The sequence below is a fragment of the Puccinia triticina genome, chromosome 5A, assembly GCF_026914185.1.
Source record: "Puccinia triticina chromosome 5A, complete sequence".
Lineage (NCBI taxonomy): Eukaryota > Fungi > Basidiomycota > Pucciniomycetes > Pucciniales > Pucciniaceae > Puccinia > Puccinia triticina.
Genome location: NC_070562.1, coordinates 3,195,068 through 3,256,015, shown reverse-complemented (window position 1 = coordinate 3,256,015; position 60,948 = coordinate 3,195,068). Strand labels below are relative to the sequence as shown.

Below are 60,948 nucleotides of genomic sequence, written 5' to 3'. Positions count from 1 at the left end.
AGTTTGTTCAACAAGACTCATCAGACAAAATCAAAAATGTATGGGAATCTGGTGATGATAAGCCACCCCCCCCCCCCTGGGCAGCAGTCCTCTATCCATTTTTTTTGAACCCCCTCCTCCTCAGCAGCAGCATTTATGATAGGAGTGGCATCAGGTACCCGGCACCTGTTATTTTTTCAACTGCTCTATCAATTGGGGGTGTGGGCTTGTTCTTAATGGATGGTTAGATACGTTCTTTGACCAATGCAGATATCAATAAAATTGTTGTGAGGATTATGAAGCTGACGACGATCACTTGATCTTTAGTCGAATCACGTTCTGTTATTATATTGCAGATCAGATCAGGGAAAAAACGAAAACCGAAAGAAAGTTAAATCAGTGTATATTTTTACTTTGTCGGATCGTTGACTTTACTTAAGAGGGGCAAGATTAGATGTTCGGAGCAGTGGGGTGGTAAATCGATGAAAGAACAAACGAAAGCATTTAGTCCTAATATCCCCTTCATCACCCGTCCCGGTATCCAGATTAGTATTACCCAGCTTAGCATCCTGACAGATCGAGAGTTTCTGATCCAAGCAGAACTGTTTCGTGCAGGTTAAGCAAGGCTTAGATAGGTCCTTCGGTCTGTATAGCGGTACAATCGTATAGTTGGTAAAGCACATGCACTTGCAAACTTTGGCGTAAGACGGTCGGAAGGTGAGAGTCAGTTATGATTTCCTTTCTCCTGGCTTCCATCGTCACGAGTAATGTATAGACAGCTGATAAGAAGAAAGTGCTCACACGAGATATCAGCCGCGCCAAATGAGACCAACTACTTTGCACACAAATGAAATGTTCGCGTAGACAACCAGTTTAAAGAAAGGAAGAACGGGAATAAAAATACACAATCAGCATTAATACAAGCAGAGAACTTCGGGAATCAACCAAGGGCAGAAGAGGGCAAGACAAACGTGTGCTTACTTGGAGGAGGACGAATATCGAGACTGATGTGAAGCGAAAAGAACGGGTAGAAGATGATGATGCGAAAGGGTTCATCGCTTCTTTGCTGGGATCGAATGAGGAAAGAGGCTCGAATTTGGCCAATCCCCGTCCCGCGGATCGAAGCCCCGCGCAGCTCGCTGGGATGCTTAAGTTTTCAAACCGGACCGTGTCGATCCGACAGTATCCGAGTGTATGTTAGTTGCGGAGCGGATCACGGATACATTCCCAGAAACCCGGTATCCGATTGGATACCCAGGTATGCAGAAGGAGATACAAGATAGAGAAAAAGGGGACCAAAACAGGTTTTTTTTTTCACCCACGCGGCGGTGCTGGAGGCGCTGCCGGGTGCCATGTTGACCTGGTACCCGGACCCGCCGCGGGTACCCGGGTCCCAATTCAATTGCCATCTTTACTCTGACTTGATGATTTTATTTCTTGTCCGAGGAGCGGACATGTACACACAACTAGCTAGAGCCCCCTGCAAAAGATCCAGATGGGGCCTAAAAGCATGTGACACAAGACAACAGGAACACAGCACACCATGGGAGTTTCCTCGGCACTTGTGTGCAAGTGCCATCTCTGAACTTAGTCATAGATTTGGTTGGATCTCAGTTAGATGCTGGTTGGAAGGCAATTTCATGTCTGCCACAAATTAAGTTTATAAGAACTGGAATCATACCAAATGTGTTGTGCAATGTCTGTAAAATGTATGCCATACCTATGCTGAAAAACAGGCCAATTTAATGATAAGGTTTACTTGATCCTCAAGCTTGACCAAAGTTCCTCATATTTCAATCATCATGATTTTTGAGCTCTTTTGAAACCCATTCCCAGTAAGTTTCTCTGAAACTGTTTTTCTATTTAGTTTTGAGGCACACACCAAAAAGCTGCCCGTTCTTTTTAAGTTGTTTCTATTACACATGGTTAAAACTTTGGATGGAGTTTAGTGATACTGTGGGAGGTAGAGTGGGTCCCTAGTGTCCGTTGGTGGGTACACAGGCGGGTACCCGGGGCTGTGGAAGTGCGCAGGTATCTGCCGGGTGCGGGTGCGGGTGTCCAGTCTGGTTCCAAATTCAGGCAGGTACCTGCGCACAAATCGCCATTCTGCACAGCTCTGCTTGCCCCTAGTGCCCATTTGCAGGTACTAGGTACCTGTGGGCAGGTACCCATAGAAGTACACAGGTAACTGCCAGCGGGTGCGGGTGTCCATTCTGGGTCAAAATTCAAACAGGTAACCACACCCGCCGCGGGTACCCAGGTGTGAAGTTTCAGCTCTAGTGGGAGGTCTGATTTTGCTCTGGTACTATGGTTTGACTTTGGTGCTGTGGGGCCAACTGTCACAAAACCATGTAGCCTGTGCAGGTTTCTGTGACACATTGTGTCACACAAACGTACACATGTGCATTTGTGTGACACGTACAGCAATGGGTAGTTATGTTACGTTACATTATTCACGTAATTTGGGTAACATAACTACCCTTGTTACCCACTACGTTATTTGTAACAAGGTCTTTGCAGGCCTCATGTAAAGTAACAGGCTCTTTTTTCAGGTTGTTACTGCGCGTTATCCACCAGATAAAACGTAACGGGCCCAAATTGGCCGTTATGTGGCGCTCCGCAGGCGCCAGTAACTTAACAAACATCAATATTTTTCTGTCATGTTGCAGCGGTACCGTAAAGCACTGCCGTTACAAATAACGGTAATGATAACGGCTGAAAATTGTTACGTTCCCGTTGTGTTACCGTTATTGGAAACGTAAATACCCACCATTGACACGTAGACCATCACCCAGCCATATCATGCCAAGGATGAGTGCCCCGCGATCCCAGGGGCAAATTAGCTGAATCCTTTGATAATTGTATCTGATTTTCATCCACAGTACAGAAATCCTGTTGAGACTTTCTGAATTCATTCACAAACCCTGGGTAATCTGAGGCTCCCCTGGACTTGTCCCAGAATTCTAACTCCCTTGGGACAAAATTTAGCAGCTGAAGAATGGGTCACACAAATTTACACATGTGTGCTGGTGTGTCACACTTTTTGTCACTGAGCCAAGTGATGCCAACCTGAGTGCTCATGCAGAGCCAGGGGCTTAGGTGGACACTTCAAAAGTTGTTTATAAAATTCAGCCATAGGTACACAAATGATTTTGGGGATATTTTCTGAAGTCATAAACAACTCCTGATTAATATTAGGTTTTTTCCGCTGGACTTAAAATTCAGCAACTAAAGAATGTGTCACACAAACTTACACATGTATCTTTTTGTGTACCACTAAAATATCTCGAGCTTTTTGGGATTTATGATAAACACATGATAGAATGAAATATATAGATCTGGCACTTTGCACCTGGGTACCCACAGCGGGTGCAGGTACCTTCCCAAATTTTGACCCAGAATGGACACCCACACCTGCTGGCTGTTACCTGGGTACTTCCATGGGCACCCACCCACAGGTACCTAGTACCTGCCAATGGGCACTAGGGGCAAGCAGAGCTGTGCAGAATGGCAATTTGTGCGCAGGTACCTGCCTGGATTTGGACCCAGACTGGACAGCCGCACCCGCACCCGGCGGATACCTGCGCACTTCCACAGGTACCCACCCGCGGGTGCCAAGTACCCGCCAACAGATGATAGGGGCCAGCTCTAGAAATATATGATTCCTGTGGTAAATACCTTGTTTCTGCCAAGTATTTGATATTGCTTTGCAAGGTAGTTGAAAATGTGTTCTAAAATAGTTCCAGTAATAACTAGAGTCAACTTAGAGCTGCTTTTCAATTTAATTCAACCCCTCTCAAAAGTGCCTTCAGCTCAATTGAGCATAAGTTAAACATAAATTCATCATGAATTCAGCATACATTGAGGCTCAAGTGCCAGGATATATATAACAGGGCTCTTAAACAATATTGTGCAATGGCATGTGCACGCAAGTGCCAAGCAAACTCCCATGGTGACATTTACTGGGACTAGGACTGGGACTGTAAATGGAAAAGGAAATGGTACTGGGAATGGGACTGGAACTGGAACTGGAACTGGTACAGGGACAGTAACAGGGACAGGAACAGGAACAGGAACAAGAACAGGAAGTGAGCGGAAAAAAGGGCTCAAATTCTGACAGAAGGATGTGTCAGTCCATTGCATTATGGAAAGAAAAGAGGGACACTAACATCAGACAGATAGGGACATTACATGGGAGGATGAGGGAAACAAACCTTCCACGTCTGACTATCTACCCTAGACTACATACAATGAGAGGTGTCACAGACTGTGACATGAGAGAGAAAAGAGGAAAAAGAAGATGGTTTGAAGCACACTGAAAATAGGAAAAGAAAGAGAACACCACTGCATCACACCTTCACAGGTTCTTGTATCTGATCTGTGCCAAATTCTCTATCTTTCCGCACTCCACCACCACAGCTAAGCGGCCCATTTGGTTGCTAATGGCTACTATTGGTACTCAAGCCCTCCCCCTCCCTCCCTTTTCTTCTTCAAGCTGGTTTCCAACCTTCAGGTCCCTTCTTCCCACTTCCTCACAATATGTAGTAAAACATGTTATTTAATGAACTCAGTTGTAAACCCCCCTCCTCCCTTGGGGTTCACAAGTAGTCACAAGTGAATCCCACATGTCACATACTTACATATAGATTGACTTTCTTCCTTCCCTGGTTCAGCAGAGAACTGAATAGCAGTCTCTCTGAACCAGCAACCCAAGCCCCCCCCCTTTGGTTGGTCCTAGAAACCTCTCTCAGTTCCCCTTTGAGCCGGTTCTTGGTTCATCTCTTCTTGTCCAGTGAAGAGGATTCTCACCCCTTACATCAATGCCTTAAAGCCTAAGGTGTAGTGATATCAGTATCTACACAATATGAATACCTACAGCTATAACAGTCACTAACCTTTAGAGGTGTAGTGATATCAGTATCTACACAATACGACTAACAAATCCTATGACAGTCACTAACCTGATTGATAAGATGAGTGTGTTAGTGAGTGCTGTGTTGAAGACAAAACAGTTTGATTGATTGCTTCTACACACCTTTAGAGGTGTAGTGATATCAGTATCTACACAATACAACTAACAAAACCTATAACAGTCACTAACCTAAACAATAAGAGATAGAAGGATTAAAGGTGAAGTACATGATATTCATGATTAAAGATGAAGTACATGATATTCATGATTAAAGATTACAGACCTGATTGGTAAGATGAGTGTGTTAGTGAGTGTTGTGTTGAAGAAAAAACAGTTTGATTGATTAAGAAAAGGTGATTACAATCAAGTGTGGACTTTTATAAGAGCAATTAAGTTTTGGGGACAACAACAGGGCGTGTTTTGGTGACAAATACGGGCGCGGGGCGCCAGAGCGGCCGGCGGGGTTTCCGGGTGTGCGGTGCTGCGGAGGAAAGGGGCTACCGATGCCCTAGGCGCGGCGCGGATTAGAGCTGCGGAGGTGGGGCACATTACTTGAACGCGGAGCGGCGGTTGGATGCGGCGGAGTTGCGGCGTGCGGAGCGGAGCAGGCTGTGTAGTCCAGGCAGTCCAGCGCGGACTGTCTAGTAGCAGCGCGGAGCTGGGGGAAGCCGGGGCAGCTGAAGCGGAGGCGGCGAGTAGGATCCCAAGCCTCCGGAGGCTAGGCAGGGGAGCGGATGATGGATGCGGCGGAGTTTGGCGGCTGTCTACGACGAGCAACAGAAGCGCAGAGAAGGGCATGGGAGCAGTGGTGACGGCGTGCGTGGGATGGGAGGAGGATCTGTTTTATTCTATTGCTGTTGTGTAGTTTTAGTTCTATGTGTGTATGAGATGCGGTGGGAGTTTTTCTCACAGGGGGGTTTCTTTGTACGGCGGAGGGAGGAGGAGTTTTCTTTACTTACTTAGGCCCCATTTGGAGCCAATAGAAATATAGGTGATATAATCATTTGTGAATTCAATAAAAAATACAAAACTCAACATAAAGAATCCAATTTTTTTGTAGGAAACCTACAGTACTTGTCTCATCAACTATGAAGTCAGATTTAACTGATTCAGCCATCTTCAGCACCATAATACCATTATATTGCTTTGTTTTGGTCAAAAGTGATATAATGGTACTACAGTACTGAATATGGCTGAATCAGTTGAATCTGACTTCATAATTGAAGAGACCAGTATTGTAGGTTGCCTAGAAAGAATATTTGGAGGCTTTATGTTGAATTTTGTAGTTTTCATTGAATTAACCAATGATTATATCACCTATATTTATATTGGCTCCAAACGGGGCCTTACTTATTAGGAGGGGGGATTTTGGTAGAGAGAGGGGGGGGAACGGACTTTACTTCTTCTTTATGGTTATGGAGGCAGAGGATGTTATTGCATTTCTTTCACAGTGTTATTGATATGTTTATTGGGTTTTACTGGATTACTCTTTTGCTCTTCTCATTGGTTTGCGGCTTTTTGTCATGAGCAGAGTTTCCTGGAGTACTTATACTCCACTGAGTTCTGAAAACCCTTGATACACTCGGGAATCTTGCAGGAGGAATGGTGCTGTGGTCATTATGTGACGGAGCGCCACCTACTTCTACCACAGCGTGTATAAGAACGGAAAGCTTAAATTGAACAATACATAATAAAGAACTACATTAAGTTCAACATTATTGTTGATGGACCTCTGCCCTTTGGCACTCTGTCTCTCCAAGCTTCCTACTCCTAGTGCAGGAATTTGATTGCTTACAGCACAAGTGGTACCTGTATCCATCAAAATGATTTTATCAGTTAATCAAAATGATGTTAAAAATGATGTTATCATTTAACTGTATCCATCAAAATGATGTTATCACTTTTTTCAGCCTGCTGGCTTTTTTGAATTTTTAAATGTGGTTAGCTTTGTGCAGCCTCCCACCACCTTTTTCACTTTGTGGGGTTGATGCTGTTCACTCATTCAGGTGTGATTTCTCACTGGTCTTTCTACCATAATTGTATCTTCATCCATCAAGTCATGTGATTCCACTTCCTGATCTCTGCTCTATTATTCCCAGATATTGATATGTACATTTATCATTTATCATTGATCAAGAACTTGAAAACTGAGAGACAAATTCCTCTGCATGAGGGACAACTGAGGACCAGGGTTTGGTAAATAAGGAAACCTGCATTGGATATTAATAAGAGGGAAAGACAGGGACAAGAAAGACCGGGATAGATGAAGTTATACGAGAACTTTATGTGCAATGTGCGGAGAACTACAAATATGATGCTATAGAAATTTCCTTGCAGACCCTCATGGTCGAAGTGAAGAGCAGATTTTTACCCCTACAACTTCAGAGGCATAGTTGCCCTGAACACTAGTGTAACCAAGATCAAAGAAGATTAGGCTGGAATGAACATGCTATAGTTGAGAGAGAGGTAAATGAAATCACAAAAATCCAAATCAAGCCCAACTCTTCTACACTATTTATAAGAGGCCCGATTGCGCAAACCCTTGAAGTATTGAGATCGATCTAAACGCATAGGTATTGCTTCAAGGTCTGCGGATTGCTGCTTGATGAGCGTAGACAAAGCCTGCAATGTCGACTTCTTAGTGTCCCGTGTTTGTATCTTGAGGTGCTTAGAGAACAGCGGGAGAAGAAGCGGCTTGACGTGAGTCTTGAAGCGAGACAGCAGTCTATGCTTATGCCATTGAAGCGTGCTTTCTGGACGACCCGTGTCCAACTGCTAAGAAAGGTAAGCTGATTAAGCCCCTTTCGCAGTACAAAGCCCCAGACCACAAGCTGACGAACATCGCTTTGACGATTGCAGCCAAGGATCAACCAGCAAGAACCGCACAGGTCAAAGCCCAGCCAAACAAACAAGAAAGACCAACCTTGTACGTCCCAAGAGCTAGATCATAGAAGACTTAGAAATAAGGCTGACTAGATCTTACATTTTCTACTACAGAACTCTTGCGGATCGACTCGGACCCAGAAAGAAACAAGACTCACTCGTAAGACTATTGGAGGTGCAAGCACCCGGTAAGCAGAAGAAACAGATCCAATACAGAACAAAGAGACAGAAGAGAAACTGACTCAGAACGTTGCGCGCACAACAAACAGACTCACAGCAATACCACCCGTTCCGACAGGACAAGACCAAGCTGCTACGCTGATTGGTCCCTGTCTCGTCTTGTATCCAAGTTCAGACAGACCCCGATCTCACGATTGACGGTACCAGACCCAGAACCAAGCAACCGGACAGAAGGTCCCTAAGCAAGCATCCTCCAGTGTTGCTTTTAGGTAAACACTTCTGTCCGAACTCTTTCTTACTTAACTATTAGTTTGTAAATACAACTAGTTTAACGGAGAAATTATTATTTTAGTTGTTTGAATTCTTTTTAGATTTACAGTCTCAAGCTGCTCTTGCAAATCACCTCAAATCACAACTGAAAGCAACACCGGATGGCCAACCCCAAAGATCCTAAGGCTCCCAGCACTCGAGCCAGCGTGGAGCGCGCATCTCAGTCAAGGAACACCGCGAACCGGAATGACGCCTATAGCCCGGACAAAGACCACGTAAACGTCCCGAAATTCGACGGTTCTAACTTCCCGCTGTGGGAGCGCAAAATTAAGATGCACCTGCGTCCACGGTATCTCGAATCCTACTTGGATGAGCCAATGTCAACTGACCCGGACAAAGACGAGCTCCAAGGCGCCTTGCGGACTTGCAGCATTCTGAGTGAAGCAATATCCAACGCAATATTCACGAGCGTAATCAACGACGATAACGAACAAGACCCACACGCTATCTGGACTGACATCAAGACAATCTACGCGTCCGACTCACTCCTTTCAGTGTTCCAAGTCTGGAACAAGTGGCTAGATATTCAATACAACAAAGATATGAACAGCTACATTACGGAGATGGAGGAAAGTTTAGCTGAGTTCAGTTCGCTTGGTCTAAAAGTCCCGGACGTTTTAGTAGGCTGTGGAATCGTCGGAAAAATCACGAAGAGGCGACCATTGCTCATGCAGGCGCTGTTCGCCGATCTGAAAGCGCTGGCGAAGCCCAAAGAAATCATTGCTAAACTACGAGACATTGGAAGACATGAAACCGCGACAAAGAGGAAATATGTCGAGGATCCAGAACCCACCTCCACCGCTCTCGCCACCAGAACCAGTCGCCGACCTCCGAGGAAATCTAAAGGCCCCAAAGCAAGCGGATCAGGAAACTCAGACGTGCGATGCAGCAACGGCAAGCACAACCCAAGAGCAACGACTCACGTCGAGGCCGACTGTTGGACGATACATCCTCTATCGCGGCCGCAAGGCAGGCCGCTACAAGAAAAAGAGCGTCCGCAGAAGAAACAACGTAGTTCCTACCACGCTGAAGCGGACGATGATGACGACAAAGAAGAAGCTCAGCATGCCACCATAGCCAAACCGACCTTCACCTACAACATGACGACCCCAGAGAAACCGCTGTCCACGATCCTGGACTCGGGAGCGAGCAATCACATGCTCAACTCCCTCAGCTTCTTTGTACAGACCACCCCCGTCCACATAAGCATACTCACCGGCAGCGGTAAATCCGAGCTCGTCGCCATCGCTCGAGGAACGGCAGAGTTGCATCTCCCAACTGGAGAGATCCTAGTTCTGCCAGGAGCACTCTATGTGCCTAATCTAACTCGAAACCTGGTCTCGATGATACAGTTGATGGATCGACGGGTAATCATCGGCGAGCGAAGCGGCTATTTTGAGGTTAAAATAGACAACAACAAGCCATTCCAGGTTAACATTTCCAACAATCTCCTTGAGATCGCCGATGTCACCGCAGCCCCAACTTCCCCCACCGGTCTGGCCACGACGGCATCCACTGCTTTATCAGACTTTCAAAAGTGGCATAATCGATTAGGCCACGCTAGTTCCGGACGAATCGCGCAAGCCGTGTCGGAGAAACTCAATCTGACAAAAACGCATGCTTGCACCGCGTGCATGCAGGGAAAACTCACCCGGATACTGTGCAACGGAACCTTCAAATCTGTTGACGCCTCTCTCAGCGTTGTCCACGCCGATCTGGTCAGCCCCATCTCTCCCCCAACAAATGGAGGCGCCAGGTACTTCCTAACACTCGTGGACCAGTACACCGGATACATCCACACGGTAATACTAAAGGAAAAGAGTCAATCTTGTCAGGCGATAATCGACTTCCGAGTATTCTTCGAGAAGCAAACAGGTCACCAGATGAAGAAACTTATCTCTGACGGCGGTGGGGAGTTCGTGAACGGCACCTTAAGCGATCACCTCAAATCTCACGGGGTACAACACAACGTCGCGCCACCATACACCCCGCAGAACAACGGTATGGCCGAGCGCGCCAATAGGACCATAATTGACATGACGCGCTGCTTGATGATGCAAGCGAATTTAGCCCCGGAGTGGTGGGCTGAAGCGGTTCAAGCGGCCACCGCAACAACCAACTGCCTTCCGTCGCTTGGAAAGAGCAAGGCATGTCCTCTTGAACTGATGTTCAAGCTCAAGCCGAACATCTCGTTCTTCCGGCCATTTGGCTGTCGAGTCTGGATTGTGAAGCCAAAACAGAAGCGCGAGTCAAAATTTTCTTCCATATCCTGGGAAGGCGTCCTGCTTGGCTATGAAAATGACTACTCGTCATACCGGGTCTATCGCACTGAAGACAAAACCGTGGTCATCGCCAAGCACGTTCATTTCGACGAAACTACTTTTCCCGACTGTCCCGCTCTTAACAAGAGCTTCACGGCACTGGGTAGCAACAAACTCCCTAGCTTCAAGCCCGATGAGCCGCTACCATTCGCCCAGGAGGACTCCCTGGCAGCGGATGATAGAGAAGAATCAGCAGAAGAGGAGCAGGAAGCGGAATCTCGTGACTTCGCCAGAATCATCACCGATCTTCGGTCAAGCAGCCCGACGAGCAACACATCACCTGAACCTAGTCATATCGGACCCGTTCCTGCTTGTCAGCAACAAGCCCGAGCAGGCGGCAGTCGTTTCGCTTGGACGACGGCTCTGCCGCCCAAGGAAATCTCAAGCGGAATCGACACAAGTAACATAATCACAGGGAAGCGCAACCGCCAGGCCTACTTGATCGAAATCGAGCTCGACCCAAAGAATCATCGTCAGGCCATGAATGGCAGCGACCGAGACAGCTGGACCGAAGCCGAGAAAAGGGAAATCGCTAACATGGTTAAGCACCAAGTGTGGATCGTCCGAGCGCGCATTGACTCTGACGAGCCCATCCCATCCACCTGGGCATACCGGAGAAAACTTGGCCCCTCGAATGAGGTCATAGAATTCAAGGCGCGCATTTGCGCACAAGGATTCCGCCAAATTCACGGCAGAAACTTCAACGTGATATATGCCCCGACCGGAAAAGCGGCTTCGTTGCGCCTGCTAATCTCCTTTGCAGTAAATAACGGCTTGAAGATACACCAATTGGACGTTCGTAGCGCCTTTCTCACCTGTCCGCTCGAGGACAAAGTAACTCTCTTGCCGCCGCCGGGATTCAAATGCCCGGCGAACTCTGTACTGCAGTTGAAGAAAGCCATCTACGGCTTGCGGCAGGCGCCTCTTGTATGGTACAAGCGCTTGACAACTTACCTCAAAGGTCTTGGTTTTCAAATCTCAGTTTCGGATCCTTGCGTCTTCTGGAGACCCGACCAGAAGGACAAGCCAGCCACATGGCTTTTTGCACACGTGGACGATATAGTGATAATCAGTCGACGCCCAGAGGTCTTCAAAGCCGAGATGGAAAGGGAATTTGATATCAAATACCCTGGGGAGGCCGAGTTTCTCTTAGGAATGAATATCGAGCGCTTTACCAACGGCCTTCAGATCAACCAAACCCAGTACATAGAAAGGAAGCTAGTTGAGTTCGGACTGGAGAACGAGCACCCCGCGAGCTGTCCCCTCAACCCTTGAGAACGCCTATCAAGAGCGACGGAGCAAGAAATGGCAGCCTTCAAGAAAATTGAAGTCAACTACCGCGGCCTAGTTGGCTCATTGAACTACCTGAGCATCCTGACGAGACCGGACATATCATTCGCCGTCAGTCAGTTATCTCAGTATCTTGAGAATCCAGGCATCAGGCAGTACCAGGCCGCTGTCCAGGTTTTTCGCTATCTCTCCGGAACTCGACATGTCGGTCTAACATTCAAGAAAACCGAAGGCGCCAACCTGAAAGTGTTCGCAGATGCAGACTGGGGCAACTGCCTGGATACAAGGCGCTCGACCACTGGCTTTGTTGTCACCCACGGAACTCACTTACTCAACTGGAAATCCAGTAAACAGCCGACTGTTTCGCTATCTACCGCGGAAGCGGAGTACAAGGCACTGTCGGACCTGGGCAGGGATCTAGCCTGGTTCGCCAGCCTCATCAAGGAGATCAACTTACAGTCAACTGTCGAAAACATTGAGGTGGCGGTCGATAATAAAGGAGCCATTGATCTAGCAAATAGCGAGACGTCTCAAAATAGCTTCAGAACGAAGCACATGGACATTCACCTACATTTTGTTCGGGAGCTGATTCTACTGCATCTCATCAAACTCCGGCACGTCAAGACGACCGCTAACGCCGCCGACTTTCTCACAAAGGCCCTCGGCCGGTCGGTAATCCGACGCTCTCTCGCTCTGATCGGGGTAATCTAAATCTCCGAAGTTGCTTCGAATCTCGCGACTCGAAGCATGCGAGGCTGTAGGATTATGGACCCAGACCCCCACCCGCAGCTACCCGCAAGGAAGCTCGCGCGGTTAACCCCAGACGCGCAGCATTCCGCAAGGAAGCTCGCAACCAGAATAAGCCCAGCTGCTAAGAAAGGTAAGCTGATTAAGCCCCTTTCGCAGTACAAAGCCCCAGACCACAAGCTGACAAACATTGCTTTGACGATCGCAGCCGAGGATCAACCAGCAAGAACCGCACAGGTCAAAGCCCAGCCAAACAAACAAGAAAGACCAACCTTGTACGTCCCAAGAGCTAGATCATAGAAGACTTAGAAATAAGGCTGACTAGATCTTACATTTTCTACTACAGAACTCTTGCGGATCGACTCGGACCCAGAAAGAAACAAGACTCACTCGTAAGACTATTGGAGGTGCAAGCACCCGGTAAGCAGAAGAAACAGATCCAATACAGAACAAAGAGACAGAAGAGAAACTGACTCAGAACGTTGCGCGCACAACAAACAGACTCACAGCAATACCACCCGTTCCGACAGGACAAGACCAAGCTGCTACGCTGATTGGTCCCTGTCTCGTCTTGTATCCAAGTTCAGACAGACCCCGATCTCACGATTGACGGTACCAGACCCAGAACCAAGCAACCGGACAGAAGGTCCCTAAGCAAGCATCCTCCAGTGTTGCTTTTAGGTAAACACTTCTGTCCGAACTCTTTCTTACTTAACTATTAGTTTGTAAATACAACTAGTTTAACGGAGAAATTATTATTTTAGTTGTTTGAATTCTTTTTAGTTCTTGTCATCGAGCGTGTCAAAAATATGGTAGAGCTTGGCACGATATGCTTCGGATAATGGCGCGAGTTTCGGGGTGACCACATGGTCGCTGTCGGCCTCTTCGTCTCCTTCTTGAATCACATGCAGCTCTGTGTCTACCGGGGTGTACCGTTGGTCGACCCACTCCTTGGCGAGCCGTTTGAAAAGAAGAGCGGTCATACGCGCGCATTGCACCTCCAATTCAGCTGTTTTCGAACCGTAAAGCCTTTTAGTCCACGCGACCAACTTCGACTCTTGCAGCGGGAGGAACACATTTTATGTGCATCAATTGAAGCCAATAAGTCATACGGTTACATGCCTGGATAAACAGATCCGATCAGGATAATTGTAGATATGTATACCTGTTTTGGGCTTGCTTGGGTTCTCGACGTCGTCCAAGACCGAATTAATAGTTGCATCTAGAACTGTGTCTGCCGTGTTTGTGAGAGGACGGTTATCTGCGCCCACACGTATGTCATCGAGACTGAGGGCCGGTCGACAGATAACAGCCAAGTTGAGGCCTCCGATTATTATTAACAATTGGAAAGAAAGAAACGAGCGGTAATAGTCTCGGAGCCGCATTGTTCTTGAAGATCAGGCCTGTCTTTACCGGTAGGACTGTGAGGAGCGTCTGTGACCAAAGTTTAACGAGCAAGTGGGGTCAACTGGTTGGACATCGGCTGCCGAGCTCTTCTTTACAATTTTTATTTTCGTTTCTTTCGCCGAGCGATATTTTGCAATCATCTTTTGTTTTGAGTCCATACCTCTCTAGCAATACAAACTTGTACCGGGGTGTGTACTTGATTGTACATATTTTGGCCGAATCCCCCGGCTCCTCACTCCGAAAGAGCGTCAGAGGTTTATAATATCCTTGCATAATCGTGCTTGTTCCAATGTTGGCCATGGACAAACACTAACTTAGCTAATTCCTTCCTCGGGGGAGCGAAGCGACCTCCGAAGAGGGTCCCTGCGGGACGGCGTCCCCCCTCCACAATGAGAGGGACTTAGTTAAGTTAGGGACAAACATAGCCTCGAGCTTGCGAGCTACCCGTGGAGTGGTAAAACACTGGTCGCATTGCGCCGACCGGAGGGAGGGGAGGGTCCCTGCGGGACAGCTTCCTCCAATAGAGGTAAGTGAAGTAGGGGTATGACCAGCGACACAACTGTATATTTATTCCGAATTTCCGAAATATCAACGTGAAGAACTGTGTCACGCCCAAGGCGGGACCAAGAGGGGGGGTCCAGGAGGCGTGTGAGCCTGGGCATTGGGTGAGCCGGCGTACATTACCCGACCCGAAGGCCCGGCTAAATTGCGGGAAGGGAGAAGGCTTGTCCCAAGCGACGGGGGAGACGTGTGATGGCCCACGCGCTGATCACTCCGCCCCGTCCACTCCGGGAGGCCGATGACCGGCGGCGGGAGGGCGCCCTGCTGGTCACAACGGCCATCCGCCCGGCACACACGGCCCGCGCACACCGAGCAAGGAGCTAAGTCCCCCACTTCGGAGGGCCCTGGGCTTGGGCTGGCGCGAAGCGCGGCCTGTCCCGGAAAGCTCTCCTGCGGAGAGGCCCCTCGGGACGGGGGGTGCCCCCCCCTCCGCTCGAGAGCCTCAGTGAGGCAAGGAGCGTGCAGCATGCCTGACCGGCAGGGCTGCTGCTGCCCCCCGCACGCGCATCATCACAGCCACGGCGGGCCGAGAAAAGGCCGGCGAGAAATAGATTATGTGCGGGGTGGAAGAGCAGCGCGGATAAACAAGGCAAGGGCGGGCAAGACGAAGGAGCAGAAGAAGGGGCCAAGGCGAAGATCAGGCGGATGGGGGAGAGGAAGAGTGGAGGGCGACGACGTGGGCCCAGAAGCGGCTGCAGGCGCGCCGTTTCCTAGGCCTCGTCCGCGTCCTGAGCGGGGCGGCCTCCGGGGGAAGAAGGGGGGCGGGGCGGGGCAGGAGCGGGGCAGGTTGGTGGCGGGGGAGGGGGCCGCCGCGGGCGGCGCGCCAGCGGACGAGGAAGCGGAAGAAGCGGGGGCGGCGGGCGATGTTGTCGAGCGTCCGTTGCAGCCTGCGACCGTCCCGCGTCCTGTGCGACGACGACGAGGGGCCGGTGACGGAGGAGGAGACGGCTTCGAGGTGGGCGAGTCGCCGGAGGAGGACGGTCTCGCGAAGGGTGGCGGAGGGTCTGGCGCGCAGGAGGGCGGCGAGGGCGGCCTCGAAGCCGTTGAGGTCCCCGTGCGGGCCGACGAAGCTGTGCTCGAGTGCGCGCAGGATGGCGTACTCGGACGAGGGCTTTCCCGGGGGCAGCCGACGCAGCTCGGTCTTGAGGAGATGGAGGACGAGATGGGTGCGTGCCTGGGCGCGGGAGAGGGGCCAGCGGGCCCGATGGGAGCCCTTGAGCGCCAGACGTTGGTACATGGCCCGGTAGTGCTTGCCGGTCGCCGGGGGGACGGGGAGGGCGGATTTGGGAGCATGGGTGAGGTTTCTGTAGACGTAGATCATGGAGCGGATGGTTTGGTGGGGGAGGGTGTCGGGGGAGAGGGTGATGGCCAGGGGGTCGGTCTTGGTGGGATGGGTGGCGCTGAGGAGGTGCTTGAGTTTGGCGCGGGTGCGGCGGCCGAGCTTGATGAGACTGCGCCTGCGTTCGTCGCGGTTGATGGTTTCCCAGAGGGAGAGTGCCAGGGAGGGGGAGGGGAGTTGGGAGCAGCGGAAGAGGAGGTGGGTGTAGATGGCCATCCGACGGTCGCGCTCGGTGGGCAGGCTGGCGAGACAGATCGCGAGGTTGGCCCGGAGGGTGTCGAGGGGCTGGCGGGGGCGGAGGAGGAAGTCGATGACCGGGCGCTGGTCGGCCTCCTGGTCGAGCTGGGAGAGCGTGTGGCGGATCAGCTCTGGGTTGGCCGCCAGACTGTCGAACCTACGCGCGGCGAGGAGGATGGTCCGGGCCAGCTTGGGGGTGGATGGATGCTGGTGGAGGTGGGTGTGGAGGAGAGTGGTGAACTGCTGGTGGGTGCCCTGGCGGGCAAGATATTCGAGCAGTCGCAGCTGGAGCGCACTGCGTCGTGTCCACGGCTGGCTGCTTGCCGGGTGCTGGATGGTGAGCCGGGTGAGTTTGCTGAGGAGTCGCTCGCAGCGTTCCCGGGTGAGGACGGCAAACTCGAGTTCGCTGGTCGACTGGTTGATCGCGTCGAGCAGGATCCGATGGCGCGTGAGGTCGAGGCAGGGGTAAGTTTGGGGTGTTGTTTTTTGGTGTTTTTTAAGCCGGCGATCGAATCCGATGGGCATGGAGGCGTAGCGGGTCAGGACGTCCAAGCTGAGGCGGTTGATCGGCGCCCACTGGGGATGAGGAGGGCTGATGATTCTGGATTCGATGGACTGGCAGATGAAGTGGATGGCCCACAGCTTGAGCGGGTCGAGCTCGGGCTCTGGGGGCGGCTGGTGGCGGCGGAGGAAGTGGAGCAGGGCGGTGACCTGTCCGGATCGGCGGTTGGCCAGACGGGGGTCGCTGGTGATCGCGGGTTCGGCCAGGGAGCGGTCGAGGAAGATGACGGCGAGGTCCCAGCGCTGGGCGTGGCGGGCGAGGTCGACGAGCCTGAGGATGGTGAGGGGGGAGAGGGCGTGGTTGAGCTTGGATGCGAATCGGCCGAGGGTGGCTGAGGACTGGAGTGTTCCGACCTGGTGCAAGCCGAGGTGGATGGTCTTGAGGGGCAGTTGGGATCGCTGGCAGTGGCACTGGGGTGGCCCGTTGGCGAGGAAGGCGCGGATGTGGGAGTGGATCTTGCGTGATTTGGAGATGGAGCTTGTTGCTGGGTGGTGGTGTTGTTGTTGTTTGAGGGTTGTCCAGTGCTGTACGATCTGGGCCATGGCTTCTGCCTGCCAGGCTGTGGATGTGGGTGTGTGTGGCTGGGGGTGGTGGTGCTGTGGGCGGAGGGTGTTGAGGATGGCTGCTCGGTTGATGAGGAAGAGCTGGTCGACTGCCTGGGGGGACAGTTGTGGGGAGTGTTCGAGCTGGTCGATCTGCTGTTCGAGTGGCTGTTCGTTTTGTTTGTTGTTGTTGTTGATGATCTGGTAGATCATGTAGGGCAGGGTGGTGAGTCGGACGAGCTGGAAGATGAGGTGTGGGGGTGATCCGAGCAGCTGGATGACTGGGCGCAGTGGGGTGCGGCTGTTCATCCTGGGGGAGGGTGTTTGTCAGTGATCGGAAAGAAAGAAAGAAAGAAGCGTACACCCCGGACGCACTTTCGAAGGGAGCGGCTACATTCGAAAAACCATCCAAGTGCCCTTGCTCGAGTAGCTTTCCAAAGTCGTCCGAAGATTTTCCCAATTTTTGGGAAAAAACTTCGGATGACTTTCGAAAGGATGATTTTATCCGGAAAAAACCCGCCCAACCAGCGGGTTTCACCGGATCATCTCTTCGGAGTTCAGCTCCGATTGCCCTTCGAAAGAACCCAGTATGTATGTAGTGGTTCCTGCCCAGCTTCCAGCCGGGCCCGAACCCACAGCAACCCAAACCCCCACTGATCAACAGTTCAGCTCGGCGTTCAGGACTTGGGTCCGAGAAACGACCCGTCGGGTCCTACTCGCCAAAGACCTCCAATCATATCGCAGCCAAGCCTCTCGACGCTTGCGCGTGGCGGACACGCCATTCACTCGGGTCCAGGTAAAGTATCATATATGTGCAGCTCAAACTTGAATGATAGAGACCAATTGAGGTATCTATCAATTCCATCCCACCACAGGCTGAACTCGATCGTCAAGATGAAGCCTTCCGCGCGGCGCATTTGCCGCCCAACATCGCCCAAGGCAATGCATTAGAAAGACTCCTCTGTGACACAGTCAAGAGCGAGAAAGCAGCCCTCGCGATACTTATTAAAATTGGATTGACCAGGGCAGGGCCCCCCAATCCGGTCCCCAGGCTTTATAAGCTAATTGCGCATGTCTATGCGGCGTTTCATCCTGATTTCCAATGGCAGGCGGATCATCAAATCCACTCGGACAAGCAAGTCACCCCAGGGGCAAAGATCCAAATCTGTTACATTCGATTCATGGCCAATCTGAATCGGATTAACCAGAACCACCGAACCCTCAACAGGCAGAAATTGTTCTGGGATGACATAGATGAGGATCTTGCCAGACTCAGGCGTAAGTCATCTGCCTACGGAGTGGCATATTCTCAGCTCATCTTCAACCTAGACCAAGCCACCTGGACCGGCGAGAAGACCGTCAACGATGTTGAAGAAGCTGCTCAACAAGTCCCTCCACACAAAGAGGTTCAATCTCGCGCGGCCACCTTGGTGGAGGAACCGAATGAGGAAGTTGCCCTCGAAGAATAGCTTCTTTTCTGCTTCTTTCCTCTCCTCTCTTGATCGCTCCACTGCCCCCAATCTGTCTCTATTGTCTATGTTTCATCTCACTTCTCTCGCTGTGCGACGATATCCACAAATTCCTACAATACACAAAATATCCACGATACTACAATACACGAACCTCGTAGACTATCCAACTCTCTATCTAGTAGACACATGCAATACACAATGAACCAGAAATCCTCTACATGTTGACACTGTTTTGGGTGAGAGAAATGCAGGAAATGGACCCAAATTCACCAGATGAGGCTGCATCAGAGGCTCCCCAATACGGGGGCCGGGCCGGGCCAAGTAGCATTTGAAAGAACAAGCGGGCCCAGGTGGGTCCCAGCTCGAATGATATTCAAATAATATCCAACATTTTTTCGAATATTATTCGAATTCGGCACTCGAGGGACATTCGAAGGGCCCAATTATAAACAGTTATCAAAGTTTTATTGTAATATATTCCAAACTTGATTCAAAACAAAATCTCTTGACTTTTTGTGACAAATACAGGCCCAAATATGTTTCAAAAAAGCCTTGATAATTATGTACAATTATAAACCTGCGGGACACACAACAGGAATTCCAAATAGGAATTCCAAATTCCTGGCCAACACCACCTGTTCCGCCCGCCCCGCCCAATCTGTGTGATAACCACCACCGCACGGCCTCACCCAACCATACACAATCAATTGCTGCAAATGATCCCCCCTCCCCTTGACCCCACACCTATTCATATGTATGCCATGTAGCAATGGCAGCAACTCCAGCAAATCCCAGAACAGTGGGATCATTGGCTGTTCTATTGGCCCTGCTTGTGCTTCGCGGGGTGGGTCCTGGGTTGGCCATCTTCGTGGTGTTCGTCATGTGAAGATGAGTGGTTGCGGAGGGCCCGCCGCTGGACAAGTGCGCTTTAAGGCTTATTTGGACACCCGGCCAAAATGTGGGTGCGGTCATACAGTTCCAGTCTATATTAGCCGCACGTTTTGCCCGGGTTTTTTTCCTTGTGTCAGGGAATGGATGGTCGCCGGGACGGCTGTTGGTACTTCATGACCCTAATCATTCATTGAGTCTGACCCGATCAGACAAAAGTCCCCCTGGGTCAGCGGGTGTGAATCAGAGCTCAGGAGCTCAGGTGATAATCATGACTCAGTTGTTCCTCACAAGTCTGGAAGTGGAGTGATCCCGCCGGCTGCTATACTATGGGTATTTGCAGCAACTCGGATGAGACCTGCTTGCTAGAATATCTTTGCAATCAAACATAGAGAAATAGATACAAAAGTATGCGCGCACGATAGAATTTCTCCTAAGTGGGTCTTGCCCCCAAGTTCGCCATAAACGCAAGCATGGCGGGATTGCTCCTGGGCGGCCTGATCCGCCGCGTGCCGACGGGCGTCCTCCGCACACTCAAGCCTGGCCTCTTCACGCTCTGCCTTCCGGTCGGCCTCGCGTTGACGCTTGTTTCCCTTGGCATTTGCTAGGGCGACCTCTTGATCCGCCTTGCAATCTGCCTTGCAAGCCCGTTCTTTGCTCTCTACAATCGCAATGGCCGCCTCCCAATTGAGTTTAGCGGTGCTCAACGCTTCCAGACGTACCTGGGCTTGCGGGGTGCCGGACGGTTGAGGATGACTTGCCATGTAGTTTGTCCCGGGGCCGGGCCCGACATGATTGAGGCTGGTGGTGGAGCCGCGAGGTATGGGCCGGAGGGCTGCTTGGGGGTTGGGGGAACATATCCGCAAGCCAGCTGGTATTGATAGTCAGCTAGGGTTGTTCCAGGAGGTGGGCCGTTTGAAGCGTTCATTGCAGTCGAGTTATTTTTGGGAGAGCTGAGATTGGATCGGGTTGGTTGGATACTGGTTGGAAATGCTTCCAGCGGCTGGGCTGTTGCCAAATCTCAACTGCCTGCGGCTGTGTATTGCTGACCAACGGTAGAACTGAGTTCTACTGTTGGATTAGTGCGGTACAGTCTTGCATACATGTACTGTATGCCTGTAATTTGTTTCAATAACAAAAGTTTGAAATTTTTTGAAGGTCATTTGGGCCATTTTTGAATCTGTACATAAAAACAATCCAGATAAAAAAGTTTTGAATGAATTTGGATTTTTTTTGAATAAAATTCCAATAACTGTTTATGATTGGGCCCGAAGTCATTTGACTTCGAATGTCCTTCGAGATTCCTCCGGATTTTTCCGACTGGACTCCGAAGTCCAGTTTGGAGAGAACTCGCAGGGGATATCCACTTCGAGTTAACTCCAAAGCGGGTTCGAAGGACTCTGGGATTCGACTTCGGAGTCCCTTCGAAAGGCCGGTACCTTTGACCCGACCAAGACGTCCCCGCCTTGCAGGCGGGAACTTCGAAGGATCTCCGCAGTCAATCCGGAGCTCCTTCGAAGTTTTGCGTCCGGGGTGTAGGGTGCTCTTCAGAGTGTTCTCCGGAGTGGGTGGTCCCTGTCACCGATCGAGTGACATCCCACCCAGCCCTAAACTCAACCACCGCCCACTTTTCAGTGACCGCACAACGACGATGAACCAGCTCAGACGCACCCTGGCCACGATCACCAGCAGAACACCACCACCCCAAAGACTGCGATATGCCAACAACCCATCAGAACTCATCATCCGCATACAGCAGCTCACCAGAACACAACAACCACTCCAGCTGATCATCCAGCTCATCAAAGCATCATCCATCCGAGTAGCCACCATCTCCGTCTGGACAGAACTATTCAAACTGCTCATCACCCACCAGCAACAGAACCAGGCATACAAACTGTTCCTCGACATCAAGCGCAGGCAGATCAAGCCAGACCACATCTTCTTCCACCACTTCCTCCACCTCATCACCACAACCCCACAGCCCGCCCAGAAACACTTCAGCCCACAGAGAATCACAGCCATCTACCAGCAAGCACTCCAAGCAGCAGAAACACCAGCCCACAGGACCAGCCTCGGAAACCTCTATCTCCAGGCACTCATCCACCACCACCACCACCCAGAAGCACTCGACGCCTTCAACTCGCTCCTCACCACCAACACAGCCGACCCAGCCACCATCTACCAGATCACCCAAGCACTCTCACCCACCAACAAACACCACCTCAACCGCGCACGCACGCTCATCGAATCACTCACCACCAACACCACCCTCCTCGACCTGCGAACCACCCTTGCCCTCGCCAACCTCTTCCTCAGATCCACCGACCCCGCCGACCACCAGTATGCCGCCGAGCTGGTCGAGAAACGCCTCGGGATCGAGCTCGCGCCCAACCCGTACAAGTTCTGGACCAAGACCACCCAGCCCATCCTCCGCGGCCCCCAAGACTCACCAGACTCACCTGACCCAAAACAAAAACAACAGACAATCAGGTTCGAGCCCGGCCAGCTCACCACCCTGCTCCGCATGCTCCTCAAGATGCACAAGTTCGCCCTCGTCCGACGCCTCTGGACCCAGATCTCCGCCAACCCTGATCTCTACCTCCAGCGGGACGCCATCGACTCCACCCATTGCGGCTTGGTGATGTTCGCCATGGGCAGGTGTCAGGCCATGAACGAGGTCGAAGGTATGTATCACCACCACCACACACAGAAAAGAGAGATGCTGAGCTCACTCTGCACCAACAGCGCTGCTCCGATGGATGATCGAGGCGGGCACCAAGCGGCTCCGGCCGACGGGCGACACGCTCGACAAGGCGCTCCAAGCGGCATGGCAGACGGAGGACGTCGAGGCCGGGATCGCCGTCCTGGCCAGTCTGACGCAGACCTACACGGGGCTGGTGGCGGAGGAGCAGCCCCCGAACGCGCTGGTCGCGCTGGCCCGGACCACCAAGAGTCTCGCCCCGCTCACGCCCTCCAACCGCGCCCTGGCCACCCTGCTCCAGGCCGCCGGCCGGCGCGGGAGAGCCGCCGAGATCGGACGCACCCTTGACGTCGTGGCGCGGTTCCGGAGGCTGCCTGCGGCCGACGCGGACGACGCGGAGCCGCCGACGACGACGACGACGACGACGACGACCTGCTGGAGGGGCACGGCCGAGCCGGCGCCGAAGGTCGCGCGCTACTGGGCCGACCAGTTCGTCTGGGTGCTCACCGACCTGCTCGACAAGCTGCTCGCCCGGCCCGACCGCGCCCGTCTCTTCGCGCCCCCGCAGATCGCCCGCTTCGAGGCTTGGAGGGCCGCCGTCGACGGCTTCCTGCAGGCCGACAGCGACCCGCTCAAGTGCGCGTTGCGCGCGCGCATCGAGCTCCGCGCCCTCGAACGCGCCCAGCGCAGGGCCCTCATCGCCGCCCAGCGCTCGCCTCCTCCTGCCTCCCACTCCTCCTCTCGCAGCTATCGGCCTTCGCGACCCCGGCCGGACACAGCTTCCTATCCATCGGGCGCCCGTCCTGGCAGACCCTCCTCTCCCCGTCCCCTGAGCACAAGATAACCCCCCTTTGGACAACAGCTCCCTCCCCCTTGATTGTTGTTTTTGTGGGAAGACTTCGAGAAAAGAAAAGGAACACAAGTTTTTTGGGTGTCTCATCCCCTGGTTCATTGCATAAGGGGCGTGCGCAGTGTCCCATCCTGAGGCACGCCTTAAGATGACGAGCGACGTCTGTGCTCGTCTGAGTTGAGTGGTGAGATCAAGTGAGTCTGGCTGTCGGCGCGAAGAGACGGTGCATGCTGCGCAGGATGTGCTGCGGGATGTATGTCGTGCGGGGAAATTGGAGAATGTTTTTCCGGGGTGGAGAAAAAAAAAAGGAAGTTTTTGAGTTTGGACACATGGCAGCGTGAACCTTGCTGGGCCTCTTCCGCTGCACGACGACGATCGCAGGCAGTTGACCACCCGCAAGCGTGGACTCGCCCATCAGAAACACCAGCATCTAACAGCATGCTCACGCCCAGCAAGTCAGCCGCCGCCGTCCGGCTCATCCAAGCCGCCCGCCAGTCCTTCGCCGGCTGCCAGTCCCACGCCTGCCCCTGCCCAGCCCACCAGGCCCCACACTCGCCCACCGACATCCGCTCCGCCGCCCGCTCGATCCTCTCCGCCGGCCGCGCCCGCTCGCTCGCCAGCGCGCCACTCGCCTCGCTCACCGAATACGCCTTCGAGGTCTCCGCCGCCCAGCTGCGTTGCGTCCCATCCCCTCCTGCTGCTGCTGCTCGATCTGACTCTCTCTTCCTGTTTTTCCCGGACATGCAGGCTTCGGGGAAGGAGTGACGAGGGTAAGCGGGCCTGCCGTCCTGTGCTGGACCGAGCAGACTGACCCTGGTGTCCGCAACAGGAAGTGGGCATGGATTTCGCGAACATGAAGGCCCGCAAGGTGGGCGTGTTCACGGACAAGACGGTCCTGAACCTGTACCCGGTCAAGGCGGCGCTGGAGTCCTTGGAGACGGCGGGGATATCGTACGAGGTGTTCAGCGAGTGCAAGATCGAGCCCAACCAAGAGAGGTGAGCCCTTACATGCCCCCCCGCGCCCACCCGCCCCATCTGCGGCACGGAAGCTGAAGGGAGGATGAACCAGCTGGGAACGGGCGATAAGCTTCAGCCGGGCCCACGACTTCTCCCACTTCCTGGCCGTCGGCGGGGGCTCGGTCATCGACACCTGCAAGGTCGCCAACCTCTACAGCTGCTACCCGGACGCCGACCTGCTCGAGTTCGTCAATGCGCCCATCGGCAGGGGCGCGCCCATCGAGCGCACCCTCAAGCCCTTGATCGCTGTCCCTACCACCGCCGGCACAGGCTCCGAAACTACCGGCACCGCCGTCTGTCCCCCCCCCCCCCCTCTCTCTTTCTTGCTTGGATCTATATACACCACTGACACGCCTCCCACGGCGACAAACGGCGGTAGATCTTTGATTATACGCCGCTGCAGGCCAAGACGGGCATCGCTAACAGGGCCTTGAGACCCACCCTCGGAATCGTCGACCCCTTGAGCACCGACAGCTGTCCCCGAGCGGTGCATGTGAACAGCGGCCTCGACGTGCTCTTCCACTCGCTCGAATCTTACACCGGTATCCCCTTCCCCTCTCTCTCTCTCTCCTGCGAAAAAAAAAGGATTCCTTCTGACCAGTGTGGGGCGCAGCTATTCCGTACTATATGCGCTCCCCCCGCCCGTCTAATCCCAAGTACAGACCCGCTTATCAAGGCCGAAATCCGATCAGTGACGTCTTCTCGCTCTGGGCATTAAAGACAACCGTCAGTCTCTTCCTCTTTCTTTCTCTCAAAATACCGGGAAAATCTCCCCGGCTGTCGATCGGACCATATATACTCGTCGAGATCACAATGTCGTGTTGATTTCGGCTTTTGTTGATTTAGGTTAAATATCTTCCCAGAGTGGCGCGCGATCCGACCGATAGAGAGGCCAAGACCCAGATGCTGTGCGTACTACTTAACAATGTTAAACAAGTCATGGGCTCATCTTTGGGGGTGGTGAGGGTTGTATAGGCTTGCGTCTACTTTCGCTGGGATTGGGTTTGGGAACGCGGGTGTGCACTTGTGTCACGGATTTTCGTACCCTGTAAGCAGAGAAGCAGAGAAGCGAAAGAACGGTCCAAAGCTAAGCGGGATGGCGTTGCTCTGCAGATCTCGGGGCTGAACAAGAAGCTAGCCAAATGGAGCGGGTCGGGGTACGAGGTCGACGGGCCCCTGGTCCCGCACGGGCTGTCGGTAGCGCTGACGGGCCCGGCGGTGTTCCGGTTCACGGCGGCCTCGTCGCCGGACCGGCACCGCGAAGCGGCGGAGATCTTTGCCCGGGCGCGCGGCGACCCGGCGGCGAGCGCCGTCGCCGACGCCGACGTCGGCGAGCTCATCCACGACCGCATCGCTCAGTTCCTCGTCGACCTCGGCCTCCCCCGCGGCCTCTCTGCAATCGGATACCGTCCCCAAAACATCCAGGCCCTCGTCGCCGGCACGCTTCCCCAGAAACGCGTCCTGTGCGTCCCCCTCTGTGCTTCCCCTGCATAACCCCCCTTCCTGGCACACTCATCGCTTTCTTGTTTTTTTTTTTGTTTAGTGATCTCGCGCCGGGCGACTCGAATGCCGAGGCCTTGACTCAAATCTTAGAGAAAGCAATGTCTTTCTAGCCCATCAATCTCATCACCCACCTTCCGGTGATCCTCGCTTTTGCATATTTCCTTTCCTTTTACTATCTCTACATAGGATCGTCGTCGTTTGCCTCGCTTGTTTTTTTGTACATGTGCACATTTTCACGTCTTATGTTGTGAGACTTCAAAATGTATGTTTTATGTACATCCGCAAAGCGCTGCATAGTTCCCTTATCCCGCATATTGTCTTTATCCAGCAAAGAAACCATCGGATGTGAAATCGTTTCTTAAGAAGAAAAAAAAACACGCATCCCGCAATAAAAACATATACATACTTGTCTTGTTTTAAACCAACAATGATGGGTTTAAGTAGTTTGAACTTTGATGTGTATCATAAGCTCATGACCAATTAAATGACAAATGAAAAGGAATGAATAGGAGGATGGAGATTTTGAACACATTCAAAGCTGAGTTGCATTGGATCTGTTATGACTTTCAGGGGTTAGATTTCCCTTTCATTAGGGGGGTTCAAAGTTGGCCAGGGGCAACTTGCATGCACTTTTGCAAGTCCATTTTCAGAACACTGAGTTGTGACAGTGCATGCAAGCCACATGTACTACACCCCCAAGCCTGCTTACAGTGCCCCCCACGACTTCTCTACTACCCCTCCCCCGCAAAAAACACGGAACTTTGAACAATGTGTTCACAGTCACCAGACATGTATCATATGTAAACTACATATTTTTGAGCCCTACAGAAGTAGGAGAACTCAAAAATATATGCTTGAGGTCTGTAAAATGCCTCAAAACAAAGGCACTGTAGAAGGTTTTTGAGTTGGTGCTCAATAAAATCCTTGAATACCAACTTGCAAAACTACATGCAAGTTTTGCATGGCCAACTTTGAATCCCCCTATTCTCCATAAACATGTCAGGTGCTGCGACTACAACGCACATGGAGATGGAGATCCTTGTTGGATCCTTCCTCAAGATAAACAGTCAGACCCTGCACATAGCTGTCACAATGTAATGCTTGGTGCAGCTCAGCTTAATCAGCCCTAGCCAGCTGCTTGCGGGTACGGATGCAGCATGATAGACTCACGCTCTGCCCGGCGAACTGGGCTTGTATGTTCTGCAGTTGTACTCTGTTGGAGTACATGTAGTCAAACAGTACAACCAACGGTGAAATGGTACAGTACATGTATTGGTATTTATTGGTATTGGTATTTTTTTTGAGTCTAATACACTGTATTGATATTGGATCAAGTCACCAAACCAATACAATCCATGGTATTGTATTGCCAATACATTCTGATACAATACAATACAAGTGTATTGCTGGGAGGGGCCATTGGATTGAGCGCCAATTGCCCAGAAAAGGTGTTGTTTTTTGGATAAAATACCACCATATAATTATTGTATCTTTTTTTCAATACAATACGTGGTATTGAATTCTGATGTATCAAGAAAACAATACTATACGTATTGGCCGATACCATTCCCGTATTGTATTGTTCCACCATTGGCACAACCACATCTTGGACTCATGGCAAGTAGCCTGCTCTGCCCGCACATCTTGGGAAGCTTCCCATTCTGCAAGACCTAAAAGCAAAGAGCAGGTGTACTGCGGGAACATGAGCTCTTGGTGCCAGTGTCTTCCAGTGATATTGTAAAGAAAATAAAAGATACCCACTGGCTTGGCCTGATACTGTACCAGCAACAAAAAAAGGAAGAGAGAAATTGTGCTGCCATAAAGGAGCACATGAAAATATAGTAGTTGTGTATATGAGTCAGCTCGTCATCCAGAATTTCATGTGACTTTTATCACACTCACTCATCAGACTTAAGACTCGCTTGGACTCCCTGTTAATTTATACACCATAAATAGGCATACTTATCACACATGTCACAAATTTTGGTAAATATGCTTATTTATCACTTATAAAGCAGCATCTAAAGGTGCCTAACCTAACACCAGGGGAGTTTCCTTGGCAATTGCGTGCAAGTGCCATCTCTGAACTCAGTCATAGATTTGGTTGGATCTCAGTTAGATGCTGGTTTGAGGGCAATTTCATGTCTGCCACAAAGTAAGTTTATATGAACTGGAATCATACCAAATGTGTTGTGCAATGTCTGTGTAAAATGTATGCCATACCTATGCTGAAAACCAGGCCAATTCAATGATAAGGTTTATGTGATCCTCATGTATCTTGACCAAAGCTCCTTGTATTTCAATTATCATGATTTTTGACGTCTTTGTAAACCCATACCCAGTATATTTTTTCGCTGAAACAGTTTTTGTATTTATTTTCAGGGCACACACCAAAAATCTGACAGTTCTTTTGAAGTTGTTTCTATTACACATGGTTAAAACTTAGGATGGAGTGTAGTGATACTGTGGGAGGTAGAGCTGGTCCCTAGTACCCGTTGGCGGGTACATGGGCGGTTACCTGTGGAAGTGCACAGGCACCAGGAAAAAAAAATAGTCACTTGATGGCAAGTGACATGATGCAGCTTTGGTTTCTGCTCCAGAGCTACTCCAGCGCTGCTCCAAGTCTGCTCCACCAGCACTTGTAGAGCTTGCAGGACTGCACCAGAGCACTCAATGTGGCACAGTCAGCTGATCCTAATTTTTTCCCAGGAACAGCTGATGCTCATCATAAGCTGAGCAGTAGGCATTGAATGAGCCTGGGCCAAAGCTGAGCATTGGCTGAGCCTGGAACACAGCTGAGCATTGGATATTCCAAGCCTGAAACAAATCCAAGTGTCAGCTGGACCAAGAATATTCCAAATCTGAGCATCAGCTTAGCCAAAAATGGTCCAAAGCTGAGCATCATCTTGGAAAAGGCTTGTGCAGAGCTTAGGATCAGCTGGGACAATACTGTTCCAAAGATTAACACCAGCTGGGCCAAAATTTTTCAAAAGCTGAGCATTGGCTGAGCCAATGCTGGTACAAAGCTGAGCATTGGCTGAGCCAAGGCTGTTCCAAAGCTGAGTATCAGATTTTTTGAGACTATTCAAAAGATTAATATCACCTGAGCCAAGGCTGTTCCAAAGCTGAGCATCAGCTGAGCCAAGGCTGGTCCACAGCTGAGCATCAGCTGAGCCAAGGCTGGTCCACAGCTGAGCATCAGCTGAGCCAAGGCTGGTCCACAGCTGAGCATTGTCTTAGCCAAGGTTGGTCCACAGCTGAGCATCAGCTGAGCCAAGGCTGGTCCACAGATGAGCATAAGCTGTTACAGGAGTGGTCAGACTCAGAATCTGAGCATTGGCTGGGCCAAGATTTATCCAAATCTGAAAATCAGCTGAGCCAATACTGGTCCAAAGCTGAGCATTGGCTGGGCCAAGATTTATCCAAATCTGAAAATCAGCTGAGCCAATACTGGTCCAAAGCTGAGCATTGGCTGGGCCAATGATAGTCCTAATCTGAGTCTAAGCTGAGCCATGACTGGAATAAAGCTGAAAGTAAGCTGGGCCAGGACTGGTTCTGATCTGGGCAACAAAGCTGAGCATGAGCTGGGCACCAAAGCTGAGCATAAGCTGGGAGCTAAAGCTGAGTATCAGCTGACCAGAAATGGGGATCAGTGGTGCCCAGCAGAAACTGAGGATCTCCTGTGGAAATTCTTAAAGTGGTTAGATGGTGGGTAGATGATGGGTAGATGGTGGGGAGCCCGCTGGAGCTGGTATGATGTCACTTGTCATCAAGTGACTATTTTTTTTTCCTGGTGAGGTACCCGCCAGGTGCGGGCAGCGGTGGGTAGTTATGATACGCTACGATAACCGCCGTTATCTGTGTAGCGTAACGCTTGCCGTTACTGCGCTCAGGCGTTAGCGCTACTAGTAACAACTAGTTGTAACCCCGGGCCCGTATCGTAACGGGCCTGATTATTTTGGTGCGTTACTTGCGTTACTAGTAGCATAACACGTTAACCACCGGTGAACGAGATAAAGAGGGGCAAATGGCCCCCTCTGGATCATATGCAGTCCGATATCTGCCCCTCCGTGCGGGAAGATATTGTAATGGATGTTAAATGCCATACATCCTGGGTGTGTGATATTGTAACGCACTTCCGTTACGGTTAACGGTAACGGTAACAAGAGAAAAACCGTTACGATGTTGGTACATTACCAATAACCGTACCGTAACTACCCACCGTTGGTGCGGGTGCGGGTTTCCAGTCTGGGTCAAAATTCAGGCAGGTACCCGCGCGCAAATCGCCAGTCTGCACAGCTCTGCTTGCCCCTAGGGTTTATTGGCGGGTAATGGGTACCTGTGGGCGACTACCTGTGGAAGTACGCAGGTAACTGCCAGCAGGTGCGGGTGTCCAGTCTGGGTCAAAATTCAGGTAGGTACCCGCACCTGCCGGGGGTACCTGGGTGTGAAGTTTCAGCTCTAGTGGGAGCCTAACGGTGAAACCAATCCATGACAGGTATCAGCATTGGGGATGTGTAGTGGAGGACTTCCTGTCAATCTGCAGCCCCCTGCAGAGTCAGATCTGCAGCCAGAAAACCTTAATTGTTGCGGGGAAATGCTGTCCCAGGGGGTGGAGATCTGGTTCTGCAGGGTCAGTAGATCTCAACGGGAAGTCCTCCAGTATCAAAATACTATCCAATCTTCTGGATTGGTATTGTATCAGGGGGCCTGTCTGATACATGGTATCCAATGATTCATGTATCAGCTATTCAATCCAATCCATGAGATTTCTGCAGGGTGTATAGGTTTACCCAATATGATCCAGTCTAAAGGCCAATACATATTGGGAGTATACTCCCTTACTCAAAATACACAACAATGATAACCAATCTCAACTCCAACATACAACCTGGCCAATATTTTTTTAAACCTCTCACAGGTATTGTTTTCTTGGGCTTTTTTTCATCATCAGTCTAACCTTGGCGGTCTAACCTCCTGGTTTTTTATAGTCTAACCTCATCAACACCAATCTAGTAACCTCCTCGTCATCATCCGTCAAAAATCTTTGTCTTCGTTGGTCTGATCTCCTTGTCATTGATCTAACCTCTTCAATATTGATCTAGCAACTTCCTTGTGACTTTCAACTATGTCCAAAGAAATAATCATATCTACTCTTGTATTTGGGCCGCAGCTGAGGCTCACCGTCTCTACCTCAATCTACAAGGCAGTGTTATCTTGAAACTAAAAGTCAGCCATTTTCATTCATCTTGCTTGCACTTAAAAAACTTGCTGACTTGTTTCCACTTTTTCAGGAACTCCCGTCAAAGTTTACATTAATCCACAATATTTGGACCACTAAAGGCAACCATAACACATTTCTTGGAATCTTGGTTGCTTACATTACGGAGGATTGGGACTTTTGCATTGTGGGATGAAGTACATTGTGTCAACTCACAAGGGCAAGTTATTGGCAATACCATTTGCCAACATTTTAACCAAGTATAAGCTTGAGCAAAAGATAAGTTTTTGATTGCTTTTTTCCACCTTTCACAATAAGAAGTAAAATTATTAATTAACAGACTTACTTTGCGCACTGCAAAAAACACTTCACGCGCGCGGATTCCCAAACACTTTGCGCACTGCGGGTAAAATACACAACTTTTTGAAGATTTTTCTTGACCAATCAATAGACAGGCTTCCCATTGGCCTCTCTGAATTTTTGGGAGTTTTTTGAATCATTCTTCTATGTTTAAAAAAATCATTAAAAACCAGAAGAAATGTAGGATTTGGGCGCCCAAAAAACAAGGTTCCCATAGCCCAAAAATTTCAAATAACTTATTGAGGAATGAAAAATGTAAGAATAGCTACTTCAAAACTTTCAGCCACTTTGTGCAAGCATACGGGTCTGAAAAATAAGAAAATTCCCCGCATATTAGCACATTGCATCTAAATTATCCTCATTTTTCAGACCTGTATCCTTGAAAAAAGTGGCTAAAAACTTCTGAAGTAGGTTTTCTTACATGTTCCATTGCTCAATAAATGATTTTGAATTTTGGGTCTATGAGAACCTTGTTTTTTAGGTGCCCAAATCCTACATTTCTTCCTGGTTTTAATAATTTTTTTAACATAGAAGAATGCTTTGAAAAGCTCCCACAAAATTCAGAGAGGTCAATGGGAAGTCTGTCTATTGATTGTTAAAAAAAATCTTCAAAGAGTCGAGTATTTTACCCGCAGTGCGGGCAGTGTTTGGGAATCCGCGCACTGTGCAGTGCGCGAAGTGTTTTTTGCAGTGCGCGAAGTAACTCCGTTAATTAATTATTTTTCTTTTTCCATCACATCTTAGCTCACACAACTGACTCGGGTTCAAAATTTTTTACCATGGCTTCTGAGGTTGATCAACTCCTTCTCAAAAAAACTGGTGTGAATCCTGATCTCTCAGAGAACCACATCAGGTGCTTCTGCCACAAGATTGCACTTATCCTAAATGCTGGTCTTTGAGCAATTGAGTTATCCACTGAGGGATTAGAATTTAGTTGCATCAAAATCAAGCACACTTGGTTACGTCCCTGGCTTAGCGCCTTTCTTGGAAGAATCAGAAGAAATAAACAAGGCCAATCAGTTTGTGGAGGAAGACATTGTCTTGGCACCCGATGAGTATCAAGTCATCATTGACAATGAAGAGGGATCTGATACGGGCAGGATTGTGGAAGAAGCTGAGCTTGATCCTTGGGAGTGCCCAAACATGGGAAAGAACACAGTTGACACAGCCTTGAAAAAGGTACTCTATATTTATCTTTTGTCAATCTTATTTCATTGAGCTAACCATCAATTTTTTCTCACAGGTTGAATTTATCATTCAGAAGGTCACATCCTCTGCGGCAAAGCAATCAGAGTACAACACTTGGTGCAAAAAGCTTGACTACAATGGGCCAAGCCTCATTGCTGGGTACAGTATCCGCTGGAACATCAGGTTTCAAAGCCGGGATTGAGGATATCAAGCCCGTCACATAATCCACAAGTTGATCAAAAACAAGAAGGATCGGCAGGAACAAGAGGGTGTAAGATCAAAAAATTACTACAGCAACATTGATACAAGTAGAGACGAGCGGGAGATTTTAAACAGGCTGAACAAAACTCTCAGGGTAATCTGATTTTATTTTTCTTTTGGCTCTATGTACATGAAATCTAACACAACCTCCAATTTACTCCGGCAGGAGTTTTATTTCTTCACCAAGAAAATGGAGGGTGACTACTCCTTGGTGTGCCTTCTGATTTTAGAGTATCAGCACATCCAGTCTTTCATCAAGGATAAGATGAAATCGCCTGCCGAACCCAAGTTCAAAAAATGTTTACAAGAATGTTAACAAAAACAAAAACATATCTCAATGAGGCAATGATATGCAATGCAATCCTCATTGAAACTGTACTCAATCCTAGTTTCTGGCTATCAATTTTCAAGCTATCTTTTACCAACCAGTACAAATACACATTAGACTTACTGAAGCAAATCTTTGAGACCCGGAAAGCCAAAGCCAAAGCTGGATTGACAAGCTCAAAAGAACCTGTGACTCTAGTTGTTGACAAACCCAAGTCAAGCAAGCAAGCCCAAGAAGAGGTTGATTAATTTCCTGATGCAGCTGCGCTACCTGCGCTGATGAGATGAAAATATATCTGGGGGGTAAATATAAGTTACCCCCATCTGAAGCGGGCAAGTGCTTGCAATGGTGGAAGGTAAGTTATTTTCAGTTTATAATTTGCAAGATTAATCAGTTTTTGATATCTTAGCTTGCAAATGATACCAGGTCCATTGCCAAGAATTCCCAATTTTGACCCTCTTAGCCAAGGACTACCTGGCTTGCTTGGCAATCTGCAAGCGTTGTGGTAGACGGAGAAGTGGAAAAATATTTTTTTTTTTCTATTCCACACAATTACTCATACTAGGCCTCAAGATACCACAAAATGGACCCCAGAAATGGATTCTACGGCCAATATCACCCCTAGTCACCACTGGAAGCACCCCTGGACCCCCTCTAGTGTGGAAGTTACACCTCATGGACACCTATCACACAGCCAGCCCCAGTAACCCAGCTGTCACCTGCCTCAACACAAGTTTCACAGTAGTACACTTATACACATCACAGGATACAAAAATAAATCTCCCTTGCAGGTTACACTCATTACATATGAGCTAAATACACTCCTTTATATACAGCTAATCCATACAAGCTTGCGGAAATACATTTTTTTTTTTTTTTTTTGCGCGCGCCCAAATTTTTTTTCACCCCCGAAAAACTTTTCCCCGCCCCCGTACTGAGTGAGCAGCCCCCGGTTGAATAGGCCAGCGCCGATTGGAAATCGGTAATCTTCTCTCAACGGCGGTTTTGGACACGTGGCGACTGCACTGATCACTGAGGGTACGCAATTTTTCATCTTCTCATTTTCAAGAAGACATTGTTCTTTGTCAATCAAGCTAATCAATCCATTTTTTCTTTTTAGGTATCACAAGGCACAGATGGGTTTTGTTAAATACTCTGCCGAGATAAAATATGCTGCAGTCCGATCCTCGCTTGATGGCAAGACACTGGACGATATCAACGCAGCATTAGCAGCCACGATCAGCCACCGCTGGACCAAACTGTATGAGAGGACACGGGCAGTTGTTTGTGATCCTGCAACCTACCGCAGCAGAGGTCGGCCATTTGACTTGAATGACGAGGACCTGCAGTTTATCCGCGATATGGTGTTCGATAAGCCAACTGTTTATATTGACGAGATTCAGAAGGTGTTGCTTGAACACCATGGTATAAATGTTTGCTTGCAAACTATTTCCAACACCCTCCACCACCGGTGACACATGTTGAAAAAAAGTATTCAAAAAGTTAATCCAAAACAGGATTTGCAAGAACGGGCTTGCTATATTGCTCGTGTTGGCTGTATACCTGCTTCAAACCTAGTTTTTACGGGTAAGCCTGAATCATATTATATCTGCTTGTTCTTGGCCTGCCTGACATTCTCAATTCAGACGAGTCGGGTGTTTCTCTTGAGGTCGTTGCAAGAACAAGAGGATGGGCACCAATCGGAGAGCGAACTCAAAGGGTCCTGCGCAAGCGAAGTACACACTCATATAATGTCATTCCCGCAATATCTTCGACAGGCTTGGTGGCTCACATGGTCCAGGAAGAATCGGTGGACCAATTCAACTTTGAATACTTCTTGGAAAATGTTCTGGTGAGTTTTGTCTCCACTCGTAAGCATAGCAGATAAGGTTAGTGACACCTCAACCTGGCAGATACCGGCGATGAATCCATTTCCAGGCCCAAGGAGTGTGCTTGTCATGGACAATGCACAAATCCATCATAACGGGATAATTTCCGAGATCGTCGAGCAGAAAGGGTGTCTCATTCTCTATCTACCAGCGTATTTGCCTGACCTCAACCCAATCAAGAAAGGTTTCAGCGTCTTCAAGTCTACTCTCAAGAAAAACGAAGATTTACTTACGGGGGGAGAAGATGATTACAACATCATCAATGGTTTTGTGCAGCTTGTATTTACAACTGAGTTGATTTGCAAGCTCTTTTGTGGTTCAGGCTATTGTGTTTATTCAAATGTCCCTTTTCTTATCACTATCTTTTCCCCCTTTTGTCTACATTTCTTAGTGGCAATTAAAAATGAGTTGCAGAGAATAGTGCTTCAATTTCATTCTTTTCCTGGCAGGCAAAAACCAATCCAATTATGAGAGATACTCAAGGAAAGAATTGCATAGAGGCAATATTTCATTTATTTCAACAAGTTGGACTTAGCAGATAAGCATTTGGAGATAGCCAAAAACACCATTTTTATAAGGCAGACGAGGCTACTTAGCAGATAAATATTCAGAGATACCAGAAAACACCTTTTTTACGAGGCAGACAAGACCTTTAGATAGCAGAAAATATCATTTTCACGAGCTGGCAGACAAGACTCTTTAGATAGCAGAAAATTTTGTTTTTACCAGCCGGATAGAGCACAGATGTTTGGAGTGTCATGTTGGGAAAAAACCAATCAGGATGTTAGGGAAAAACATCCGAGCAAGCAAGAATCAGTCAACATTTTATAGAGGCCGTAAATCATTCAACTTCCTCGGCGCTTGATTAGATGTCGCTGAAACTCTTTGACGCTAGTAGCAAGGCACCTTGCGTGCCCCTTTTTCATCCCAGAATCTACAAGCTTGTCTGCAGAGAAGTTATTGAAGGTGGTGTAGTGGGTAATACCGAGTTCGTCAAGAGCCTTAGAGACAGCCTCGCACTGCGGATCCACGTGGCAAAACTGAAGGTATTCTTCCAAAGTGGCACTGTCATCAGATGGGCATGGGGATGATCGTGGCGCTGGGGAGGATTGTGGAGGAGCTGGCAGATTGTTTGAAAAAGGAGCAGGAAAATTGGCCAATTGTGCACCGGCCGGGGGATTAGGCTGCATGGGAATGTGATGGTAAATTGGGTAAGACAATGCACCGTAGGCCCATGGTGGGGGTGATGCCCAGTTCATCGGAGTGGCAGCATAGGGAACGGCAGGCATTGAGTGGGTGTTTCCCATTAGCCAGGGGGTGGAAAATCCAGTCAGAGGTGTATGCGGAGGAATATGTCGATTTGGGGCTGAAGCGTCTGATTGGATGGGCGATACACTAATGCGTCCTTCTGGTGAATAAGACCTCTCATCGGCCGAGTCTTCCCGGCTAGAAGACCTCGCATTGGTCGAGTTCACTTGACTAGAAGATCTTGCTGGTTTTGCTGGAATTGATCCCTTCGACTGAGAATGGTACTCCTCTTTTGTCATAAATGCAAAATCTGGCGACGGTGGAGGTTTCACAAAAGATACTTCTTTGTTTGTAATCTGCAAACAATAGCAATTTCAGAAACAAACTAATTAAGCATGAGCAATCTGTCACTCACCATACTTCGAGCCCAAAGACCCAGCCAGTCATTTGTCAGAGGAATAAAACGATTCGGATCCAAGGGATCAACCATTGCTGGAAGCTCGTCTGATCCAGTCAATCGTTTGCATGGCATGTGGGTTGCCCTTAGCATCAGTATGTTGTCCATGATTTGGCCAGCAACTGCGCCTCCAGCCGACGGCTCCGGATCTTCTGATTTGTTGACAGCTCCTTGAGTCTCCTTCAAGGCTTGCAACGCTCGTTTTTTCTAGATTTTTTGACAGAGAAGCAGCAATCAGCTGTTTTTCTGACATCAGAAACATAAAGAGACACACCTGAGCAGCAATTTTTGGATCGCGTTGGACCATGTTGACAATGATCTTCCAACCTTCGCGAGGACCGGCAGCTTCCTCCAGGAACCAAGCAAAGATCTTTGTGCCTTCCAGGATTGTTTTATTTTTCTCTAGAAAGATCCTGCCATGTGGAATTATCGCATACCAAGTGATTTTGCCTTTGTCCTCTTTCTCTTGGGCAAGCACCCCCACCTCTTTCTCATCCAACGAACCAATCAAATCAATCGCTAGTTTTTTGAAAGCACTAAGGTTAGAATTAGCCACATCCCAGTCAATAGTGATTTTTGTTTTAATGTTGGCAGAAGACCATTTGTTAAATTTATCCTCTTCTATCACGTTGGCCTTTCACTTGTTTGATCCACAAGTAGATGTTGGTTTTGGTTTGTTAGCTGGGGTATAAAGCCAATATTCTAATGATATCTTTGCTTTTTTGTTGTTGGATTCAGAGTCCGCGTTGGAGCCGGAGTCTGAGTCCGAATTGGATTCTTTGTTGCCGTTATGATTTGAAGTCCTCCTCTTGGAATTCTTGCCTGGGCTGCTCAAAGGCAGAGTCTCGCTAGGATCAAAGTCTTCAATATTGCTCATGGTTGGAGTTGACTGACTTTAATCTTCCCTCCCAAAAGAAAAAACATGGGTTCAAAAAAGGGAAAAAGAAAAACAGCACTGAAGAACAGAAATCATAGCCAAAAATACGTACCCTCAGTAACCAGTGCAGTCGCCACGTTTCCAAAACCGCCGTTGAGAGAAGATTACTGATTTCCAATTGGCGCTGGGCTATTCAGCCGGGGGCTGCTCACTCAGTACGGGGGCGGGGAAAAGTTTTTCGGGGGTGAAAAAAAATTTGGGCCCGCGCAAAAAAACAAAAAAAACAATGTATTTCCCAAGCTTGTATGGATTAGCTGTATGTACATACACTACCAACATGGATGAATTTGCGATGTCAAATATTGATCAATATAGCCTATATTGATCAATTTATATTGATCAATTTATATTGATCAATTTATTTTTTATTATTCCTCTTGATAACTTTGTCTGTGTTCCATGTCTCCTTAATACTCTTCTATAATCTCTCTCCTTCCCCCTGTAATAGCTTGAAGCCACAGGAATCTCTCCTTTTTTTGCCTGGTAACATTCATAAATTTCTACAAACACCATTCAATTCTTCCTGAAAAGAAGACATTGCAAGTTTTAGGATTAATCCAGGGTGGCTGAGGGTTCTCAATTTTTTTTTTCTTTTTTTTTTACTTCAACAATTGTTGTTATCAGAAGTCTCCAAATCTACTTTTTTTCAAAAAAGGAAAGACATTGACCCCTGACCTCTCTCATGATACCATCCTGCATGCATTGTTAATTTGGTTGGTTGAACTTCCTGAAGATATTGCATATCCAAGTATATTAAAGCCTCAGTTTTGTGGAAAAAAAATTCAAGGGTTTCCCCTACAAATGACCAAAATACAAAAAAAAAATCAAAGGTTTCCCCTTTTACAAAATAAGCATCCACAGGCTGAGATTCAGCTCACAAATTAAGCAAAACACAAAAAAAAAAAGACTAGAATACAACATGATAAAACAAGCCCGCACCCTGCCACCTAACATCAGCAAGCTTATGTATCATGGCCCACCACCCATCCCTGTCTAGCAGGGTTAAAAAGTGGTGAGAGGAAGACCCCCAGCCCGTAAGCACAGGGGGGTCCACGAGTATCCCCCGCCGGACTGTGCAAATGCAACAGCGGACGGGGTTGAGGCAACCCCGGGCTGGAATTACAGCTCAAGAGTCGCCTGGGGAAATATGGATGCCAGTGTCCTCCTATTTATAGGCAATTGTCTGGTGAAGCTCCATCCCACCCATCACAACGGACTCACCACTCACCCTCGAACTGTTGCTTTGCCAATGCCGCCACGCTGTACGGCCCACCCAGCTCCCTACCCACCTTTGCACGTTGTTGCGCCCTGGCCTTGAATCCAGGTGGACCAATTCCAACAACTCCCCAAAAACATTGAAAGGTCTCTGATCCTCCCCAGCCATTACACCATTCCCCGCCCCCCCCCCCCCCCCCCGGCCGGACCATCGTTGGATCGAGCTCCAACCGGCGCCAGGTGGCTGTCGGCCTCCCTGGCGGCGAGCTCATCCACTTCCAGCTTGACCTCAATGGCCAGCTCGACAAGTACCAGGATAAGAACGTGATGGGTGCCACCATCACCAGTCTCTCCCTCTCCGTCTGAGGTACCCAAGGGGACTACTCAAAGGGGAGAATACAGCTTGGAAGGGAAATGGATAGCAAAACTAGTACCAATGTAAGCTATGCAAGGGTGCTGATGAGGCTGCCTTCCTGACTAATGCTGAGGGGATGAGAGTAACACTAAAAAAAAGAAGAAAAGGTGTGGCTGATTTCTACTTGATCTTAGGAGCTAGTACTATGAGCTGACTACTGACTACTGAGGATTAGAGGGTTGGGGCAATGGTTGAAGGGGGAAAGCAATGGCAATGATTCAATGGCAATGGGTTGATGAGAATGGGCACTATAATTTCTGTATCTAAAATTCTGCATAAGGTACAAGTGAGGGGGGAAGGACAGTTCTTATATGAAGGAGGGATGAGCACAGACAATGAGGAATTCTGGCTATGGGAATGAAGGTTGTACAAATGGGGAAAGGTTCTGGCTATGGGAATAAAAGGTTGTACAAATGGGGAAAGTGATGTGAACATAGTAACAGCTTGTACTGTCCCCTATTCTTGAATGAGCGACTGCATCTAGCGTTCTGTGCAAGTTTTTTCTTACCGCCGTTAAAAACATTAATCCTTGACACTGAGGTGATACTCTAAGTCAAGTGAAATGTATGCGTAAGGAAAAAAAAAAAGAGGAATTCTGGCTATGGGAATGAAGGTTGTACAAATGGGGAAAGGTTCTGGCTATGGGAATAAAAGGTTGTACAAATGGGGAAAGTGATGTGAACATAGTAACAGCTTGTAATGATGAGCACTACTGAAAAGGGTAAGCACAGATCCAATGATGTAATGTGTACAATAGGCATAGTACGTAATGAGTAATGTATGTAAAGGGTTTAGTATGTGAGGAAATATCTGTGAAAAGAATGTGATGTAATGATTCAACTAAGTTACTAATGAAATGAGTATTGTAACTAATGAAGACACCAGGGGGGGATCTGTGGCACTCTCCAGAGAGTGCCAGAACGTAATTTCTTTCTGGAACCCTGCTAGATGTCAACTGTATAGAGTTTGTAATTCAAGCTTCAGCCCATTTTGATTTTGTGTTCAACTTAAGCTGATCTCATCTGTAACTTAATACAATAAAAAATAATTCTTTCACCTTGATCAATTCATGACTCCAGTGGCACTGCAACTTGAATTGAACCTTAATTGAAAGCTTATTTGGCTCTGGGATCAAATTCATGATGGGTTAATGTCACAACTTGTGGATGGGAAAAAATGATTGTTCCACGGTATACCCTGAGTTAAGATCCCAAATCTTAATTGGATAAGTACAACAGGAGAATCCAAGTTTATTAAAACCACAGTTTCACAGAAACTGACTTCATGGGTTCATGCTGCATTTCATTGAAATTGCAGGCAGAAGAAATTAAAAGTTTGAAATTTGTGTTCCTTAAGTTTAAAAAGTTTAAGTTTTTTTTCAGTAATGGTTTGTTTGAGTTTATATAATTATTGTTTTTGTGTGAGTTTATTTTATGTTTTTGTGTGTTTTGATTGTGTTCAAATGTTTTTGTTTTGTGTGAGTTCAAAGTTTAAATTTTTTTGTGTTGTGTGAGTTCAAAGTTTAAATTTTCTTGTTTTGTGTGAGTTTAAAGTTTAAACTAGAGGCTAAGGCGGCTGCGCCGCTGCAGAGTCCAGGTGCCCAGCTCAACTGCTTTACCCTGTGTCAGTCGCTCATGTGTTCATGCTCTTAAATTCTTAATTTATAGAAGGTTCTGAGATGGCAAGGTGAACAACTGATATCAGAGTGAAATAATTTGACTACCTTCAGCACCATAAAAGCAATCTTTAAAGTGGTCAATAGTGTAACATTTCTATTATGGCACTGAAGATAGCAAAACTTCCTGCATATGATGAAAATATTGAGGAGATGAGTTGTTCACCTTGCCTGAAAATAAGCTTGAGTGCCACATTTTGAATAGTTTGTTTTTTATTTAATTATTTGTGCAATATAACACCTACATTTATGGTGCGTTGTGGTGCTCCATTCCAAACCATAAGTAGTATTTTATTGCCTTTTCTTTACATATATTCATCATTACATTGCCTATTTCCCCATAACCCTTCACAAATACCTCATTATTATTGCATATTCAGATTCTACGCCAAATTTTACCTATAGTCACTCATACATAGTACCCCCTTATCTTCAATGGTTCAGTAGTTATATAAGGATATAAGACTTACAGACAACCTACATTCTTCATTAGTTACAATACTCATTTCATTAGTAAACTACTTGAATCATTACAGTAAATTCCTTTTACATATTTATTCTCACATACTAAACCCTTTACATACATTTCTCATTATGTACTATGCCTATTGTACACATTACATCATTGGATCTGTGCTTACCTCTTTCAGTAGTGCTCATCATTACAAGTAGTTACTATGTTCTCATCACTCTTCCCCATTAGTACATTCTTTTATTCCCATAACCAGCATTCCCCTTTCAGCATTGCTCATCATTACATACTGTTACTATGTTCACACCACTCTTCCTCATTTGTACAACCTTCATTCTCATAGCCAGAACTCCTTATTGTCTGTGCTCATCCTTCCTTCATATAAGAACTGTCTTTCCCCCCTCACTTGTACCTCATGCAGAATTTATAGATAATTTTAGATACAGAAATTATAAGTGCCCATTCTCATCAACCCCTTGCCATTAAAACCTTGCCATTGCATTCCCCACTCTCATCACTCCTCCAACTCTCTTACCCTCAGTAGTCAGTAGTTAAAGCTCATAGTACTAGCTCCTAAGATCAAGCAGAAATCAGCCACACCTTTTTCTTCTTTTTCTTAGTGTTACTCTCATCCCCTCAGCATTAGTCAGGAAGGCAGCCTCATCAGCACCCTTGCATAGCTTACATTAGTACTAGTGTTGCTATCCATTTCCCTTCCAAGCTCTATTCTCCCCCTTGAGTAGTTCCACAAGTGGTTTCCCAACAGTGGCCTTTCTATACTTCAGATATCTTCAGCTCTAGTAACACTCTTACCATCAGCTACATACTACTTTTACCTACACATCCTCATACTCCTTTCTTTATAAATCAACCTCCTGCTTTTAGAATCAACTTCAAACAACAATAACACTATCAGCATCTCCATTATCAACCTTCAACACTCTTCAGGTTTAGATTCAACTTACCTGTTTCAATCATGTCTGCCCAAGGATCCCCCAACACCAATGTTGCTCCCAGTCTTTACCCTCCAGTGGATCCATCCAGTAATGCTGCAGTTCAGGACTCCACCACTTCCAATGCTGGTCAGACTCAGGTTCCTCCTACTGGTCCAAGTTACCAACCTTCTTCTACTGGTCCAGGTCCACAGGCTTCTTCCAATGCTCCAGATCCTCAGGTTTCTTCTACTCCACAAGTCAACTCCAGTTCTTACAGACCTTCATTTGGACCTCAGACTTCTGGTATTCCTAGATACATAGGATATAGAGATACCAATCAGCCTTCAGAAGATTCAGAAGATTTAGAGGCACCTCCACCCCGCTTTCCCAGGTTCCAGAGCCAAAGGGACGACTCAACACACTCCACCAGGTCCAACACTCACTTTTTAAATAGGGAACCAGCTATGCCTAGGTATGAGGATCCTGTCAGCAGAGGAGTAAAGATCAAACCCATGGACAAAGAGCTCTTCTTTGATGGAACCAACATGCCTGTGGAGAAGTTCATTAGAAGGTATGAAAGTGCTGGAAGAGATGATGGTGCTAACTCTAAGGAACTGGCTGGACAAATCATTGCTTTTATCAAAGGGTTGGACCTTAAGGATGAAGTGGAAGACATGTCAGGCCATGAAAACTTGGATTGGGAAACCCTGAAGAAACAGCTACTCACCAGGTTTGGAACTTCTCAGCCATTGGTCAGATATACCAGGGAGGATCTCAGGAAACTAGTCTACAAATCTGCCCAGGATGGAGGAATCAGCACCTTGGAAACCTTCAACACGTTCAGAAACAAGTTTGAAACCATCACTCACTACTTGGTAAGAATGGGGTACAGTACCAGCCTGGAGGAATTCAGACACCTTCTTTTGGAAACTCTTCACAAGGATCTGGATCAAAGAGTTACTAGGAGCTTGATGAGGGACAATCAAATGCTAGCCTCAAAGGATGGAGGTGATATCTTGCCAGACACTGAAACTCTTCTTACCTACATTCACCAGGAAGTTTACTCAAGATCAGTGGTCAACAGAAGGACTGAATGGAGGGCAGAAGAGAAATTCACTTTGGACAACTCACCTAGGACCTTCAAACCCACACCTGCTACTCAGGGAACTGCTCCTACTGCTTCTATTTCTCTGGACAAACAAGTGGAACTCCTTACCAAACAACTTGCATCCCTCACTGCTGGCAAAGGACTACCTCCCCACATGGACAAACCTGCTAGGACCTGGCCATTCAAATGCTATTATTGTCATCAGGAAACCCATGGAACCAACAGCTGCTCTCAACTTGCCCAGGACATGTCTAGTGGTGCTGTTATCAAGGATGGCAGAGATTACAGACTTCCAGACAAATCAGTTATTCCCTGGATTCCAAGCAGACCAATCAGAACCCCAGTGGAAGAGTACTCTAAAACTAAGCTCACATCTTCTTTTGGCCAACTAGAGGAGGACCCAGCCTATTATCAAACCCACAGTTATGAAGCAGACCTTGGAAAGAGGACCAGAAACAACTCTAAGGATCAGGATGAGGAGGAACCAGCCAAGTCAGACAAAAGGATCAGGAAGGAGAAACAGGACCTAATGGACATGTATACAGAGGAATTACTTCACATGACACAGCCCCCCACTCTTAGTGCTTCCAAATCCCCTGCTTCTAAAGGCTCTCCTCAAGTCAGATTCCAGGATAAGGACAAGGATTCAACCACTGCACCTAAGGACAAACCAGTTAAGAAGACCTATTTGGAAAAGACTTTGGCCAAGGAGTACCCAGGAATTGAGGAGGAAGTGGCTAGTAGGATGTTGACTGCAGGAAAGATGGAGTTGGCCTTTGGAGAAATCTTTGCTATATCACCAGGAGTTACTGACTGTATCAGGAAGAAGATAACCAACAGAAGGGTCCCATTGGATGGTGTCAAATCAGCAAACTTCACAGACATGGAGGATGGAGAAGAACCAGCACAGGAGCAACCCACTACTCACTACTCCTGCCCCCTTGGATACATCACCATCACTATTGGAGGAGAGAAACATCAAGCACTCTTGGATACTGGCTCTATGGTCAACATTATTCCTGAAACTCTTGCACATAAACTTGGATTAGTACTCACTGCTAAATCTATGAAGCTCAAAGGAATTGGAGGTCACCTTACTGATATACCTGGAATTACTGAAGATGTGGAGGTAACCATTGGGAAAGTAGTCAGGACAGTTCATTTCTGGGTAGCCAAAGGACCAGTTCAGATGATTATTGGAAAGCCTTTCTTGATGGATGTCTCAGCTAACATCAACTACAATGGAGCCAGAGGAGAAGCACTTTCAATCATGGATTCAGCTGGTCAGACTTTTTTGGTTCCAATCATACTCCCCAGTAATCAGAAGTGGGAAACCAGCATACCTTCCAATTCTGGACTGGTAAATTTTTTAGATTGAGACCAGGTTTTCAGTTCCCTTCCCTTACAACTGCAACCCTGGAAAACAACCAAAAGCAACAAACTGTAGTCACTCATTCAGCAAAGTATAAATCAACTCTAAAAAAAATAAAACCAGTAAACCAACCAATGCCATTATCTCTCAATCCCCCATTATCAAGGCCACCACTCTCAAGAGATCCTTACCTCACTCCTTTAAGCCCTTTTCCTCCACCATTCACTCCTACCTCCAAGATTACTCAAGAAAGGCTGGACCTCATCAATTTTGGACCTCCTGGATGGCTTTCTCCTCAAGAATATCTCCTGCTGGTATGGGTAATTGTGATTAGACAAGGTGCTTTGGCTTTTGTAGAAACAGAAAGAGGCCTTCTTAAACACACCTATGGACAGCCTTATATCATTCCAGTCATTCCCCATGAACCTTGGCAACAGAAACCAATTCCAATCCCTGCACCCATCAAAGACCAGGTTATAGAATTGGTAAGAGAAAGACTCAGCACTGGCCTCTATGAACAATCCTTTTCCAGTTATTCCAGCCCTATATTTTGTGTAAAGAAGCAGGATGGTAAGCTCAGAATTGTACATGACCTTCAGAAACTCAACAAAGTCACCATTAAGGACGCTGGACTACCACCAAAGACAGAGGAACTCATTGAATCATTCACTGGAAGGGCTTGCTATGGACTAGGTGATATCATGGGAGGATATGATGAAAGAGAATTAGCTCCAGAATCCAGACCTTTAACCACCTTTGAAACACCCCTTGGAAGATTTCAACTTACCAGATTACCCCAAGGAGCCACCAATTCAGTTGCAGTATATCAGGCCCAAATGATGTGGATACTCCAGGATGAATTACCTCAGCATATGGGTATCTTTGTGGATGATGGAGGTATAAAAGGACCAACCTCTGACTACAATGAAGAAACTCTAAAGGAAAACCCCCAGATCAGAAGATTTATTTATGAATATGCCATTAATTTGGAGAGGATACTTTTCAGGATTGAAGAAGCTGGACTCACTATCTCTGGGAAGAAATTTGCTTGCTGTGTAACTGCCCTGGATCTGGTTGGCCATGTGGTTTGTAAGGAAGGAAGAAGGATATCCATCAAGAAGCTCAACAAGATTGAAACCTGGCCAACTCCCACCACTCCTTCAGATGTCAGAGGATTCCTAGGTATCTGTGTATATGTTAGAATGTTCATCAAAAATTACTCAACCATCACTGCTCCACTCAGAAGACTCACCAGAAAAGACTCCTCTTGGGATTGGACTGAAGATTGCCAGGATGCCTTTGAAGACCTCAAGAGGATTGTTGGAACTGACATCACCCTGAAGAAATTGGACTATGGACCTGATGCTGGCTTAATCAAACTCTCAGTGGACTCCAGTGTTATTGCTGCAGGTGCTGTACTTACTCAACAGGATTCTGATGGAATGGATAGGCCTGTGTTATATGAGTCAGTAGTCTTTTCACCCAGGGAATCAAAGTACTCACAATCCAAATTAGAACTCTGTGGTGTTGCCAAGATCCTCAAGAAGCTTCAAACCAAACTGTGGGGTCAACATTTTCAACTTAGAGTGGATGCCCAGTGCCTTATTGGAATGATCAACAACCCTTCACTTCCCAATGCCCCTATGAACAGATGGATTGGATTTATTCAGTTATTCTCCTATGACCTTGTTCACACTCCTGGAAAAACTTTCACCTTACCTGATGGACTTTCAAGAAGACCCCCTGATTCTGATGAAGATGATTGTCCTAGCTTTGATGAAGATGAAACCTGGATCAAACCTCACCCTGGATTTGGAACTAAACATTCTTCTTTTGGCCTGCTTCTGGGGACATCAGCTCAGTTGGGGGAGGGGGTAAGTAACTTGCAGCAAGGAATTTGGAAGCATCTCCAGGAATACCTTTCAACCATGAACAAACCTCCAGGATGCAGCAGCCTGGAATTCAAGCAAATTTTGCACAAATCAGCCAACTTTTTCCTTTCCAATGGAGTCTTGCACAGGATCAACAAACCATTCTCCCAGATAGTAGTCACCTCTCCTTCAGCTCAGAAATCCATCCTCAATTCCCTTCATGAATCCTTAGGCCACAGAGGTATTGCTGAAACCTACAGAAGAATTAAACTTAGATTTTGGTGGCCAGGTCTCAAGAGAGGTGTTACCAGGTGGGTCCAGTCTTGTGAAGCTTGCCAGAAGAGGAGTTCAAAATTGCCAATGGAACCCAAGAAACCTACAGGAGCAGCAACCATCTTTGGAAGAGTCAGTTTGGATACAGTTCACATCAAAGCTGGCAAATGGAAATACCTGGTAATTGCAAGAGATGACCTTTCTGGATGGGTAGAGGCAGTTGGACTAGAAAAGATTCAGGCAAAGAAAATCTCTCAGTGGTTCTTGGACAACTGGATCTACAGATATGGAGCCCCTTGGTCAGTCACAGTGGATGGAGGCTCTGAATTTGGACAACAATTTCAAAAATCCCTTCTGGAATCTGGAATCAAAATCAAAGTCACCACCCCTTATTATCCTGAAGCAAATGGTATGGTAGAAAGAGGACATCAGGCAATTAAGGATACCTTGGTCAAGCTCTGTGGAAAAGAAGGCAAGAAGTGGAGGAATTATTTACCTTTAGTTTTATTTGCAGACAGAATTTCCACCAAGAGATCAACTGGTTACTCACCTTATGAGCTAGTTCTTGGACAGCCCCCCATCTTACCCATTGACCTAGAATTGGAAACCTTCTTTGGAGTGGATTGGTCAGAGGTAGAATCAACTCAGGATCTTTTATTGGCTAGGACTCAGCAGCTTGAAAACAGGGATACCATCTTGCAGCAAGCACACCAGCAGCTTATGGATTCCAGGAAGAACTCTGTGGACTATTGGAACAAGAAGAAAACATCAAGGCAGCCACTAAAGAAAGGTCAATTAGTAGTAGTGTATAATAAATCTTTGGACTCTCAGTTTGGCAAGCTCTTTGAAAATAAATGGAATGGCCCTTACAGAATCAAGGCTCAAAACCCAGGAGGATCTTACATCTTGGAAGAATTGGATGGCACAGAATTAGCCAGAAGGTTTGCTGCAACTCATGTCAAGGAATACCACTCTAGGTAAAAATAATAAATAAGGAATAATCAATTCATTTCTCTTCTCTTTTCTCTTTCTCATCTTTTTACACAAATAACATAAAAACAAAATAAAATCAAATCTATAAACAAATCAGAAATATATAAATCAGTCTCAAAACACTCTCAAATAAAATAACTAAATATAAAAATCAAAAAGCTCACCTCTTCTTCTTTTATCACTACATCACCCTCTTCCATTTCACTTTCCTCCTTCTCCTTCTCCTTCTCTTTTCCCTTCTCCTTATCTAAAAAAAAAAAAAAAAAAATCAAAAGACATCAAAAGAAAATTAAAGCATAACATTAGTAAAAATCCTCAATAAAGAATAAAAATAGAACTTACCCTCAGCTCTTATCCTCTCCATTTCTGCATCTACCCTCCAACCATCTTCCTCCTCTTCCACTTGGTCCCTCACCCTTAACAACTCCAGGGCATTCTTTTCCTCAGTTTCCTCTATCATGGCATCTATGATCGAATGGGTATCCATCTATAAATCAAAATAGAGACAGGATTAAGTATCAGTATTATAATCAATCCTCCTTTTCCTAATTCATCTTCATCTACATACAGAATCCACTCAACATACATGTGCAAAGGCGTTGTGAAATCGGTTATACAACCTCAGACGTGCGTTTCGCGCGGCAATTGGGTCGTCGAGGTCCTCACGAGCAAAGGCGAGGAGTCCTTGCTGGATAAAGTGGCGCAAGGCGTAGATTTCTTTGGGTTTGAAACTGTCCCGCATGCCGGAGTTATATGCGTGGACGTTGTCTACGGCCGAGTGCGCTCGACGAATGGAAAACGGGATATCGTAAGAGGGGCTAATAACGGCTGCTTCGTCGAGTTGAGATGAAGTTATGGACGTGTTTGAAGAATAATCTAATGAGTTATCGAGGTTTTCTTTTGGCAAAGAAGGTGTGGAAGTGGCGCTGGAGGAAAACATTACGGAAAACGAACAGCGATAACGGGAACTTTCCGTTAACCGATGACCTGGACCTTATAGATACCATTCCTTCTCCGCTTTATGACATCACTATGGACGCCTTCACCGCTCAGAATTGTGTGGCGCGGATTCTCTTTCATTTTCTTAATGTTGACTCTGGTGTTCGACCCAGTTTAATTAATTCTTGGATTGCTTTTGGATCGCTTTCACGTCATTCTTTTCGCCTATAACCTTTTTCAGTCGAATTGCCAGCTTCAGGAGTCTAATCGGACAGATCCTTGGCGTTACCTTAAGATTATTTCATCATGTATTCATTTTTTTTCAACTCCTATACGATGAAAACCGCGGGAAATCATAATGATACTCTGAACGGCTTCAACAACCCCTCGGCCGGTCACAAAATTAACATTCCCGGTTTCAGAATGGATCTTTCCGATCTTGCCTTTCATTTGACCTCGGTTCCAGCTCATCCTATCGAGTGGTTCAAAAGTTATACGCGCTCAAAGTTCCCCTAGTATTTCCACGGACTCATTTACGGTTTTCATTCAGCATTCACGGCTGCCCATCGGCCGAATTAATCTTTAATATTGCTCGGTTGACTATTCATCCGCTTCTTCCTGCCTTTCTAATGAGCTCGGAATCAGCCAATTTCATCGACGGATCCTTGAGTTATATGCGAATGAAGACGTCTTCTTAAATGCACGGCGTTCCTACTACACGCGGCCGCGGACCTCGCTTGAATCTTCAATTTACTCTACACAATTGTTACACCTCTCTTAAAAACATCTGGTATATACCATTTTCATCTTCAGAATCTCCTCTTTCGTTTGAGCTAGGTCTCAAGAAAATCTATCGAGTCGTTCCGAAGCTACAGGCCGATTATTTCCTTCTCTCTTTTCTATATTCCACACGCGCGCCTCCCGCATGGAGCCCCCGCTCAGACATCAGGACCCCTCTTTCAACAGTACACGCGGATGGAAACATGTTCCATTCCCCATCTGGACAAAATTAAGGCTTTTTCTTCGAAAAAAAAGTGAATTCCAAAAGTGCCCAGTACTGAAGAGGAACCATCAATCATTCATTTCCCCGGCATCATGAGAAAAATTATGGACCATTCCCCAGCATTCATCCATCAATAATTCACTCCTCCATAAATCAATCTAATCATCCATCATCATTCCTTACCATCCCATAGCAATTACTGGACATCCAACCACCTCAATATTGGAATTTCTTCATCATCTTCACCCTGTATTCTAGGAATTATTCAACCATCAATCCAATCACTCATTCATTCACCATTATAATCAATTTCTTCCAACACATTGCAGCTCAGAAACCACCCAATTAGAGCAAGAATATTCTTTTGGACAGTTTATCAGCCTCCCTGGACTTCAAATTCTCTTCACAGAACTCTACATTATATACTCAGATACTCAGAAATTCAGCCATTCAACCCCAAATCATTCACAACCTTCAGAAACTACAATTATCAACCCCATCATTCATCATCAATCATTGCATTCTTCCATTGGCCTCAGTTAGGCAGGAAAATTATTGTATTCTTCAGAGTGGAATTTAGTCTAATATGTGTCTGTCTCAAGGATATTGCCTTCAGCAGAGTTAGATCTTCTTAAACATTCACCCCTCATTGATAATTGGACCTTCTTTTGGAAACTGGACTTTTTGGATTGGATACTGGACTATGGATACTCTGGATACATAGGACTATTGGACTTTGGATTGGACTTGGATACCTTGGACTCAGATATACTGGACTTGGATTATACTTCGATTCTATTTTGGCTTTGGACACTGGACTCTGGATTTGGACTGCTACTCAGGACTTTGGATTTCACCTTTTGGAGGAAGAACACTGGATTTTGGACTTTGGATTCTTGGACTCAACATTCTTCAACTCTTTCTGGATCACTCTTCTCTTTGGTGCATTGCCTGGGGACAGACAATAAGTTGGGGGAGGATGTGGTGCTCCATTCCAAACCATAAGTAGTATTTTATTGCCTTTTCTTTACATATATTCATCATTACATTGCCTATTTCCCCATAACCCTTCACAAATACCTCATTATTATTGCATATTCAGATTCTACGCCAAATTTTACCTATAGTCACTCATACATAGTACCCCCTTATCTTCAATGGTTCAGTAGTTATATAAGGATATAAGACTTACAGACAACCTACATTCTTCATTAGTTACAATACTCATTTCATTAGTAAACTACTTGAATCATTACAGTAAATTCCTTTTACATATTTATTCTCACATACTAAACCCTTTACATACATTTCTCATTATGTACTATGCCTATTGTACACATTACATCATTGGATCTGTGCTTACCTCTTTCAGTAGTGCTCATCATTACAAGTAGTTACTATGTTCTCATCACTCTTCCCCATTAGTACATTCTTTTATTCCCATAACCAGCATTCCCCTTTCAGCATTGCTCATCATTACATACTGTTACTATGTTCACACCACTCTTCCTCATTTGTACAACCTTCATTCTCATAGCCAGAACTCCTTATTGTCTGTGCTCATCCTTCCTTCATATAAGAACTGTCTTTCCCCCCTCACTTGTACCTCATGCAGAATTTATAGATAATTTTAGATACAGAAATTATAAGTGCCCATTCTCATCAACCCCTTGCCATTAAAACCTTGCCATTGCATTCCCCACTCTCATCACTCCTCCAACTCTCTTACCCTCAGTAGTCAGTAGTTAAAGCTCATAGTACTAGCTCCTAAGATCAAGCAGAAATCAGCCACACCTTTTTCTTCTTTTTCTTAGTGTTACTCTCATCCCCTCAGCATTAGTCAGGAAGGCAGCCTCATCAGCACCCTTGCATAGCTTACATTAGTACTAGTGTTGCTATCCATTTCCCTTCCAAGCTCTATTCTCCCCCTTGAGTAGTTCCACAGCGTCCAAACACCTAAGGCCTTGTTTGGTGCCAATATAATTGTGTGACATAATGTTGATTGTTGTGACATCTGATCAAGGTTTGACCGGCTTGATCAGATAAAAAAAATCATACACCGCCTGGATCATATTAGGGGGGTTCACGATAGGATAAAAATAAAACTTTAGAGTCAATTTTAAGGCCTTTATCAACAAATTTTCAAAAATATGGCAGGATGTACAGGATTAGCTGTCCCCTGGCAATCAGAGGAACTTCTTCATTTTTTAAACAATTGTCTGTAAAGGCCTTAAAATTGCCTCTAAAGTTCTACTTTATCCTATTGTGAACCCCCCTATTGGTTCCAAACTGTTGAATTTACTCCAAAGTTTTGTAAAATTGATGAATTTCCTAGTTGTCAATACAACAGATGGTATAAGAGTGATAATCCAAGAAGCATATTTATGTCTCTGCAAGCAAAATTTCCATGTAGAACATGATAAGCACAAGAGGTTGTCACAAATAAATTAGGTATGAGGCAGAGATGCAGGGAGTGAAAGGTTGAAGGTGTTAGTGATACAAAAGATAGTCACATAGATGCTCGTCCTAGCCCATCTTTTGTGTTTTTGGTTGTGTTATATTCTTAAGCAACGAGCGCCAAGAGAGAGAGATGAGCAACTTGTTGACATACAAAACATCTGAGGAATGCCTAGACGTACCCTTCTCCAGTGTACCAATGCAGGAAAGCTTTACGTCTGAACATGGCCGTGAATTGATTGGCCACCCGCTTGAACAAATCTTGGATGGCAGTCAAGTTACCAATAAATGTCACAGGCATCTTGTGTGCACGAGGTGCGATGTCACAATGAGCGGTTTGGACGTTGTTTGGAACTGCCATGAGATAAAGAGAGGACTGCGATTAGTAGAGTACACCGAGAGGCGTAAAGGGATAGTCATCTGCGCAAAGTATGACTTACTCCACTCAACAAATTAGTTCGAGTTCTTGCTTTGGACTGACAGCATGTTTTCTTCAACTTCTTTCATCAAAACCTTACCACGGAAGTAGGCGGCGACGGTCAAGTATCGGCCGTGTCTCGGGTCTGAGGCAGCCATCATGTTCTTGGCATCGAACATTTGCAAGGTCAACTCAGGCACGGTGATGGCACGGTACTGCTGGCTCCCACGGGCGGTAAGTGGAGCAAATCCGACCATGAAGAAATGCAATTGGGGGAAGGGGACCATGTTGACGGCCAGTTTACGCAAGTCGGAGTTCAGCTGACCGGGGAATCGGAGACAGGTGGTGATACCACTCATGACGATCGAGACCAAGTGGTTGAGGTCACCGTAGGTGGGTGTGGCCAACTTCAGGGTGCGGAAACAGATGTCGTAGAGGGCCTTGTTGTCGATACAGAAGGTCTCGTCAGAGTTTTCGACCAGTTGGTGGACCAACAAGGTTGCGTTGTAGGGCTCAACGACGGTATCAGAGACCTTGGGCGAGGGGACGACGGAGAAGGTGGCCATCATACGGTCGGGGAATTCTTCTCGGATTTTGGAGATCAGCAAGGTTCCCATTCTAGCACCGGTTCCACCACCAAGGGAGTGGGTGATCTGAAAACCTTGGAGGCAGTCGCATCCCTCGGCTTCCTTGCGGACGACGTCTAGCACTGAGTCGACTAATTCGGCACCCTCAGTGTAATGTCCCTTGGCCCAGTACTTGTTACCGGCACCGGACTGTCCAAACACAAAGTTGTCGGGGCGGAACAGGGAGCCAAACGCGCCAGATCGGACCGAGTCCATGGTTCCGGGCTCCAAATCTATCAGTACCGCTCGGGGCACGTATTTATTGTTAGCTACTTCATTCTGCAAGTCGATAGGAGGTTGATATTGTGAGATTTCAAAGGACTAAGAGCAATTTTTATTCCAGTTAGGACAACAACGAAGATTGACAGTTTGTTAAGAGACAACGTTGGCTCTTACCTAAGAGCAAGGGTAACAATGAAACTGATTGTGTGCTGGAAGATTGTGGGTTGGAGAAAACAGGACACGAGTTGTAACAGCAAAGATGTGAGGATAATATCCGAGCAGTAATAGAATGAAAGTATGTGATGTAGATTTTAAGGAAAAAGCAGTGCAGTGTATTAGGCCCAAATTAGGCAAGGAGAAGAGAGTAAATGTTGTTGGTCAGGATGAACAGAGATGCGAAATGTTTTTATGTAATTTTTGGCTTGGTTATGAATGATGAGGATTGCACAATGATTTAGACGAGTTAAGATGTTTAAGAAGTGAAATGGGCAGATGCAAGCTAAAACGTTGGAAATAAAGAGAAGCGGATGAAGTTTAAATTTAGCTGACGGCGCTTGCTCTTTTATATAGACGAGCGCCTCTGTGCTTACAGGTAACCATCTCGCCTAGGCGAGAATCCCTTCTCGCTGAGTTGTTCAGGGTTCAGGACATGTATGCGCCTCACCTGGCTGTGGGCCAGGGTTGTGGGCTGAAACTTCGCCGCCAATAGCTGCGGTATGGACGAAATGAGAAAGAATAGTCAGGTTGATTGCAAGGCTGGTTGCTCACAGCTTTAACTCGTCAAGGAGGGACACTTACAGTTCCAAAAGAGTTCGGAGCTGAGTTTCAGAACCTGACAGGCTGCCATGCTTGGAGCAGGACTGCGAGAAGCAGCTATTGATGATGCTTGAATTGTAAGAGAACCAATTGCTCTTCAAATGGCGGTTCGGCCTACTGGCTTGGTGAGAAAGTCTGAAATGTTGCTTTGGGATTTTACATACTGAAGCTTGATGCGGTTTTCCTTGATGAGATCTCTGATGTGATGAAGCCGAAGATCCATGTGCTTGGTGCGAAAGCCATTCTGGCTGACTTGGCTCATGGCGAGGTCGATCGCTCCCCGATTGTCGACTGAGATTGATGGAGTGGCGATTTCTTCATCAGGCGCTATTTCTGAGATGAGGTTGGAAATCCAGACGATCTCTTTGCTGGCATCGGACAGTGCCTTGTACTCGGCTTTGGTCGATGACAGAGATACTGTGCTTTGTTTACAGGATTTCCAAGAGATGACGTGAGCGTTTAGAGTGATGAGATAGCCCGTGTGCGATTGTCTAGAGTCGGGGCAGTTGGCCCAGTCGGCATCGACGGAGGCGTAGAGAGGAGTTTTCTCAGCTTTGGCAAAGGCAATTCCCATCAAACGAGTTCCTTTCAAGTACCGAAACACCTGAATAGCAGCGGTGTAGTGTGAAAGACCAGGATTTTCCAGGTATTGAGACAATTTGCTGACTGCATACGATATGTCAGGTCAAGTGAGAATGCTGAGGTAGTTAAGAGAGCCAATGAGGGCTCGACAATTGATGTTAAGAGGAACTAGCTGATTGATGTCATCTTGCGTTGCTTTGCCGAGTTGAAGCCTTGGATTGATTGGGCATGAAGACGGAGGAAGATGCGCGACTTTAAATTCAACGAGTTTTCTTTCTATGTATTGGGCTTGGTGGAGAGCGATGCCGGAGTTGATTTTGTCGAGCTTCATTCCAAGAAGGAACGATGCTTCACCCAGGTATTTGATCTGAAACTCCTTCTCCATATTCTCGCGGAAGGCGGAGGGATCGCGGCTGATGATGACGAGATCATCAACGTGAGCAAAGATCCATGTTGGAGTGCCGTCAGTTCTCCAGAAAACGCAAGGGTCAGCGATAGACACAGAAAAACCCATGGAGACGAGGAATCCGCTTAGGCGCTTATACCACGCCAAGGACGCTTGCTTCAGGCCATATATGGCCTTGTTGAGCTTGAGTAGAAGACACTGATCCTGTTTGAAGCCTGGTGGCGGTATCATGTAGACTGTCTCTTCAAGGTCACATGTGAGGAAAGCCGATTTAACGTCAAGTTGATGAATGCAGAGGTCATGCATGACGGCATAAGAAAGGAGAAAGCGGAGAGAGCAAGGCTTGCCGGTCGGGGCGTATTTTTGGTCGAAGTTCAGGCCATAGGTTTGACGGAAACCCTGGGCACAGATCCTAGCCTTGTATTCTACTACCTCGTTGTTGGCGCCGAGCTTTTTCCGGTAGGCCCAGGTTGCCGGAATGGCATTGAGGTTATCTTGATAAGGGATTTCGGTCCATACTTTGTGATCGAGCATGTTTTGGACTTCCTTCCAATGGATGCTGTCTACACTGTTCATAGCCTGCCGGTGGTTTTTGGGTTCGACCGTGGTGGCCGAAAAAATTTGAGGTTGTTGTCTGGAGTAGCGAAGGATGTTGGATTCATCAACGTTGCTCTGGATGAGCGTGGGGTGACGTGGTCCGTGGATGATGAGTTTTCGAGTCGGAGGGATGGTGGGTTCAGGCTCTTCGGAAGCGTCACCATCTTTATCAAGGTCCATGGGTTGGGCGCCCTCTTCATCGTTGGATTGGTAAGACTCCTCATGTTGCTCTTCAACTGGTGGATTGGTGGCTGGAGCTGGGTCGTCTTCTTCGAAAGGGAGGTTGGCCGACGACAGGATTTCAGCAAAAGGGGAGTGGCTAAAGGAATCATAGCTGGGGTTTATAGCTGTCAGAGAAGGAAAACTTGACTCATCAAAGTACGCATGACGAGTCTCGATGATCTTTTTGTCTGCGGAACGGACCACTCGATGTGGCGCTTCTACCTGTGCGCGGTAGACAGCGGGCTGAGGGGATGGTGCAGAAAAAGCTGCCCTCGGGGTTGATCAGGAAGTGAGTCGTGGAATCAGACAGATAGCGTGTGGGTAGGGATTTTGAGAGGAAGAGGGGGATGGAATACCCCTTGGCGGTGTTGAGGTTTGAGAAAAAGAGAGAAAAAAAGAAAAGGGGAGAAAGAATCTCTTTGGAAAAGATGCGGGAAAAGGGTCTCGGAACTATGCGCAAAGGGCGTCCGCGAAAAGAAGCTCAAATAGGATCAATAAACTCAGAAGTATCGGGCACGCAAAAACTCAGCCAGAAAATAAGCTCGAAAATCCTGATGATACTTTCTTGGATCAGAAAGAGGTACCATGCCGACCCCTCCTCTAAGTTCGGCTGAACTTAGACTCGGGGTCGGTGACAGTCCATGCGACAGACTGCGCGACAGGCCCTCGTGCCCACCGCGCGCGCGCTACAACCGGAGAAGACGTAGAGGAGCAGAAAACACAACACAACAAAAAAAAAAAAAAAAAACAGGGAAAATGAAGACTGGAGAAACAATAGGAGAGAAACAAAAAAAGAAAAACAAGAGGGTAGAAAGGGAAACCAAGAGGGCCGGACAGAGTCTTGATCCTGAAACGCCGGGGCTTGATGAGACCGTGTATCTGAGTCCATTTTTCGGCTGTCGTGGGTCTCCACCGAGTTGTCCACCACATCGATAAGCCGAGTAATCATTGCTATACCCAATCAGAATTCCTTCCCATGCAACTGGGTCGAATTTGCTAGTCCGGAGTTGTTTGGGTTTTATCATCCATGTTTTACATCCGAAGGGTCTGAAAAACTTGAGGTTAGGGACCTTCTTAAAAAGCTGCTCGATTGGTGAGATCCTACTGCGGCCTAGAGAAGGGAGACAGTTGGTCGTCATCATTGCGGTTTTAACGGATTCGCCCCACCATTCCTTAGCCAGGTTTGACTGAATCATCATGCAGCGGGCCATATTAATGATCGTTTTGTTAGCTCTTTCAGCAACACCGTTGTGTTGTGGCGTGTAGGGAGGAGCTACGTTATGGTGAATTCCGGCCGTTTTGAGTTGGTCGGAGAGATTTTTGTTGACAAATTCCCCCCCACCGTCCGTTATGAGTTTTTTCATGCGATGACCCGTTTGATTTTCAAAGTAAGTCTTAAATTCGATGATCGCCTCGCAAGCCCTTGACTTTTCTTTTAGAAGAGTAATGCTGATGAATCCGGTGTGCTGATCAACAAGGGTTAAGAAGTATCGGGCGCCAGAGTTCGTTGAGGGAGAGATCGGACCCACTAGATCGCCATGTATTACTTCAAGCGGGTTTTGAGTTTTGTCAAAGCTTCCTTTGAAGGGAACTTTTGAAGATTTACCAAGCATGCAGGGCCCGCAGGAGCTTGTAGATGAGAGTGACGAATCATTGATAGCCACTCTGATTCTTGCTATGCTAGCATGACCGAGTCGATGGTGCCAAGTTTGAAAAGGAGTTGTAGGTCGAGAGTGGGTTGTGGTCGCCAAACTGGTTATCAAAGCAGAGACTGGGCCAATGGGTACATTGAACTCGAATATTCCGTTGATCAAGTTGCAGGAAAAGTAGATGGAGTCATCAATAACCACTTCATAGTTGCTGGCTACTTTGCGGATGCTGATTCCCGTCTTCATGAGTCGGCCAACGGAGATGTGAAATGTTTTTATGTAATTTTTGGCTTGGTTATGAATGATGAGGATTGCACGATGATTTAGACGAGTTAAGATGTTTAAGAAGTGAAATGGGCAGATGCAAGCTAAAACGTTGGAAATAAAGAGAAGCGGATGAAGTTTAAATTTAGCTGACGGCGCTTGCTCTTTTATATAGACAAGCGCCTCTGTGCTTACAGGTAACCATCTCGCCTAGGCGAGAATCCCTTCTCACTGAGTTGTTCAGGGTTCAGGACATGTATGCGCCTCACCTGGCTGTGGGCCAGGGTTGTGGGCTGAAACTTCGCCGCCAATAGCTGCGGTATGGACGAAATGAGAAAGAATAGTCAGGTTGATTGCAAGGCTGGTTGCTCACAGCTTTAACTCGTCAAGGAGGGACACTTACAGTTCCAAAAGAGTTCGGAGCTGAGTTTCAGAACCTGACAGATATGTGGAGGCAATTAGTCAAGGAGGCAGATAGGACATGTGAAGGACAAGAGGACTTACGTAATAGACGCTCACCTCCCGATGACCGGTCGGACCGGCCATTGAGGGGTCTCACACCTCTCAATGACTGGTTGGACCGGCCATCGAGGGGTCTCATACCTCTTGATGACTGGTCGGACCGGCCATCGAGGGGTCTCATATCTCTCAATGACTGGTTGGACCGGCCATTGAGGGGTCTCATACCTCTCGATGGCCGGTCGGTACCAGTCATCGAGGGGACTCCGCAGTACAGTACACCTCAATGACAGATCAGTGCCCGCCATCAAGGGGTCCCTCACCTCCCGATGAGCGGTCGGACCAGCCATTGAGGGGTCTCATACCCCTCAATGGCCGGTTGGTACCGGTCATTGAGGGGTCTCACACCTCTTGATGACCGGTCGGACCGGCCATCAAGGGGTCATCAGGGGGGCTCCGCAGTACGATGACCGGTCGCGTGCCGGCCATTGATCTCTCACCTCCCAATGACCGGTCGGACCGGCCATCAGGTCTCACACCTCCCAAAGACTGATCTGTACCAGCCATTGAGGGGTCTCACACCTCTCAATGACTGGTCTGTACTGCTCATTGAGAAGAGTTGCACATTAGCTGGTCATCAAGTGGGGTGTGCCCTGCTTGATGACTGCTGTGGGCACTTTGGCACACTGGAGTGCAAAGCCAAAATCAGGGTGGAGTGCATCCCATTTTGGTGTATTTTGGAGTGCCAAGGCATGTGCTCCAACAAACATGGATTTAAGAGTAAAATAGGCCCTCCAGATTTTTTGGAGTACCATCTTCCTAACCCACCTCCCCCAAAGCCAAAAATTAGTACAAGTTTGGAGTACATTTAGGCTTATCCTGCTTTTAATTTGGAGAATATTAATTTAATATCAATTCAAAGGTACATCTACAGTTGCACGCAACATTCTACTGTACAGAGCTACCCGCAAAAATTGAAACCCCAACTGGGTCGGGGGTCCAGCACTCTAACAGAGTATAAAGAGTGTGTGGATTCCAAATCTAAAGTGGCAACCAATTTGGTCCAGCCAATTTTTTTTTGTTCACAGCCCATATTTTGGGATCCACCTCCCAAATACAGGCATAAGTACATATGTATGGGCTCCTAAACCCATACTTATGCCTTCTGGTTGGGCACTAAACCCACACATGAAGGCAGAAACTGTCATGCAGTGCTTTGAGTAGCGTCTGGTGGGTGTAAAACCATAGCTAGGACACCATACCATGTCCCAGCCGCCCAAAAATATGTGAAAAAACTGTATTTTTTAGGCTTTGGACCCCAACATTTGGGACCAGACAAAAACCTTGTACAGTGGAATGCTGCGTGCAACTGTACAGCCTAAATACCAGCCTGAGAGAACTTGGGGATCTCAATCATAGAAATATATTCCACCTCCTTGTGGATTAAAAACTTTGAAAACAGTACTCTGGTCAGATCAATGTCTAATTCAATTAATCTCTTTCCAAAGTATGTATGTGTATCCTGAGGAAGAGGATTTTGATTTTCAGACTTAGGCTAGGGGTATAATTGTGGCATAATAATAAATAGAAAATCAAGAGAGTACTCCATGAGTACCACAAATATTCCATAAACCTTAGATACTGGGACCTGGGAGTGCAGCGGCAAAGCCGCCTTGGCCTCTAGTGAGTCATGAATGCATCCTTTTCCAGCGCATAGATTTTAATTTCAGGGAGGTTTAATTGGACCTCATAGAGCCCAATCCAAGTATATTAAAGCTTCAGGTTTGTAGAAAAAAAATTCAAGGGTTCCCCCTGCAATTGAACAAATCACAAAAAAAAAAAATCAAAGGTTCCCCCTTTTACAAAAAAAGCAATCAGAGGGCCAAATTCAACCTACAATCCTAGAAATACACAAAATAAAAGCAGGCCATACAAAAGGAAAAAAGAGATGGTCTGATTCCTACAATCTTCAAGGTCTTCCAGGGCCCAATCCATCTGGTTATCCGCCTAGCTCCACAGCGAGGTTTCTGACCTCAGATGGATATACGTGAATCAAACTGGAAGCCCATGCTCAAAATGACCCGGCCGAGTGTACGCGGGAGCCAAAACTCAAAAGTAGTGGATCCAAAGCTGGTCGTTGGGGGCGCTGGTGGGAGTTGACTCTCTGGCTGTTGTTTGAGGGTTGGCAGAGCTCTCTGGGCTTGCGCAAAGGAATTGGAAAAAGACAAATTCTTAATCACAGGTGAAATGTGTGTATGAGGCCTAAATCCCAACCAAAGTCTCCAATGGAATGTCGTAATTGTCACACTAAGCCCTTATTTCCTGTCTTCAGATCTGACGTTAATA

General features: G+C 47.4%; 4 protein-coding genes across 4 annotated transcripts; 2 read left to right on the top strand and 2 right to left on the bottom strand.

Moving 5' to 3' along the window:
* Nucleotides 1-223: 223 nt before the first annotated feature.
* PtA15_5A395 (uncharacterized protein) lies at nucleotides 224-20,508 on the bottom strand (the record flags this gene model as incomplete). The annotated part of the gene is made up of 10 exons (XM_053169151.1): nucleotides 224-318; nucleotides 476-673; nucleotides 781-811; nucleotides 961-983; nucleotides 15,505-16,343; nucleotides 16,428-17,203; nucleotides 17,279-17,299; nucleotides 17,528-17,600; nucleotides 20,071-20,311; nucleotides 20,373-20,508. 10 exons carry the CDS (start codon nucleotides 20,506-20,508, stop codon nucleotides 224-226), a joined length of 2,433 nt encoding a protein of 810 aa, XP_053020377.1.
* Nucleotides 20,509-21,301: 793 nt separating this feature from the next.
* On the top strand, nucleotides 21,302-23,198 carry PtA15_5A394 (uncharacterized protein; the record flags this gene model as incomplete). Its single annotated transcript, XM_053169150.1, has 2 exons — nucleotides 21,302-22,337; nucleotides 22,399-23,198. The coding sequence occupies 2 exons, from the start codon at nucleotides 21,302-21,304 to the stop codon at nucleotides 23,196-23,198; spliced, it is 1,836 nt and encodes a 611-aa protein (XP_053020376.1).
* Nucleotides 23,199-24,042: 844 nt separating this feature from the next.
* On the top strand, nucleotides 24,043-25,834 carry PtA15_5A393 (uncharacterized protein; the record flags this gene model as incomplete). The annotated part of the gene is made up of 8 exons (XM_053169149.1): nucleotides 24,043-24,200; nucleotides 24,274-24,514; nucleotides 24,601-24,763; nucleotides 24,835-24,947; nucleotides 25,068-25,129; nucleotides 25,197-25,269; nucleotides 25,335-25,684; nucleotides 25,765-25,834. The coding sequence occupies 8 exons, from the start codon at nucleotides 24,043-24,045 to the stop codon at nucleotides 25,832-25,834; spliced, it is 1,230 nt and encodes a 409-aa protein (XP_053020375.1).
* Nucleotides 25,835-52,513: 26,679 nt separating this feature from the next.
* On the bottom strand, nucleotides 52,514-53,601 carry PtA15_5A392 (uncharacterized protein; the record flags this gene model as incomplete). The annotated part of the gene is made up of 2 exons (XM_053169148.1): nucleotides 52,514-52,695; nucleotides 52,860-53,601. The coding sequence occupies 2 exons, from the start codon at nucleotides 53,599-53,601 to the stop codon at nucleotides 52,514-52,516; spliced, it is 924 nt and encodes a 307-aa protein (XP_053020374.1).
* Between the last annotated feature and the right edge of the window lie 7,347 nt (nucleotides 53,602-60,948).